The sequence below is a fragment of the Melanerpes formicivorus genome, unplaced genomic scaffold (genome assembly GCF_026170545.1).
Source record: "Melanerpes formicivorus ecotype bairdi unplaced genomic scaffold, bMelFor1.0.p_v2 SCAF_156, whole genome shotgun sequence".
NCBI lineage: Eukaryota > Metazoa > Chordata > Aves > Piciformes > Picidae > Melanerpes > Melanerpes formicivorus.
Genome location: NW_027142508.1, coordinates 422,223 through 494,311, shown reverse-complemented (window position 1 = coordinate 494,311; position 72,089 = coordinate 422,223).

The following is a 72,089-nucleotide window of genomic DNA, read 5'->3' as shown; positions in this document are numbered from 1 at the left end:
TTTATTTTTAATTCCTTTCCTTTTAATTTTTTATTTAACAATTACTAAATTTTGTGCTGTGTCAGGTACAACCCTTGCAAACACGAAGGTCTTGACAGACACTGGACAAAGAGCTAGGAGCTGATAAACATCAATTCAGCACCTCCAGACATTAAATGGTGCCACCCAGCCCTGAAGTGGTTATTTTGTTGGGAGGACTCAGCCCCCCAACTAATAAAGAAATTGACTATAGAGCATACTAGACAGGGTATGAATGGAGTCTTGCTATGGGGAGACTGGGTTCTTTGGCACTTGGATCCCCTCAGACTGGGACTTCGTTGAAGAAGTCCCCTGCTTTGCTGAGTGCATATATTTTGGATAACCATGGGGTGGGAGTGATTTTCCTTTTCTGAATGAGTGCATATTTTGGTTCATCTCTCTCTAGGTAGTCTAACTGATTTTGCAGCACTATATTCCCAACTGACATCCGATCCTGTAATTTTATTGTGTTGGAAGGAGTTCATGCAGAGCAATTGCAATAAATCCACAGTTTTCAGTTGGTTCTTGCTGTCTGTCTTGTGAGTGCCTCTGCAACACAAGCTTAGCCTAATCTGAAGTGTTTCATTTCATCTAAAATAGTGTTATCTGTGATTCTGTGAATATGCTACAACTGCAACACTTACACAAATGTGACTTCTTTGAAAATAAACACATACAAAAGGCTAACAAAGCCCCTAAAATGATCCCCACCCCCCAAAATAAAATAAAAAAAATCCCAAGCCACCCAAACACAACCCCCCAGAAAAAAAAAATGCACCTAAGCAAGTAGATTATTTTTAATTAGGAATTTTACTTTTTATTTCCAAAAGTTAGAATTTTGAAGTAGACTAAAATATGTATCTCTTGTTATCCTCCCAAGAAAAAACAAGCACCCCAAGAAGAGATTAATAAAACTTGCTAAGTGGATAGAAATCACTGAGATGCAAATTCTGAGTCCATTAAAGCATAACAGATAGAAGTAGTAAATCTTGTGGTTTCTTCTGCGTCTTTGCAGAACATTTACTGATTCCCAGTGTTTAATGACATCTGCTTGGATTGTTTGTTTTCTTATCATGGTCAGCAAACAATAATTTAAAGTCTGCATGCAATAAACATCACTGCAATATAAATCATACAATGTATGTTATTAAACCAAAATTACATTTAGGTGTGCTCTTCCTTCATGGGGCTAGGATGTCACAGTTAAATGAAAATACTGAAAAAAAAATCAAACAGGATTCTGAATAACCCCTTCATTGTGTAACTTTCTTATAATTTAATTTTAAAATTCTGGGTCATCCTGTAATTTAACCTTCCTGAATTCTTTTAATGTTGTATTTAGTTTAAAATTATTAGATTTGGCAGGAGAACGTCCCGGTTAAACACAGTCCACTCTCACAAGCAAGCGCTCCTCCACATAGATTGGGAGGGAAAGTAAGACAAAAAGCCCTGGGCTGAGATAAGGAGTTTAATGAAATGATACAATGTACAATTACCTTTGCCTGTTTCACAGAAAAGCACAGCATAGGCAGAAGGAGCAGCAGAAGCCAGACAAAGGCCTGCAGTGATAGGACAAGGTGCAACAGCTTCAAACTAGAGAAGGACAGATTTGGATTTGATATCAGGAAGAAGTTCTTTACTATGAAGGTGGTGGAACACTGGAATAGGTTGCCCAGGGAGGTGGTTGAGGCCCCTTCTCTGGAGATATTCAAGATGAGGCTTAATGAGACCCTTCTGTAAACAGTACGTAAAGATTTGTTAAAACCTTAATGGTGTTCTGGAAGTCACAAGATGTGAGTCTGAACTTCTTTCATGATGTTGAGGATAGAGATACCAGGGCTTTGGTCCACTGGGAATGCTTCAGATGTTAAAAAAAAACATAGAAACTTGTTAATTATCACCACATTCATTATTCATCTTGTTTTCATAAGAGAAAAGATGAGCCCTACTCTGTTCTTTTGAAAACCAATTGCAGACAGCTATCCAGAAGAGGATTTTCTGTTTCTGCTCCTAAGAATTTGGATAACATTTGTCTCTAGTTATAAATTTGAGGACTAAGAGCCGTGGAGGGGTAGGGCTTGTGACAATTCCCTTTTCCGTGTTTTCTCTTATATAAAAAGAGGCAAACGATGCAGGAAGTTGTTTCAGGTCTTTGGATGCTGGATATTTTTCTAATGTACTCATCTCTGCCCAAAAGGTATATGGGAAGAATGCTTACTGGTTTGAGATCCTGCTCTGGGAACAAGAGGTTGAAGATTGTCTAAAATTCAATAAAATAATTTATCATAAATTGTTCTCCTTAGCTTCCTTCTGTGGGCAGAACATTTTATTTATTAATTTATTGGCTCAGAAATCAAGTGTTAATAGTGTAACACTGTAACATTTCTAAATTTTGACATATAATTGAATTTGACATGGCAGCAAAATCTACTCTCAGTTACAGTTTAAACACATAAGTCTGAACATTACCAAAATTTATGTTATTAATATTATTTTCCTGTTCTTATTCTTTGTGAAATTATAGACAGATGAGAAACTTAAAATACCACTTTCCCCTCCCCACCACTGGTTTATGGGTAAAAACAATTAATTAAGATGTATATTTTCCTTAGTTTTCCTCCCTGTGCAACTTCTGTAATAACTATATTTTACTCATGTGATAGCTAAATGGAAATAGTGCATCTTTCATTGATTGTTTGGCTTGCAGTATTCAGAAATTAATAGTTTTAGTCTTCTAAGGGAGAAACATGATTCTGCAGGCTATTTCTACTTATATGAACAGGTTTTGTTTAGGGACAGTAAAGCAACCTTGAAGCAGCTTTCTTTCTTATCAGAAATCAATTATCTGAAGGTGATTCTTTTCTTTCTAAGATTCCTTGGGCATAATAATTATACAGCCAATTTAATGATTTTAAAATGAAGAAAAATCAAATTAATAACATATGTTATTATTACTTCATACAGTATTTAATATATATTATTATTACTTCATACAGTAATATAAAACCTGCTTAATTGCCAAAATTGAGCTGGTATGAATTATAAAACCACACTTTGGTATTAGTAAAACTAAATTTGAGACAAATGGTAGTAATTAAAAGGTCAATCTACATGATTCACTGGATGACTCTAAGGTTAGTAATCACATAATTATGTAAATGGCTTGGATAATGTGAAAAAAAAAAAAGAAGTAAGAAAAATACTGACAATTATGTATTTTATTAATTAAAATAGCTTCAGTTTTATCATACTCTTATCAGCTTTTTTTTTTTTTTCTTTTTGAAGCTATTTTTGTTTATTCTGTTCATAAAATCTATTTGGAGAGATACATGCATTTCTCTGCATGTATGTTTGCCAAGGGATAGAGTTGGGCAGACCACTCGATGAATGACAGATATTTTCTGTTAACCCCTCTTCCTTCCCAAAGGGGAAGAGAAAAGAAATACGAAAGAGAGTCATGGATCTGAAAAGAAAATTAATAAAGCTTTAATGAAACAGTAACAATAAAATAAAATCTATGTACAAATATTAAAAAGAAACAACCAACCAAACAAACAAACTAATATTGAACCCATCCCCATAATGGCACTACATCACTGTCACCACTGATGTTGTGAGCAGGTGCTGGAAAATTTCCAGATGAGACCCAGTAGCAGACAGGAACTAGATTCAAAAGCTGGGTTCTGGAACTGAACTGAACTGATGAATGCACAGATTGGGACTGATGGCAGAATAGAAAGTTCTCCAGTCCTCCTCAGATGTTGGCCATTGAAGAAGAAAGTTTTACCCTTGTGATCCCTCAGCTTTATACTGAACATTACATGTACAGAATAGAATAACTCATTGGTCATGTCAGGGTCACATGTCCTGCTCACTCCTCCCTGCAGGTGCAACCTCTTGATTCCCTAGCATGATAGCATGCTATGAGGAAATAACTGGCCTTCTGGGCAAAGAGAGAGAACTGATTCTCATTTCCTTTCACCTTGGCAAGGTGGTTTGGGTTTTTTTTACAGTATGTTACCTCTGCTGTTATCACCAAAGTGGTAGAGACAGGAAAGCTAAAAAGTGGAGTATTGACCTTTTGACCTGAAAGGTCTGTAGTGAATGGTTCCAAGTATATTTGGCAGATGATTTTTAAAGTATCATTACTGAAGTCAATATTATATGACATCTTCATTAGATACCTGGATAATGGGGAGAAATTGCCTCTGTTTGGAATAAATCTCAGCAGGGATTTTATCACTGTATTTAAATACTTGATGAGAGGGAATGAAAAAGGAGTTAGACTTTACTCAGTAATGCTTACTAGTAGAACAACAGGCAGTGTTTACAAAACACATGAAATTTCATCTGAGTATGAGAAAATATTTTTTTACTATGAGACTGGTCAAACAGTGGAATAGATTGTGTAAAGATGTAATAGAATCTCTATCTGTGGAGATATTCAAAACCTAACTGGGCGCAGTCCTTGGCAATTTGTTCTAGCTGATCTTGCTTCAGCAGGAGAGTTAGACTGGATTATCTCCCTGCCAGTGATCTCAGTTGCTGAATAAATGCTTGCACAGCATCAAACCTTTCTCTTTTCCTGGGTGCTTTTTCATTCAGTGAATAGTCTAGAGATGGGCAGGAATATGGGAGGGGTGCTGCTCAGTCAAAAGAACTAAATGTATCAAAAGGATATTTCATATCCTGAATACATGGGACCTGATGGGATACACCCATGGGTACTGAGAAAATTGGTGAACAAGGCCACTAAACTGCTCTCTATCACATGCCAAAAGTCATGGCAGTCCAGTGAAGTCCCCACTGACTGGAAAAGGGGAAACATAGCTCCCATTTTCAAAAAGGAAAAGAAGGATGATCCAGGGAACAATTGGTCAGTCAGTCTCACCTCTGTTCCTGGTAAGATCAAGGAGCAGATCCTCCTGGAGGCACTGCTGAAGCAGAAGAAGAATAAAGAGGTGACTGGGTACAATCAACATGGCTTCACCAAGGGCAAATTCTACCTGACAAACCTGGTGGCCTCCTATAACAAAGTCACAACCTCAATAGATAAGGAGAGATGAACTGACATAATTTATCTGGATGTGAGCAAAGCCTTTGACACTCTCCCACATGACATCCTGATCATCAAGCTGGTAAAATATGGCTTTAATGGATGGACCGCTTGCTGGATAAAGAACTAGCTTTATGGATGCACCCAAAGAGTGGCTGTCAAGGGGTCCATGTCCAAGTGGAGGCCAGTAAAAGGTAGAATCCCTCAAGGATCAGTACTGGGACCAGTCTTGTTTAACATCTTCATCAGTGACAGTGGCATTGAGTGCATCCTCAGCAAGTTCACTGACACCACCAAGTTGCATGTTGCAGTAGACATATTGGAGGGAAAGAAGGCCATCCAGAGGGAGCTTGACAACTTCATGAGATTCAACAAGGTCAATTGCAGGGTCATGTGTCTGGGTTGGGGCAATCCCATGCACCAATAGAAGCTAGGCAGTGACTGACTTGAGAGCAGCCCTGAAGAAAATTACTTGCTGCTGGTGGGTGAAAAACTCAACATGAGCCACCAGCGTACTATTGCAGTCCAGAAAGCCAACTGTGTCCTGAACTGCATCAAGAGATGTGTGGCCAGCAGGGCAAGGGATGTGATTCTCCCCATCTACACTGCTCTCATGAGACTACACCTGGAGTTAGATGGTTGTTTGACTTGATGATCTTAAAGGTCTTTTCCAACTAAGAAGATTTTTATGATTCTATTATTCTAAATCCTGTCTAATTTGACAGACTCCACATGTATCTCAGATACTGTATGGTATCTCAAATGGTATAAGACAGCTAAATGTGGACAAATTAAGGCATAAAGTCTGAATTCAAATTGTATTTATTACACATTTCATTAAAATTGTCAAGATTATAATCTTTCTCGTGAAACTAATATTAAAGTATCACAAGTCATGGCTTTGTAGTTCTGTTAAATATTATGTCCTGGATTCACTTCATCTAACACCTGCTAGCTAAAAGTTAAATGTTCAGGATAAACTAGTCATCTAAGCTATCTTTATGAACCATGAAAAGAAATAGATGTTTCCAGAGGCAGTTCATCTCCTTCTAGGACTGCTACCATAGACCTAAGTGAATTGCCCTATGGAGAATATTTCTGTCCAAGAATGATGAAAAAATTCTAGCAAACTAGCACTGGAGATCTTTTCACATTCTGGAAGACAGGCAAGAGGAGTCGCTACATCCTGTGCCTACCCACTTAGTCTCTCTTTCCAGTTCAATCTCCAGCTCAATATCCAGGTGGAGACCAGTGACAAGTGGAGCTCCTCAGGGATCTGTACTGCGTCCAGTACTGTTAAATGTCTTTGTCAGCCACATGGACAGTGGTATCGAATGCACACTCAGCAAGTTTGCCTACAACACCAAGATGTGCGGTGTGGTAAATTCACATACAGGAAGGGATGCCATCCAGAAACATCCTGACAGGCTTGAGAAGTGGGTTAGTGCAAACTGCATGAGGTTCAGCAAGTCAAAGTGCAAAGTCCTGCACCCAGGTTGAGCCTATCCCAGGCACAAATACAGCCTTGGAACAGTGGGCTGAGAGTAGCTCTGAAGAAAGTGACTTGGGTATATTGCTTGATGAGAGGCTCAACACAGACCAGCAGTGCAATCATGCAGCCCAGAAGGCAAATCATATCCTAGGCTGTATCAAGAGGAGTGTGGCCAGCCGGTCAAGAGAGGTGATTCATCTCATTTACTTTGCTCGTGTGAGACCCCACTTCAAATACTGAGTCCAGTTCTGGTGTCCCCATTGTAAAGACACAGAGCTGTTGGAGAGAGTCCACAGGAGGGCCACAAAGATGATCCAAGGGCTAGAACACCTCAAAGGGCTAGAACCCCAGTTGTGGGAGCTAGGGTTGTTCAGCCTAGAGAAGAGAAGAGAAGACTATGGGGGGACCTTAGAACTGCCTTTCAATACCTAATGGGATTCTACTGGAGGGCTGGAGAGGGACATTTCCTAAGAGTATCTAGTGACAGGACAAGAGGGAATGGTTTTCAGCTGAGGGAGAGTAGGTTTAGACTGGACTTTGGGAAGAAGTTCTTCAGTATGAGAGTGGTGGGACTCTGGAATAGGCTGCCCTGGGAGACTGTGGATGCCTCCTCCCTGGGGGTGTTCAAAGTTAGGAAAACTCTATTTGAAATACATTAATAACTAAAAAAAACAGCTGAAGAATACAAGAACAAACAAACTAAAAACAACAACAACAACAAAAAACCCCACCCAAAATCATAACCACTGACACTAGTGCTGTCCAGAGGGGACAATTTACTTTGCATCATTAAGCTCAGCAGCTGCCAGTGGACCACAGAAAGAACAGCTCTCAGCAGTAATACTGTGCAGGATAAAATATGGAGCAATTACTGCTCTACCACGGATGATTCTTAATCATATACAGTTATTTGCATCTCTACTATCTGGTTGGTAGATAAAATGTATGATAAGAATATGACTGAAAGAATTCAAAATTACTTCGAAATGTTAAAACATATAAGAAATGGAATAATAATGTTTTAATACAGTAACAATAGAAAATTATTTGCTAATTGAGATTGAATATAGCTGTAGAACAGTATAGAAACAAGTCATTACTCTCATGTTTCAGAAGAATTAAAAAAGACAAAAGTATTTAAACAGTAAATCAGATTATCCAGATAACTTTTACTTGACGTATTTTCTTGAACCCTTAGAAATTGAGATGTGGGCTGTATCTGCTACCTAATTTTCCTATTAAAGTCAAAAGAAATTTGATGGTGATTTGAAAATAATTATAATTAAAGAATGAAGACTAGAATACATTATTTATAGCTCTAGATACCCCAAAATAAGCTCATTTTCTTAATTTCATCCAAGCTATGCATAAATCCTACCAAAAGTTTTGTATTAGATCTTAAGATTCCTGTTCAAGATGGAATAAATATCACTTGAGAGATACTGATTTCTTTCCAGTGTTCAAAGATGACCATGTAACTTAAAGAAAAGTGAATTAAATAGACCCCATCTGAAGTACCCATTATCAAACACATAACAAATTAATAACAAAAAGACCAAAAAATGCATGAAAGCAAGATGAATTTGGTTTCATAACAAGGGATATACTTTTCTATTTTCTAACAATATTACCTTTTGATGTCTGCAGTTTTCAGTAATAAAAAATAGTGGGGAAAGTAAAACATGTTGAGTGATCCATTTAAGTCCTGAAATGAATGACATAGACACTAATAAGGCATAATTTAGACATGTGCTGACTGATTATTATCCATGGTTTTGTTGGTCCCATTGAAGCCTTATGGAAGCAGTAGTAATGGAAATGATCTCCTGAGAATGTCCATCATTTTCTACTGTGGAATCTTATTGTAGATGACATTGTAATGATTTAAATCTATGCCTACATGAAAATTTTAAAATAAAAAAATAAAAAAAAAAGTGATAATTTGATTGCCAATTATTTCCATAAAAAATTCTCAAACTTTAAGACTGCCACCTGCTTCAATAAAAAATTCTTCCTCATTTTTAAAATCTGTGTTACTTTAATATTTAAATGCTCTGTTTAAAATTTTCTTCAGGTACTTTCTCAAGCCTTTAGTTTTCAGGTATATTGTTTCTACAGCATGCACACCTAAGGGCCATCTTTGCTGGTTTTTAATACTATAGGACAATTTCAGATTAGACTTACATACATGCAACTTCAGACAATGCAAATGTGGTCACATCTAATACTGGGGTTCAATTGGAAGAAGAATTGGCCCTTTTGCCTTTTTTTATCCACAGTATGTCTTTGTAGGGAGAGGGATGTTACACTGACTAGAATGGTCGAGACATGACATGCTGGATTAAACTTCCTGATTTGCTCTACTGATTTTTAAACTCTGTCAGCAGTTTAACTGAAGCAAGCAACTTTGCTGCAACTTTAATTCTTGCAGTTCTTTAGGTCTGTTCTCTCTAGTGGTTTCACATGCTGTCCTGCAGAAAAGAAGTGCGAGCAGTTTAAAATGATATGAATTTGAGCAATCAGAAAAATATATTGGATGGTATGGGGACCATTACAGAGAGACAGTGAAGGATGAGGGTAATGAATCAGTCTGATAAATTGGGATTTGCCCTTAAAAAGACAAGGTAAAGAAATAAATCTAAATTGGTTAGGAAATGTTCATAGTACCAAGCAGCATTACATTGAGACTGACCCTGTACAATATTCTATAGAATTGATTTCACAGGTAGAGTATCATCAGGAAATCCATATTAAAAAACATAGATTTAAAAAAAAGACAAAAAAACAACAACAAAAACCCTAACAAAGAAAAACACAAAACAAACAAAACAACAAAATCACAAACCAAACAAAACCACAAAATAAAACACCAACAAAAAACAACAAAAACTTCAAAACACAATTCTAAAAATAATGCACTGGTGAAGTAAATCAGCACACAACTTTTGTCAAATTTTCCTGTGTATCTCTCATAAATCTGTCCACGGATATTCAAACTTGATTGAAAATGACTAGGAAAATAAGTATGTGGCTAGGGCTTTCAGATCATACAAGCATAGAATCGCTGAATTGCTTTCATTGGAAAAGACCTTTAAGATCATTGAATACAACCATTATCCAGATCTACCAAGTCTGGTGCTAAACCATGTCACTCAGTACCCCATCTATGCATGATTGAATTTTTTCCAGGGATGGTAATTCAATCACCTCCCTGTTTGTCCTAGTTTAAAATGGGACAGATGCTCTATTGCCCCAAAAGGGGCAAAAGAATGACACTCACATGAATGGGTTGGATAGCAACGGAAAGTTTAAATGGAAAAAGCAGTTAATATTCTACAAAAACTACAACACATAATGGTAAGCATATGCAAAGCATAGAGAGTTCCCTTACACCACACCCAAAAGTGCAGCTCTTCCCTTCTCCCCACCTGGGGTGCACTCAAAACCCCAGGGCTCTTTCTTTCCACCCTCACCCTCCACGACACCACCACCCCCCCCCCCGCCACTGCTAGGCTGGGGCTGCTTCCCCCCCACTCCCCTTCTTATTGTGGCATTAGGCCTAAACAGGCCAAAGACGCCTGAGAGACTCCTTCACCATTTACCTAATAGAGAAGTAACTCACACAGGAGCAGAGGGAAGAAGATAACGCCAATGACTTTGGAATCAGATTTATAGGGGGTAGAAATATGTAGAAATATGTTGTTTCCTGCATCCACCCACTGGGCTGGACACTGGATACTGGAGGTGTAACTCTGTGGCTTCAGTTTAGGAGGCAACCAGACTAAACTGCCACACTCTTCCAGTGCTTGTTTGATAACCCTTTGAATGTTGTAACAGGATAAGGGATGATGGCTTTGAGTTAAGAGGAGAGATTTAGACTAGATAAAAGGAAGACAGTTTTTACAATGAGGGTGGCAACACACTGACATAGGTTGCCCAGAGAGGTGGTAGATGCCTCATCCCTGGAAACACCCCAGGTCAGGTTGGAAAGCTCTTTTGGCAACCTGTTATAGATGAAAATGGCCCTGCCTGTGGTAGGGAGGCTGGACTAGATGACTTTTGATGATCCCTTCCATCTCAAAATGCTCTATGAATCTATATGACCACTGTAAATGGTACTTTAGAGTTGGGTTTGGTTTGAGGCATTCTCATACTGCACAATGGCAGGAAGGATACAACACATGAGGGAGCCAGAATGCTGATGGAAGCAGATGTTGCTTACTACATGGAAAATGGAATGTCCTCCAGTACACCAAGTAAAATAACTTTTCAAAGTTAGCACACTTTGTTTCCTGGCTTAGAGAAGATGATCTATTTTTATCCTCTTTTCTGGACTAGGATGTGAATTCTCTGACATCCCCTATTGTCTTCAAACTGTCCTTGTGTCCACTTCAATTTGAAGAAAGTTAAATGAAGAATAATTCTTCTTCTTTTCTTTTTCCCCCCAGCCTTTCTTTTCAAAATAATAGTAAAAAATAATATACATTTTGAATAATTAATAATCACTAATAATTGTGAAGTATAAAGAAATTCTTTCTCTACACTATCTACTGTGACTTTTGCACTTTGTAACAGCAGGAGTTTGGATAAAATTAAAGAGCTTTTCCTTAAAAATGCATAAGAAATTATTATTCCACTAAGTCCAGGGAACTCTGAAATTAACTAGATTAAGCTATCTAAACACACAATTAATATAAGAATAAAAAAAATACAAACAAAGAAAAACAAGATGGGTTTGATTCTAGCTACCTTAAACTCAGACAAGCTGATAGAGCATGGGAGATTTCCAGGGAAAGCATCCCAGTATCACAGTATCACCAAGGTTGGAAGAGACCTCAAAGATCATTGAGTCCAACATGTCACCACAGACCTCATTACTAGACCATGGCACCAAGTGTCACATCCAATCCCCTCTTGAACACCTCCAGGGATGGTGACTCCTCCACCTCCCTGGGCAGCCCATTCCAATGACTAATGACTCTCTCAGTGAAGGACTTTCTCCTCACCTTGAGCCTAAACTTCCCCTGGCACAGCTTGAGACTGTGTCCCCTTGTTCTGGTGCTGGTTGCTAGAGAGAAAAGACCAACCCCTTCCTGGCTACAACCACCTTTCAGGTAGTTGTAGAGGGCAATGAGGTCTCCCCTGAGTCTCCTCTTCTCCAGGCTAAGAAACCCCAGCTCCTTCAACCTCACCTCATAGGGCTTGTGTTCCAAAACCCTCACCAACTTTGTTGCCCTACTCTGGACACGTTCCAGCAAGTCAATATCAATGGTTTGTGTTGGAAGAGACATCATATAGACCCTTCAGTGCTGGTGTCTTAATCTGAAGCTGAACTCTATTCAGAAATATCATTAACAGATCTCAGAAAGCAGACATTCATCTCATAGTGTACACTGGTGTTAAGCAAAGTCTACATCCTTAACCTCCACTTAAGGAACTCTTTTAATCTGGTAGTACAATTTTTTTCTTTCTTACAGTAGTCATGACTGTCCAGATTTCTCCAACCTCTCTCTTTTGAAGGCAACTTAGTAAAATTTTACATGAATTACTGCTGATCTTGATGATAATGCTTCATTTTTTTCTTTTCTTTCTTATTTTATTTTTAATACTATGTTTCTTTCCCAGTAGCTGTTTCTTCTAAATGTGCACATTGCTTATCATGCTACCTGAGGTCCCATTAATCACCAGTAGCTGGTGTGCCACTAGGTGCTTTTGATAATTGTATTCTCATTTAGCAGTTTCCACTAATCTACTTAATGCTACCTGCTACCGTGGCAGTTTGCATAATTCACATGAATATATGTTATTAACTCTTATTTTTCCTAATTTGTAAACTCACAGAAAAAGCACTGGACTTTTCACGTGATCTACTGGTTTATCTTTTATCATAACTCCCTGTGTTATTTTAGAATGAAATGAGAGCAGAACTCAGTTCATAGTATCATAGTATCATAGTATCATAGTATCATAGTATCAGTCAGGGTTGGAAGAGACCACGAGGATCATCTAGTTCCAACCCCCCTACTAGGGGCAGGGACACCCCACAATAGATCAGGCTGGACAGAGCCTCATCCAGCCTGCTCTTAAACACCTCCAGGGATGGGGCCTCGACCACCTCCCTGGACAACCCATTCCAGGGTTTCACCACTCTCATGGTGAAGAACCTCCTCCTCACATCCAGCCTGAATCTCCCCACCTCCAGCTTCATTCCATTCCCCCTAGTCCTATCACTACCTGAGATCCTGAGAAGTCCTTCCCCAGCCTTCCTGTAGGCCCCCTTCTGATACTGGAAGGCCACAATGAGGTCACCTCGGAGCCTTCTCTTCTCCAGACTGAACAGTCCCAACTCCTTCAGTCTGTCCTCATAGGAGAGGTGCTCCAGCCCTCTGCTCATCCTCGTGGCCCTTCTCTGGACACGTTCCAGCACCTCCACATCCCTCTTATAATAGGGGCTCCAGAAGTGGACACAGTACTCCAAGTGGGGTCTCACCAGGGCTGAGTTCAGATTCCTTCTCATAAAAGCAAGACTTCCTAAGCCTCCCCACTAAACCAAAACCAAAACCCCCCCAAAAAAAAAATAACCCAAACAAACCCCAAAATTCTCCTAGAAAGTCCAAAATGTCAGGATGTTCAGTGCAGCAAGTTATAGTGATTCCCTTATCCTTAGAAAGCTGGGCGCAACTGTCACCCATTCTGTGAGCAAAACATCTTCAACAAGTGTAATTTTCTCATGTTAACAAAACATGCATATTTTTTTAGCAGAAATTCTTCTACACTATTACCATGTAATAGGCAATTATTCTTACCAATTTCATTATATCCAGTGACCCTGACTTTCGCTGGAGGCAAAAATGTTTTTAACCTGGTGGGATGATATCTCATTCTCCATCTGTAGGTTAGGAAACACTAAGTTTATACTAGTTCATATGTTTTCATTTTCAGATGGAGTAAGATTTAAAGTAAACACCTTTGGGAAACTAATTTTGAAACATGCAACAGAGGTAAAATTATGTTGTGGGGTGTATTGGGTGAAGATAAAAAATATTGACAGTGAGGTGTTATAGGGGTGGCTATGGGTATGAGATTCTACACAGAAGAGATGAATTTTTCCCAAAGGACAGCAGCCTATGGGAAGGATTCACAGTTGAGCAGGGAAAAAGTGGAATGAGGAAGGAGTAGCAGATTGTCACATACTGACATACACCTCCCATTTCCACCTGACACCTACACTGTTCAAAGATGAGGAGGAGGTAGAGGACTCTGGAATGACAGAGTTACATTGAGCCTGGAAAAAGGAGATAGAGAAGGGACGAGATGGTTGATGTTGTGTCTTTCTCTATATCTATCCAAATTTGGTTTATTTGGCAGTAAATTAAACAAATGTTCTTGAATTTGAGTCTGTTTTTCCTCTGATGGTAATTGGTAACTGATTTCCCTGTCTGCATCTCAACCCACAGGATTTTAATCTTTTTTTTCTCCTCCTGTCTTTTTGAGGTAGAGGAGTGAGAGAGCAGCTGGGTAAGTGGGCTGAAGCTGGTCAGGGCCAACTCACCATACAAGAGTCAAGTATTTTAGTCTAATGGCAATTGGACAAAATAAATATAAACTTGCTGAGACCTTGAAAGATGTATGCGTAATCATTTTAGATTAAAGATTAATCTGTTAGATTATTAGTGACAACTCACCAAACTTTTTTGACATTTCTGTACTGATACTAAGCAATTCATTGCAAAGTTGGCATAATCTGACTCTGTTTTTCTGTTCCATCCTGTAAAGGCAAATCATCCCTTTTCTCTGCAAACATGTGATGCTTTCACATATTAATATAGAATTTAATTCAGAAATGGTCTCTTGATACCAGAATTCTGCTTGAAGCTTAACCAGTCAACAACCACTATTTACTAATTAATTTATTTGTACATTTTATGTACTGAAATACGTTTTCTGAAGTGCTCAGAGTCATACTGTGATTCTCAAGGTATGGATAAAACTAAATGAAACTTCAGTTTTTGGAATGAAATGACCAAGTATAGCATTTAATAACCATATAAAACCCCAATATTTTGTTGGATCATTACTTCAAAATGTGTTCATAGATGAAAAGACACAGAGAGGAGCTCAAAATGATTAAAAACTATATTGTTTTCCCTAGGTAATTTATATTCATCAGAGCCAGGTATTTAAGCAGTAGAGAGACTAATGAAGCACTGGTGACTGAACACCTATTGGTATGTTTCTTATTATTTTTCTCCTTAAATCTTAATGAGGTGTAATTATAGTTTCTTGTATTTTGTCTGGAACATGCATTATTCTAACAGAGAGTAGTGACAAGTAGATGTATTTGACTTCACAAGCAGCAAACTGACTGCAGACATGTAAATGAGGAACAACAAAGAAGAGCCTGGAGATATTAACATCTGTGAATGAAGCAACCATTTCACAACTCAGTGGACCTTAAACAAAGCAGACATTGAAATCTGTTCAGTACATAGGGTAGATTTTTAAATATGTTCAATTACTGCTTGTTGCACAGATGTCACAAGAGCACAGCTTCAGTCACACCAGGGATTCTGCTTTGCCACTACCAGCATATTAAAGTGGTGTTCATGATAAACAGTCTTCCTGCATAGTAAAATATGCATTTTTCACCTATGTCTGTAAGTTAGAGATCCACTAGTGCCGCCAGATCTCTGACAATGCGGATGAATTGAGATGGAGGGGCACCTGTAAGGAGTAAAATATCTATTTTCACCTAGTAATTACCTGTGTGATATTTAAAAAAAAAAAAAACTAAAACATTACTTTCATTCAGAACATAAATTCTGAGTGAAAGATAATTCATCCCTTTATGAGGAAGGGATAAGTAGGGAAAAGTAAGTTTATCTAGTCAACTTTTTCCACAGTGTGAAGCAGAGAATAGTGTATTTTGTGTCTTAGAAAACTTTTCTTTTTACAATAAGGAGAAACACATGCTGCATGTTACTTAGAGGAGAAGTTTTAAGATTTAATTAAATAATCTTTTCAAATAATTTCAACCTACATGTGTGTATTATGAATTTAACTAATAGTATCTATAATATGTTGTTTTCTGTAATGCACTATTATTGATCATTATACTGATGTTCATCACAGGGAATTGCACATAAATATTATATATATAAATGCAATAAATAGAATTTGTGAACAAAATTTGCTAGAATATTTCCAGTCAAGTCTTATGAATAAGGATTGAGGGAACTGCAGTTGATTAGTGTGGAGAAGAGGAGGCTGAGGGGAGACCTTATTGCTCTCTTTCACTGCTTAAAATGAGGTTGTAGTGAAGTGGCTGGTCTCTTCGTCCTAGTAGCAAGTGATATGGCAAGAAGAAATTACCCCAGATTGTGCCAGGGGAGGTTTAGATTGGATATTAGGGAAAAAAAAATATTTACAGAAAGAGTGGTCAGGCATTGGAACAAGCTGCCAGGGAGGTGGTGGAGTCATCATCCCTGGAGGTGTTTAAGAAATGTAAAGACATGACACTCCAGGACATGGTTTAATAGCCATGGTGGTAGGTTGATGGTTGAGCTTCTGATCTTTCCAACTGAAACAATGCTATGACACTATAACTGAGTGTGGAAGTGATCACAAATTGGCCAGAAAGCACTGACTGCACAAAACCTCCAGAGGAGAGAGTAACTCATGCTAAGGAAGCTCCTCCTTACAGTGATCTTTCTAATGATGAAAAGAAATATGCTTTGTTCACAGATGGTCCCTGTTTTGAAGGTATCTGACTTGATCCACTTTTGCAAAGGGGATGGTTCTTTTATGGATCCCCTGAATGAAGACAAGAAGGAACCGAGTAAGAATAGAATGGAATGGAATGGAATGGAATGGAATGGAATGGAATGGAATGGAATGGAATGGAATGGAATGGAATGGAATGGAATGGAATGGAATGGAATGGAATGGAACAGAATAGAATAGAATAGACCAGGTTGGAAACGACCTTTGAGGTCATTGAGTCCAACCTATCACCCAACACTATCTAATCAAATAAACCATGGCACCAAGCGCCCCATCCAGTCTCTTCCTAAACACCTGCAGTGATGGTGACTCCACCACCTCCCTGGGCAGCCGCAAAAAATACTTGAATTTTATTTTGCTTATATGTACAGGAGGAAAAGTCAGAAATATAGAAAAGGAGGAAAAAAGCAAGGGGTAGGAAGGGGTGATGTCTCACTCATCCTGAAGACCTTTATCAGTGGGGAAGCTTCAAACTTTCCCTGTTACCTTTGCAGGTTTATACCTTTTACCATCTCATATGTAGTCACAATTCTCCATCCAGTTGCCATGGTTATAACACATTTGATTGATGTCAGCGCTGTTCTCATGGTTAGTTACACGTGCCAGTCCTGTTCTCACAGTAAGTTGTGTGCTGTATTGGCTCTAAACTGCTGTGTCAGTCATCTTTGAGGGTCCTCTCCATCAAAAGCCCCACATAAACATGTCACAGTGAGCCCCAGCTTGCATCCAAGAGCAGAACCTGTGGCCTTGTGTAGTTATCAACTGCTATAGTCACGGAGTTTGTGGTCTTGTAGATAACAGAGATTCCCCTGGAATGATAATGTGAAAACACCCCTGGACAAACAACATTGAGGTAATTAAAGGAAGACAAGCTTAACTCTTTGCAGTGCCAAAGCTCAGTTTGGGACAGCACACATGTCTGCCAGACTATATTTTAATTCTCCTCAACAGAATTTAAGTTAACACCTTGAGAGGACAATAGGAACACAGAACTGCATAGCACCATGATAAGCATTTCTCATTGAGACTACCTCCACACTGTTGCTTCTTGCAAAATAAGGAGACTGTACTTCTGAGAAGCAGTTTAGAAAAGAACCAGTTAAAGAAGTGTTTTGAACTCTCTACAGAAATCTAAAGCTCAGGAATATAAAGTTCCTGCTGGAAATTTATGGATATCTGAATAGGGCTTCAGAAGGAAAAAGAAAATAAGTATGTCTTTGAAATTTGGATGTGCAAAGTACAGTCATTATGCTCCTGACACATCCTCATTTCTCCTTCATCATCTGGAATGACTGAAAATTAATTGCCTTCAGAGTATATTTTACTTGTATTTGGGTGTCATACAGTACTATGCTCTACATGTAACATTCAGAATAATAAACATAAAAAATGTCATGTCAAACAAATTGCTTTTAACATTTGTCTTTAAAGAAATCTACCACTGCTAGCACATTCCCATAAGAATTTCTTGCTTTGAATAATTCATTTTGAGAAGGAAATTTGCTGTATTGAAAAAAAGTGCAATTTTTGTACTACATTTGTAGTCTTTGATCAGGATACCTTTGAGCTTTACTTAATGATTTTTAAAAAGGGATTTTAAAAAAAGTGCTTTATGTTTAACTTTTAGACTTCTTTTGAAATATTATTTCCTTCCCAGTTTTGAAACAAAAGTTATTTTATAGGAATAGTGACAGCTGCATATGTATCACCTAGGAATCCACATCTGTTGCATGAATAATTATTGACGTCAGTGTTCATCAGTGCTGAGAAATTATTTTCTTATGCATCTTCAGTTAAAGGAGTTTATTCCTACACGGGTTTTGTTTGTGCTTCATCCTTATATCAAAGTGTACAGTGCAAGTTCTTCCTGTCTTCAGAGCATAGCTTGATGCTGTGTTAAAGAAAACAGCAGCTCTGATGATTGCAGAAATTTTTATGTCTTTATTCACCCTTTCCTGGTGCAGCATGGACAACAGAAACAGAGGAACAGCAGACAGAGTGGAATAGGGGGAAAAAATGATAACGAGATATAGTAGGTGACACATTTGGTCTCTTGGTCTGAAACTTCAGAAAGATAGTGAACTTCAAGAAGGGTGAATAACTCTTTCTCCCATGGTGTGATAATGAGCCTCCACCTCAATCGTTAATCTCTGCTGCACCTAACAAAGCCCATTTAGTAGTTCATTCTGCAGTTTCTGCTGTGATTAAATCACTAGTTATAGGCTTCTGTGTAGATGTGGAGTCTTACTGCTGCAACTTTTATTTGCTGTCAAACTGTAGGGATGACTGTTATAATTTAATTTTTATGCTATAACAGTTGACACATGTTTGGGTTTGGGTTTGTTTGTTTTATTTTTTTTCATCTATTACTCAACACTATTCTTGGCAGTTATACTCTTTAGCCTGTGGTTCACAATAGATTTAACTAGTATCAATTTTTTTTCCTTTGTTTTTCTTTTTCCTTTCCCTAAAATTGGTGATGCAGGTTGCTTGCAGTGTAATATTTCTACTACCAGAACCCCAGAACCTTTGGTAAAGTAGCAGAGAGCTTACATAAAGTACTGTGTCCAGTTCTGGGCCCCTCAGTTTAGGTAAGACGTTGAGTTGCTGGAATCTGTCTAGAGTAGGGCAATAAAGCTGGTGAGGGGTTTGGAGCACAAGCCTTATGAGGAGAGGCTGAGGAAGCTGGGGTTGCTTAGCCTGGAGAAGAGGAGGCTCAGAGGAGACCTTATTGCTCTCTACAACTACCTGAAGGGAGGTTGTAGCCAGGTGGGGGTTGGTCTCTTCTCCCAGGCAACCAGCACCAGAACAAGAGGACACAATCTCAAGCAGCACCAGGGGAGGTTTAGGCTCGAAATGAGCAGAAAGCTCCTCAGAGAGAGTGATTTGCCATTGGAATGGACTGCCCAGGGAGGTGGTGGAGTCACCATCCCTGGAGGTGTTCAAGAGGGGATTGGATGTGGCACTTGGTGCCATGGGTTAGTCATGAGGTCTGTGGTGAGAGGTTGGATTTGATGATCTTTGAAGTCTCTTCCAACCTTGGTGATTCTGGGAGATTTCCTGATTTTCACTTTACAGTATGGATGGTTCAATTTTCTTTATTTTTTTTTTAATTCAGAGCATCTTACTCTGTAATTTCCTGCTGTCTGTGGCTCTGCTGTCATTTAAATAGCAATATTTCCAAACTTGAGAGAAGCCATAGCATTTTATTTTTTTGCTCACATACATCATTTCATACCTTACAAGATCCTAGTAAATGTGTTTGCTGAAAGTCACTGGTTTTTACAAATGCAATTTTACCAAAATAGAAGATTCACTCTAGAGACTGAGATTTGTATGAAAAAGATACTGGGTAGAGGATCAGTGTTCTGCTACACTGTTGAAATTGTGTATTTGCTACTTCTGCATGAAATCCACTAGGAGCTTGAAAATGGTTGATCAGCTGATAAATCAAAAGAAAACAGAAGAGCCTTATTAAACTACTAGTGGATTATCTAGTTGAGCCTGTACTGTACTGACATGCTGCTAAGGATTTATGTATATTATTTTAACATTTGTCATAACTGGCAAGCCTATTAAGAAATGTTACTCAAGCTGTCTGCTTTTACAGCATCTCAATTCTTTGTACAATGACCACATTAGATAGGAAATCGTTGCAAAGTATATGCTATTTAGTCACAAGGCAATAGGAGTGTTACTGGATTAGCTAAACAGGAGAGATTTTAAATGCTGTACCTTGTAACCACAGTGACTGGGGCTGTATTAAGATTAACATTTGCTGACTGATAAGAACTGCATCATCAGTCTTTAGCAATGTATAGTAGTTATTACATTAAACAGCATTCTGAGTTATCCAATGTATAAGGACCTTCATTATGTCATGCCCTCAGGAAGACCCATGGGCTGTTAAAAGATTGTGGTTTGAGATTTTTCTGCTCAAATGAATATGTGCTGGGATTTTTACACAGATGCAGCATTTTCCATGTGAAGATTACAAAATTTATTGTGAATATCCATTAAACATCTTAATATTTCTACTAGATAGAAAACAATTGTCTTTGAAAGATCAATATTCATTAATATTACATTAAATATTACACTTTTTTTTTACTTTTGAGTCTTTTTTAAGCACTTCTCTTTGGATTCTATTTGAGTGTTTAAAAATAATGTATTTCAAAACAAGAGGTAACCCAGAAAAAAAAAGATAAATTGAGCAATATAGTTGTTTTTTTTTATTGACATAAAAGAAAATACAGATTGCAGTATCTTTACTGTATTTCCAAGAGCTTTTAAAAATACAATAAATTGTCAAAAGCTAGTCATAATTTTTTTCCTTAATTACACATTGTCAGGAATAGAAATATTGTTAAACATGAACAGTGCTGTAGCTATTCTGTATAAAAAGGAAAGTCTATCTAAAATTAGATACCTCTAATAGTATCTTATCAAATTTTTGATGAGTACTCTCTGTGATATGACAATTATATTTCTATAGTTCATTGAATGTTTTACAGTTGAAAATAACTGCATCAGAAAAGATGTTTTACTGTTTATAGGCATTTAGGCACTGAAATACAAATACTTTGTTTAGCAATGTTTTCTTTTTCAAAGCAGTTCCAGCCCATCAGTTTATTGAGTGCTTTCACAGCCCATTTTGTCCAGACAGAGCACTTTATTTCTGATCTTCACTCTGAAAATCTTGGCATGGAACTGACCCTTTGGTAGTTGTACCACTCTGCTGTGCTGAGCTGTCTGAAAAGGGATGAAAGGGACTGAAGACTTCATAGCTTACAAAAGGATAATAATGTTAAAGCTGTCAAGAAGTTGAAAATTAAGTCAAGCTCTCTCTATATGTATGCATCAGTAGATAAAGATGCAGACAATCTCTTCATATATATACACACATACACTAGTGTGATCAGTGGTACTGAGTCTATTTGGAAGTCTGTAATAAGTGGTGATTCCAAGGGGTCAGCAATGGGTCCAATCCTGGGCAGTACATTCATTAATGACCTGGATAAAGGGCTGGAGTGTACTCTCAACAAGTTTGCTGGTGATATAAAACTGTGAGGGGTGGCTGACATGCCAGAAGACTGTGCTGCCATTCAGTGTGACCTTGACAAGCTGGAGAGTTGGGCAGAGAGTAACCTTAAATTCAACAAGAGCAAGTATAGGGTCCTGCACCTACAGAAGGTTAACCACATATATTAGAACAGGTTAGGGGTTACCTGACAGAAAATACCACTGTGGAAAAAGACCTGGAATTTCTGATGGACAACAGGATGATCATGAGTTAGCAACGTGCCCTTGTGGCCAAGAAGGCAAATGACATTGTGTAGTACATCAGGTTGAGGAAAGTTCTTCTCCCACTCCATTTTGCCCCACTAAGGCCACATCTAGAATATTGTGTCCATTTCTGAGCTTTCAGGTTCAGTAAGGACAAGGAACTGCTTGAGAGCATCAAAGGGCTTGGACTTGATGACCTTTGAGGTCTTTTCCAACCTTGCTGATTCTATGATTTCTGTGTATTTCCTCTCAATAATTGCCCATTTCAGTAAATACAAATAACTAACCACTCTGAGAATACTCGTACTGTTATATTATGCTCTTTACCTTGATTATGTCAGTTTCCTACAGGACATTCCATTTAGAAAGAATGCAACATTTAATCTGAATAATTTCCAGTAAACATGAACAATCCCTGTTAAGAATTTTATCTTGAAATGAAGAAGCACAGATAATCAAAATCACTGATGAATTTAAAATAATTGGTTGTTTAGAATATCTTTTTAAACTTAGTAAAGTCACCAGAAATACAATAAAAAAATGTTCTGGATATATATGTAAAACTACAGTAAATGTGTGTATACACAGCAGCTTAATATATGTTATTTACACATATGTGTATGCCTGTATATAAATGTGTACCATAAGAATACCACATGGTAAAACATATTATGTGCCTATATCATTACATATAACCACAGGACAGTTCTCATGTGCAAACGTATGCGTTCTCCAACAGTTAGTGCTGTTAAATGGGAATAGTCTGTCTTTATGTAGGAATATGTTTTTGTGTCATCCACAGGGATAACGTGTTTTCCCTTTGCCTTTTCTTTTATTAGCAGACGCAAAACATAACGTTGGCATTTATACCCCAAATGGTTTCAATTATACATAAAAATATCAAATCTTTCAGATTTAAAAAGGGAGCTATAAAATAAAGACGTGCACTTTCTCCCTGTGGATTTAGCCTGTAAACTTAATAGTTGCAAACCATTTTTTAGAAAAAACAAATGTAGAAATTACCTGGGTGAAGTCTGCAATAGTTTGTTAAGGCTTGTCTAATAGAATAGAATAGACCAGGTTGGAAGAGACCTTCAAGATCATAGTTTCCAACGCATCATCCAACACCACCTAATCAACTAAACCATGCAACTAAGCACCCTGTCAAGTCTCCTCCTAAACACCTCCAGTGATGGTGACTCCACCACCTCCCCAGGCAGCCCATTCCAATGGGCAATCACTCTCTCTATGAAGAATTTCTTCCTAACCCCCATCCTAAACCTCCCCTGGTGTTTGAGAGTATATCTATTGTTCTGGTGCTGGTTGTCAGGGAGAAAAGACCAGCCCTGGCCTGTCTACAGCCTCCCTTTAGGTAGTTGTAGAGAGTAATAAGGTCTCCTCCGAGCCTCCTCTTCTGCAGGCTAATCAAACCCAGCTCACACAGCCTCTCCTCATAGGGCTTGTCTTCCTAACCCCTCACCAACTTCGTTGCCCTTCTCTGGACACGCTCCAGCAACTCAACATCTTTCCTAAACTGAGAGACTCAGAACTGGACACAGGACTCTAGGTGTAGCCTAACCAGTGCAGTGTACAGGGGCAGAATGACCTCCCTGCTCCTGCTGGCCACGCTGTTCCTGATACAGGCGAGGATGCCATTGGCTTTCTTGGCAACCTGGGCACACTGCAGGCTCATGTTCAGCCTACCACCAACCAGTACCCCCAGGTCCCTTTCTGCCTGGCCGCTCTCCAGAATGAGCATGATGAAATTTGCAGAGTATATTGTAAGGCTTGAATCAGGTGGAAAGCATTTTGTTTCAGAATAATTGAATCAAGAGAATTTTTGCTAATTTTTCTTTTTTGAAAGTTTAATTATTCCCATTTAAAATTGAACATGAGAAAAACACAAATATTCATACATTTAGAAAAGAAATATTTTTTTCCTCATTTTCAGGACCCTGAGACTGGACAGAAGGCCTGAACTTTGTTTCAAATTAGGCCCAACTGCTGTTTGTAAGGGTAAGTCCAGTCTTTTGCTTACATTCAGATGTGCTCCTTCACTGTTGCTATGTGTGCCATGATGCCCTAAGCAGTGATTCTTTTAGTGCCAACAACATCAAATCTTTCACATTCACTTTTTTTTGAGGGGATCATAATTTTATTCCTTCTGATAGGAGTAGAATTGAGTATACTTGAATAGAATTAATTGTAAATACAGGAAATAAAAAAAAAAAGAAAGATATTTTTGCTTTTCCTTTTTTATCTGAGCACAGATCAGGGATAGCCCATTGTATTCACAGGAGAGTTCTGCTACATGATATGATATTTAAATTGGGTTTTTGTATACTGTGACCATTTGAGTTTGTGCCTTTAAGAAAAGGGACATTGTGGCTGAATGTTTTGTAAACAAAGGACAGGTCTAAACTAATTTCATTGGTGGAGTGGCAGAGCACTGCCTTAAGTTTTGATTCCCAGAGAGACTCAGGTCAGTCTTGCACCTTCTTCCCCCTCCTTTCGCATGCTTGCAGCTTCTGGGCTTTCAGCCAGACTGACCTTGGAACTGATAAAGTGTAAGGCCTGCACTAAAACTTACTAACATATTTTGCTTTAATTAACAATTGCTCTTTTTCTCTCTTTCTAACCCTCTCTGGGGAAAAGGGGGAGAGAAAGGGGTACAGGGGGGAAAACCCCTTCCTCCTGGCAGGGGAGGGGAATCTCATTCCTGTGTTACTTTGTTGTATATTTCTGTATATACATTGTAAATACTGTAAATACCCCTGCATATCCTAAACTGCTTTGTAAATACAGCACATTTTCCTTTTGCTTATCCGGCTGTGGTTTTCTATTTTCTTCCCTTTACTTACAGGGGGGGAGAAGGCTGGGCCTTCCCCTCAACCCTCGACATATACTTACTCTGAATTTGTTGTGTTTAGTGATTCAAAGCTGTAGAGGTTTTATGAAAATTACCTTACAGCTGACAGTTGATAGAACAAGCATATATTAAAGGGCATTAAGGTGTTCAAAGCTTTAATGTTTCCTAATAAAGCACCATGGAGGATTACATCTTTCCCAGTACTTCAGCAATGCTCCTTTGCTTCTAGGAAAGCTTGAAAATATGGCTGTTATCTTCTCAGTTCAAAGAGTTTGTTTCCAGAATGATGACTTTCTTAGCGCGAAAATTTCTCTAAGGAATTTTGGGTCAATGTATTCTCTCTACAACTGAGTTTAATGTTTTTTATGTTCGTAGGAGCAGTATAACATCATAATAGAATAGGCTGTGAATCCCTATTGTGCATAATTCCTACATTATAATTTCAGTAGACACATTATATTTGGTACTTGAATGATGGTTATTGCAAGACTGAGGAAGAACTGAAAACCAAAATGAAAGAGTAACAGAGGAGCCTGTTTGGAAACTATGTTATTCACTCAAGTTTGACTTACAAGTTTCTTGACATTCTCTGGCTCCTCAGCCTCCACTAGACTTTTTTTTCCCCCTTTGCTTGTCACAGTGTCATGATTTAACCCCAGCTGGCAATTAAGCACCACACAAGCATGCTCTCACTCTACCCTTAGTGGAATGGGAGAGAGAATCAGGAGCGCAAAAGTAAGAAAACTGGTGAGAGAAAGACAGTATAATAGGTAAAGCAAAAGTCGTGCATAGAAGCACAAATCCAAAGTATAGTCCCTTATTAACTACTTCAGACAAAATTAACTCCATCTCAGCCAAAATACAGAAATGAAGGAATCTCCATATTTCTTTACTACAGCCTACTGAGCATATTTTTTCTATGAAATATTGTTTCCTTCTCTCAGTCATAAAACTATTTTTTCTTGAAGTTCTGTTTCTAGGGTTTTTTTTTGTTACAATATTTCCTTCTTTTACCAAATGAAAACCTTTTAATTGTTGTGGATTTATTTTCACATTATTAATATGTAAGAGAAACATTATAGTCTTGAAAACTTGAAAATCACAAATTCCTCAGGAATATTTACATTCCATGTTCAAGCCAAGCAAGGTCCATCTTCAGTTTGTGCCAAATATAGCAATAGAAACTACTCCAATGACTTATGGAAGGAAAGAAAAAAAAAAATACATGTGATTAGCACATGGCTTAGAGGTTGCTGCCACCAACAAAATTATGGTGTTTTTTTCCACCCTGGGGAAGTTTTCTTGGCACCAGGTCTACTGGTTCATCTATCCCATAAGGGGAAAAGAATCCTTGCACATGAGTTGACTGAGCTCATTGACAAGGCTTCAAACTAGTTTTAAAGAGGGACGGGAATGTAGCTGGCCTTGCCACTGAGAGCCCTGGGTGCAGCAGCCAATGCTTGTGGAGTAGTGTGTTGGCATCTTAGATAACGCCTCAAGACTGAAAGCTATGTACTCAACTCTGTCCCTGAAATTTTTATACACCAAACCCAAAGGGTGGCTGTCAGTGGGTCCATGTCCAAGTGGAGGCCAGTGACAAGTGGAGTCCCTCAGGGATCAGTCCTGGAACCAGTCTTGTTTAACATCTTTGTTGGCAATATGGACAGTGGCATTGAGTGCACCCTCAGCAGGTTTGCTGATGACATCAAGCTGTGTGGTGCAGCAGACACACTGGAGGGAAGGGAGACCATCTAGAGGGACCTTGACAGGCTGGAAAGGTGAGTGATGACAACCTCATGAGGTTCAACAAGACCAAGTGCAAGGTCCTGCATCTGGGTTGAGGCAATCCCAGGCACAAATACAGGCTGGGCAGGGACTGGCTTGAGAGCAGCCCTGAAGAAAAGTCCTTGGGGGTGTTGGTGGATGGTGTTTTCTATTTAAACTTTCCATCACTTTTGCAATCCATTTTATCTGAGTTAGCATTTCTGCCCCAATCCATTACATAAGCTCAATATGAGCCACCAGTGTGCACTTGCAGCCCAGAAAGCCAATGACATCCTGGGCTGCATCAAGAGAAGCATAGCCAGCAGGACAAGGGAGGTGATTCTCCCCCTCTACTCCACTCTGGTGAGACCCCACCCAGAGTACTATGTCCAGTTCTGGAGCCCCTACTACAGGAAGGTTCTGGAGGTGCTGAAGCATGCCCAGAGGAGGGCCACAAGGATGATTAGAGGGCTGGAGCACCTCTCCTATGAGGACAGACTGAAGGAGTTGGGGCTATTTGGTCTGGAGTAAAGAAGGCTCAGAGGAGACCTAATTGTAATCTTCCAGTATCTGAAGGGGGGCTACAAGCAAGCTGGTGAGGGACTCTTTTAGGGTATCAGGTAGTGATATGCCTAGGGGGAATGGAATAACCAAAAACCTAGAAACACATAGATTAAGACTGGATGTTAGGAAGAAGTTCATCATGAAGGTGGTGAGACACTGGAACAGGTTGCCCAGGGAGGTGGTGGAAGCCCAATCCCTGGAGGTTTTTAAGGCTGGGCTGGATGTAGCTCTGGGCAACCTGATCTAGTGTGAGGTGTCCCTGCCCATGGCAGGGGGCTTGGAGCTAGGTGATCCTAGAGGTCCCTTCCAACCCTAACAATCCTATGATACAATGCACACATAAATAAGCAGGAAGAGACAGAACCCATTGTGCTATAAGGAAACTATGATATAGTAGGCATCATGAAAACCTGGTGGGACAACTCACACAGCTGGAGTGCTACATTCGATGGGTACCAACTCTTCAGAAGGGATAGACAAAGAAGGAGAGGTGGTAGAGTGGCCCTCAATGTTAGGGAGACATATGAAACCATGCAAATTAATGAAGGTGATGATAGGGTGAGTCCTCATGGGTAAGAATCTGGAGTAAGACCAGGAAGAGTGATATCATGGTGGGAATCTATTATAGACCACCCAACCAGGATGAAGAGGTAGATGAAATTTTTATAAGCAGTTGAGAGAGGTTTCACAATTGTTTCCCCTTGTTCTTGTGGGAGACTTCAACTGGGGCTGTCTGGCAGAAAGGGACCTGGAGATTCTAATCAACAAGCACTGGAGGGATTTTAAATATTCTTGAACCCCATTAGACCTTTTGATCATCATCATAACTGCTTGCCATCTTTTTTCATATTTATTGTCCAAAAGTTTGGCGGTTAGGTGTAATACTGCTGAACAGATGGGCATCAAATGGTGTTCTGATTGGTTAGCAGCTTCAGAGGCTACTCCAGGACAGTGGCAGTCTCATGTACTGAAAAGTGTCTGTAAAGGCACATAGAATGTGAAAGCATCTAGGTCATTAAAGTTATCAGGTCAAAGATCATTTCAATGCAAAGGCAATAAAAAATGACAGAGAAAATGATAAAACACAATGACACAAATCTGAAGAGGAACATAATAATGATGACAAACTTTTCAGTCACTAATTACTGGATTATTAAGAAACTACATGTACAGCTTTGGAGGGAGTGGAATTTTGTTTTCTAACTGGTAAGACTAGGGAAATTAGATGAACATGGACCTTATGAATATTTGAGGGGAACTTGGGCTGTAAAAAACAGACTAAGGAATACTTAAGAGAAGTGTCAGCAGTGGGAGAAAGTGGGGTTGAAAAGAGAAAAAGGAGATGGGAAACAGGATGAAGGTTAGAGAGTCAGACCTCTTGAGTTTAAGGAGATTGATGGTTAGCATGCTTACCTGACTGGGCACTGAACCTGATGAACACAGTCTGTTCTTGATTTTTATTAAATGCTTTTCTAACACTCAAATTCCACTTTGTTTGTCAGTTTCACCCTGTGTGAGTGCTGCACCAGTGTCAGCAACTGGAAAAACCAAGGTAAGTGAAAAGAAGAGCCAGAAACTCCATTGAAACCTTGGTCTAGAGGGACTGTGTCTATGGTGTTTGCCATTGGATGGACTCAGGATGAAGAGAGGTCTGCATACCTGCACCTGGTGAAGGGGCCATGTCAGAGGGATCATAGGTGTATATGTCAGCAACTCTAAGGGGCCTCAGTATGCTTATATTTACTCCTTAGATATATTCATAAAGAAATATTATTGATCAGACTGAAAAGAGGGATTTTTTTTTTCCAGATAATGTTTAGAACCTAACTCTAAATGGCAACAACTTAACTTTCAAGTTAGTTTAATGCACAAAATTCAGTTCTGTGGTCTCTAAATTTTAAGGCACAGTGGCTAAGTAATTTTAATAAGGTGAGTTTTTTGTTTATTGGTTGATTTTTTTTTTCCCCACTTACAGGTAAATAAAACCTTCAGTTCACATCTAAAATAATTTTTAGTTAAAATATCATTAAGTGCATCTCTAAATTATGCTACAAATATATCAGATAATTCTAAAAGAATGATAGCTTTCATTTTAAATTAAATCTTGTACCTTATTTTCCTCATCATTGTTCCCTCCTAAGGAATATCACTTCAAACTTTATTTTGTAAAAAATATTCAAACATGATATTGCTCACAGCTGGGGCAAGCATCCTGGGACATGACTATTTTAAAATAAGTGACAATTTTCCTGGAGAAGAGGATACAGAAATTTCCTTTAGAGACAAGAGTTTCAGGAAGGTATAGCTTCTGAGAATCAATTTTTTGCGCAGTGGGGATGATATCAGTAGTCACAATTGTTTTTTTAAGAGTGCAAAGGACAGTAGAGGCAGCTAAGACACACTGTATTTGTTACAATAGTTAGCTCCACAAAGATGGAGAGTGGTCCAAAAACTCTCAAGATTGCGAGAGGTTGTGCAAAGGTAATATCAAAGTGACTCAGAGCATAGGCTCTGGGCAGAAATCTATCCTGATATGGCAAAGGACTTCACCCAGACAGGGCAACTAAAGGAAGAGCTGAGTGACCTCACATGGATGTGTATTCTGGTCAAGATCCTGAATTGCCCTGTGAAGTAGCTGGAGTACAGGGAGAACAAAACATCAATAGGGTCTCCACAGAGTCTATAGGGTCAGGACCCTGAGTCCTGTGTTGTAAGAAAGTGGAGATGAACAAAAAATATGACCAGAGATAGCAATGGATGAAGGCTCTCAAAGAGCAGGTGTCAGGGAACTTGTGACTTCCAGCAACATAATGAAGGATGCTTCTCCACTTCTAGAATTATTGCTTCAGGACTGGTATAGTGGAAATCAATGGTGGTGAACAAGAGGTGCTACAGAAGGCATCAGCATTAGAAGAGCATCAATCAAGTGTCTGCATAAAGAGAAAAAGCAAGGTGAATGACACTGGAGGCTTCCTCCTTACAGAATGAAGAAAACTACCCACCAACTTGATGTGTTTTGGGAGAGATGATGCTTGTAAAGAGACACTCAGATCTAGGACACTTGCATTTTAAGGTAGTTCTATGCACAATACTCTGAAATAGAACACCAGTATGCAAGATATGCCTATGTTCTCAAGGAAACAGCTCTCAGAAAAAGCATCTGAAAATACAAGTACCTGTCCATGTAGTGGAGAGGACTTAAGAACCTAACAATTCAGGCTGAACATTTTTTACTGATTTTCTGGGAGATAAAAGTGCTAGACGAGATACTTATTTTATCTTTCTGAAAGACCTTAATTTTCCAGAGAGCCTAACATTTACATGAGCAGATAATGAAGTAGCAACATATTAAGAAAACCAAATGAAATGCTCATTGAGAAGAAACAAAAAATAAATCTCACTTTCAAAGTAAGAGCTAAAACCTCCTCTCCCTTTTCCTTGACAAGAAAAAAAATGCTCAAATCTAAGATTTAATATATTTAAAGTAAGCAAACTCTTCCAACATCAGTACTGTGATTTTTCTTGAAGCAACTGGAATAAATTAATTTTCTCATGGGAAAGAGATGGGGTTTAATTGTATTTTAATTTTTTTTTTTTTTTTATTTAATGTGAAGACCAGCATGTGATCTAGATAGGTATCTTGAAAATATGTAATACTCTGTCAGGTGGTAAAGTTAAATTTCTTTCACTATCCAAATACCACAATAGCTCTTATCATTAAACACCTGGAAATAAAATGCAGACATTTGTAGAATGTTTGAACCTTGACTGCCTTTCCAGGTACAAAACTGTTACTGATTTGGTTTTTAATCAGTTTTTCCTGGCATTTCAGAAATGTATGTGATTAACCTTATTATCAAACTGTGTTACATATGAAGAACACTCTTTGAGACATCTGCACAGGATTTGCTTTGAGAAAATGGTACATGTCCAAGTTCGTTAAATTCTTCTACTAAAAACAGATTACTGAATTTAATTATAGGTCATCTACCCCTTAAGAAGAACATTGACTCTGAATATTAAAGTGGAAGGTATTCAAAACATGTAAGTTCGCATCACTGATATCTTGTTAGGACATTTAAGCAACAGAAGCAGGAAGAGATGCCCCTACAGTAGACAGGAATTCAACACACTCAAACTTTCCTACCATTTCCATTTCACATCCAGCTTGACCTACTTGGAAAGGGAGACAACTTGAGCGGTGGCATGGGAGCATGATGAACGGGTTTTACTTGAGAGAACAATTCCAGACCGCCCCGATTATCCCACATTTGAACACAAGGGACCCAGGCTGTGTGGGACACCTCATTAGCCAAGCGAGGGACATGGGAATCCCACCACTGCTTACATTCCTCCACAATTCAGTAGCAAGGAATTCCCCAACATTTCCCTCTCTGCAAATTCCCACTACCTGAGGATCTAACTGAACTTCATCAAACTCATAAGTGCTGAGAATAACTCCTCTGACTTCACCAGCCAACTGGGATGAAAATCTGCCTTGCAGTACCTCCTTCCTAGCAGTTGTCAATTTGGTGAACTTCATCTCAGATTAACTGAACTCTAGGACATGCATCTTAAGGGGGCCAACAAGAAAGCTGGGGAGAGACTTTTTAGGGTGTCAGGTAATGAAAGGACGAGGGGAAACAGAGCAACACTAGAAAAGGGTAGATTCACAGTATATTAGGGGTTGGAAAGGACCTCAAGAGATCATTTGGTCCAACCCCCTACCAAAGCAGGATCACTTAGGGTAGTCCACACAAGAACACATCCAAGGGAGGTTTGAAAGTCTCCAGAGAAAGAGACTACACAACCTCCCTGGGCAGCCTGCTCTAGTGCTGTCACCCTCATTGTAAAGGAGTTTCTTCTCACATTGTGGTGAAATCTTCAAGTTTGAACCCATTGGTTATTGCCTAATTACTGTGCAACACTGACCTGGGGGCAGAACCCTCACCAGCCAAGATACCACACAGAGGAGCTCAGCCCCAGTGAACAAGCCCAGCCAGCACCCATGGACAATACTGGAGAAGTCATCAATCATTGCCCTACCTAACCGGGGGGCCAGCAGGCCCCCCGGCCTTTGTTGTCACCACCACCATCACCCAGTGTGCACCATGGGCACTCACCAGTGATGAGAGGAGGATCCCTCAGCCCAGGTGGGCTCAGCTTAGGGCTTCTGACACTCCTGGGGGGGATTAAAAAGGGGAGTGGGTGGAGAGGTCAAAGTGGCCACACCTGGTGTGGGAGGAGCTTCCAACAGAGCCCAGGTGCTCTGGGATTTGATGGTAAAAAGGGGGGAAATGGGGCAGGTGAGGGACTTTAGGGTATGAGGTAATGATAGGACTAAGGGGAATGGAACAAAACTAGAAATGTATAGATTCAGATTGGATGATAGGAAGAAGTTCTTCACCATGGGGGTGGTGAGACACTGAAACAGGTTGCCCAGGGAGGTTTTTGTCCAGGTTGCCCTGGAGCATTTTAAGGCCAGGCTGGATGTGGCTCTGAGCAACCTGATCTAGTGTGAGGGGTCACTGCCCGTGGCAGGTGGGTTGGAACTGCATGATCCTTGAGATCCCTTCCGACCCTGACAATCCTGTGATTCTATGTAGACATAAACCTAAAGAAGGCAGCTTGATGTTGAAGCCTAGACAGGATTGCATGGTTTAGTTGATTAGGTGGTGTTGGATGCAATGATCTTGAAGGTCTCTTCCAACCTGGTCTGTTCTATGCTATGCTATGCTATGCTATGCTATGCTACGCTATGCTATGCTATGCTACGCTATGATATGCTATTCACAAATGGGAACGATATGATAAACTACTATTACAAATTTCAGTGCCATAAAGGACCACCCTAAATACTCATTGCCAGTACTTCCTTTACAAGTTCACACTGTACATACTTTTTGTGGTAGTTTAAAGACAGATAAGTTCATTTTAAAAACTGTAAGCATAGGTTAGTCATTTGTCTCCTGTGGAAGCTTTCCTAGTGTTTAATTGTCATCACCACTAGGAAAACGTGTCTTATTACAATAATGATGATTTCTGATTCTAGCATCCAGTTACTGACTTTTCTACTTTTTCTTATATCACCAATGCTCTGTCACACTGGTATGGCATCACTTGTATATAACTCAGTGTACTTTTTGATAAAAGGAGTATGTAAAAGATGTGGGCTCCACATTGTAAAACTTATTTCCTGGCTTTGAATGATCTGGATAATTAATGCCTTGGACCACAAAATGCTCTCTGTCATCTCCATGTTGTTGTATCCTACATCAGATGATATAATTATAAAAAAAGGAACTGGCAGCATTATTCTACACAGCAATTTTATGTGGGCAAACATCTATTAACAAGAGGCATGCATCCTGTCTGTTTTGAACTAGATAGTTAGAAGTAACCTGAATAGATCTAGCAGGAGTCTTTCTATCCCTGTTGAATTACATTGTATTGCTAACATACCATTTTGATGATGTGTGATAGAAACTTTTCCTTTTTTGACTAAAAGAGACAATTAGTCTTTGTTAGTAGTAATTGATCATTTTATTTAGATACTTTTAATAACCTCTCTCATATTTAGATATCATTAAATAAAGAAAAAAAAATAGAACTATTTCATAGTTACTTTTCTTCCTTTTCTGTTTAATGGCTTTTTAGTTCTTTGTTACGTACATTCATTGATACTGAGATGTCTGGAATGCAGATTGAGGAAGTGGATACTTATTCTAAACTGCTGTCACTGACGGATGGCTTTCTTATCACAGTGACACTTTTGTTCCCTCATTGAGTGACATTTTCAGAGGGTGAGGTGAGCTTTCTATTGCTGCATAATAAAAATATGATATAAAAAAATGATGGTTGGAAAATGCTACTTCTTTCCCCTCTGAGTTCTATTACAAGTAATAAGCTTACAAGAGGTTACATTTCTGTTACAAGGCAAAAGTTAGTTTCCTTAGTTCCTATCCACAGTTACAGTACAGTGGAAAAGTTCAAGGTTTTCTCCTATTAACAATAAAACTAAAGCTAAAAATGTATTTAAATCTATAAACGGTTGATCTAATTTCATGTGAATACAACGTTCCATAGAAAGTTCTAGGGAATAATTTTTTCTCTCTTTCTAAAATCTGATTTTTTATTTTTTTTTCCCCCAAAACAATACCATTTTTTCTTTTAGAATCATAGAATCAATAAAGTTGGAAAAGACCTCAAAGATCATCAAGTCCAACCTGTCACCCAACACCTCATGACTAGTAAACCATGGCACCAAGTGTCACGTCCCATCCCCTCTTGAACACCTCCGGGGATGGTGATTCCACCACATCCCTGGGCAGCACAATCTAATGGCTAACAACTCCATGAAGAACTTTCTCCTCACCTCAGACTAAACTTTCCCTGGTGCAGCTTGAGATTGTGTCCTCTTGTTCTGGTGCTGATTGCCTGGGAGAAGAGACCAACCCCCTACAACTTTTAAATGTAAATTATGAATTTCATAACTACTGTAAACATTAACAGTTAAGAATATCTTTGTAAAACAGTGCTCATATATTCCTTTTGACTCTTGAGGAAGAATAAGAGGCATTCTAGAGTGGGGCTAGCGGTTTAGAGTAGGACTGGTTTTGGTGTAACAAATTCAAGGATTTGTGTTATCATATAGCTTATTAAAAACAAAGGACCAAACAAAAATACTATGTGTCTGCACCTATACTTATCTCTAAACATGTATCTATGCCAGTACATCATGCCATGTAATGTATCTTAATTACATAATAACTGGAGAATAAAAATTGTCTTGTGAGAAGAAACTAAACATCTCATTGACTTTTGTAGTAGCTAGTCCATGAAACATAAGCCTACTCACAGTATCACAGTAGTATCACAGTATCACTTAGGTTGGAAAGGACCTCGAGGATCATCGGGTCCAACCTATCCACACAGACCCCATAACTAGACCATGGCACCAAGTGCCACGTCCAATCTCCCCTTGAACGCCTCCAGGGACAGCGACTCAACCACCTCCCTGGGCAGCCCGTTCCAATGATGAATGACTCGCTCGGTGAAGAACTTCCTTCTCACCTCAAGTCTAAACCTCCCCTGGCACAGCTTGAGACTGTGTCCCCTTGTTCTGGTGCTGGTTGCCTGGGAGAAGAGGCCAACCCCTTCCTGGCTACAACCACCTTTCAGGTAGTTGTAGAGGGCAATGAGGTCACATTCATTGATTTCCAGAAATAATAGAATATTTTATTGTTCTTCCTGTACTTTTCATGGTTTTGGTGCGTTTGGGTTGTTTTTTTGTTTTTTGATAATATGTGGGTTTACTTATTAATATCTACCTTTAGGTCACTTAGCAAATCAGGACATGACATTGAAATCTTTTCAGAAAAGATTACTGACACTGTATTTACTTTTCTGTTATTATTTATTTAATGACTAGAGGAGAAACTGATTAGTAATGGAGTGGAAAATTTGTTCTTCCTTTATGATCAAATGAATGTGCTAAGGAAAAAGAAGTTTTCATGTAGTAGGATGCACTAGGCAGAGAAAAAGAGTGTTTTTGTCTCTGTAATTAAAACACGTATGGCAAGCAGAGACACTTTTGACAAGAGCAGAGAGCTGACAGTCAGGGCTCAGGGAAACAGAAATCAAACTCCATGAACAGCCTATGGGAGGAGCACGTACATAAGCATGGGTAAAGCAGTTTGTAATCTTTTGTTTCTGGTATGTCTTGCTGTCAATTTTGAGATTCTCTTCATAAAGAAATAATGTGATTGCTAATATCCCACTGAAAGTTGGATTCCTATGTATTTATCTTTTAACGTTTGCTATGCTTCCTTGATGGAAATATTTCATACAGATTCAAAGAGTGGGTTAATTTGGTGTTGTCATAGCAAGTGACAGTGAGTCTCTTATCAAAAGAAAAGGATTGCCTATTCCACAATGACAAAATTATTATTAATGTCTAGGCCTCTCCAAGGTCATAATTTTTTCTCTACATGTTTTTTTTTTTCTTTTTTCTTTTCTCATCCTCAATTTATATTTCAGGAACAATATTCCTGAAAATACAGTTTATTTGCCTAAGAACAATGAATTGCCCTAAGGGCTATCAAACAGGGGTATTCTGCAAGTTCCAGCACTGAGATGGTTCAAACTGTGACATAAGTATTAGTTCAACCTGGCTCACAAAGTTACTTGCTCACCTTCCCCCTTCCCCTGGAGAATGGGGAAGTGTATTGGAGGGTAGAGGTAAGGAGAATTACAGAGTGAGATAGCTTGTTGAAAAGTCATTATTTTGTTCATAGGCAGTAGAAAATAATTTTAGTTAAAATAATTTTTTTAAATGTAGAACTTAAAGAACAGGGTTTTTTAAAAAATGTATTTCTAAGATCACCATAGGGATGTTTTTAAGGACATTACTTACTCATACTATAAATCCTAACCTTTGCAATATTTTGCTGGAAATATAAAAATGTATTGATAAAAAGCATGAATCATAGGTTAAGCTGGAGCTGCTTAGAATTATTTCCACGTGTTGTTAGTGTCCATGCACAATTATAACGTTAACTTTTGAAACTATAAAAATATAATCAATAAAACATTGAGATCTTGAAAGACTCACAATGAAAGAAATGATGAATTATATAGTAAGCATTGACCTGAAGTCCTGGAATGGGTTGTCCAGGGAGGTGGTTGGGGCGCCGTCCCTGGAGGTGTTTAAGACTAGGCTGGATGAGGCTCTGGCCAGCCTGATCTCGTGTGGGGTGTCCCTGCCCATGGCAGGGGGGTTGGAACTAGATGATCCTTGTGGTCCCTTCCAACCCTGACTGATACTATGATACTATACTATGATATTATGATTATTCCTCTGCATTGTCTGAGATGAATAAATGAACATGAATAGTATATAAGCAGCAGTTAATTGGCACAAGGAGGTAAAGTAAGTATGGTTTCATATGTAACTTTAGTTTCACTACTTTTTGTGTTAAAGCATGTCCATTAATGCATTTTTTGTGATTTAATTTCTTCCACAATCATACTTAACTGCATACAATGTCATATAATGTTCAATAAAGCTAAGTAATGAAGCACAAAAAAATATGGCAGGATATCTTACCAAGGTTAAAATTAAACTCTTATTAAGACAAGAGTGAATAATGTCTCAGTGCTAATTACTATTGTATAGTCAGAGACTATAAACAGTGAGAAACCTCATTAAGCTCTATTAAAATGTGCACTTAGAATTTATCTGGTTAGATAAATGGATAAAAATGTGTAGTTACATTACCCTTTACTATCAACCTTTGCTTCTCAGCCAAGAATAAGACACATTCTATATGCAGAATGCAAGAAAAATAATCTGTTTTGAGGTTCGTATATCTTTACAGAGAAAAAAATGCTAGTAGTATTAATGTTTGCAGTTTTCAAAAATAATTACAGTAAAAATAAATATTTAGAGAGATTTTGAGAGTGTTCCAGCAGAAATATGAAGCTTTGGGTTTTCTTTTTTTGGTCAAGCCATCCTATATTCTTACCTCTAAAAGTATATTTCTAAACCAAAGTTGCTCTGTCAGTCACAGTAAACTATATCCATAGATAAAAATCAGTGCAGAAAGAGTATATTATAATTAATTTCATTATAATTCATTTATTATAATTTATTTATTTAGTAAATGGGTGGCTTAGTTTCTTTGAGTGAATTGGACACATGCTAGAACTACTATGACTGCTTTAATTAATAATGCATGAGTATTCTATTCTATTCTATTCTATTCTATTCTATTCTATTCTATTCTATTCTTATGTTGAGCTTGTTACAATCTCAATTGTGCCAGGGGAAGTTTAGAATCAAGGTGAGGAGAAAGTTCTTCACAGAGAGAGTTGTTAGCCATTGCAAAGGGCTGTCCAGGGAGGTGGTAGAGTCACCGTCCCTGGAGGTGTTCAAAAAGGGATTGGACGTGGCACTTGAAGCCATAGTTTAGTAGTCATGAGGTGTTGGGTGACAGGTTGGACTAGATGATCTTTGAGGTCTTTTCCAACCTTATTGATTCTATGATTCTATTCTATCATACTGTGTATTAAAGAGCTATTTCATAACAACTATTTCATTAGTAAATATGGCATAATAATGTGAAAACAGGACAATGGTTGAAGAAGATGGAGATATCCTGTGATAAATGTAAATGAGTACACTGATTATAATAAAATAAGAGTAGTAAGTCAAGTGTGTGTATTCTCATCTTTCCAACTATATGTTTAGTTTTAAATAAGGAATGGTTCCATAGAATCTTAACAAATTTAGATCAGGATAATTTTTGTACACCTTCCCCACTCTTCTAAGAGAAGGCAAAGCAGCTGACTCCACTTTGTGAAACTGACTCTAGATTTTGTTGATGACAGCAGTGACTTCCTTGTCTTTGAGACAACTTGTTCAAATTCTCTATGTTGTAAATGTGTAAAAGAGATTAGTGCTGCTCTGAGCTCCAGTAGTGATTTTCCTGGTACTGATTTGCCACCAACTCCTTAAAAATTAAGATTTTCATTTGTTCAAAAGTTCATTTTGGTATCTGGATTAATCTAAAGATACCTGCTGGAATGTAACTTGGCTGTCAGCCTCTCTTCGTGCTTTACATTAATTTGTGTTTAAACTACACTATCTGAACTTAAGAGGGCTGCAGTGAACCTGGATACTGCCCTTGTTAGGGTGCAGATATGACATAAGCATGAATATGGGAACTAGCCAAGTAACAGTGATTTTTTTATATTTATTTTTATTTTTGTTGCAATACTCTTGGATAATACAGAATCCTGTAATGCACACTGGTGTATTTTAGCTTTACATTAATTTCAACCTCACATAAACAGTGTTTTAAACATAATTAGAACAAAGGGGGGTGGGGGGGTAGTTCTGGTTTAGTTTAGGGGTTTTTTGAATGTTTGGCCTCCGGCTCGGCTTGCTTTTCTGAGTAAAAAAAGGAATGACTAGCACAAGAAACTTCAAGTTCAGAGTCTTTTTAAAGGAGAACAGCGTGAGGACAATGTATAGCTTTGCTATATAAATACTGAAATCTTCAGTCAAGAATGATATTCCGAGTATTTTACACCTTGCTCCTTATGCAGCTTTGTTTTGCACACTGTGAAATAATGTGTAAGGGATAAGACAATTTATTAATCTTTCTTCTAAATGGCTTTATAATACAGATCTAATTTATTTCTAATGTCCTGAAATATTCAGGGACAGTCATTTGAAGAAGGACAAAATGATATACAGGGTACTAGAGCTCAACATTTGCACAGTGCTAACAATGAGTTGAGCTCATATACAATGTTTGAAATCTAACTACGAACCTTCTCGTCTCTCTCACACAGGGCAATTCAGTATGAGGAGAGACTGAGGGAGCTGGGCTTGCTTAGCCTGGAGAAGAGGGTCAGGGGTGACCTTATTGCTCTCTACAACTACCTGAAGGTGGGAGCTGGTCTCTTCTCCCAGGCAACCAGCACCAGAGCAAGGGGACACATTCTCAAGCTGTGCCAGGGGAGGTTTAGGCTGGAGGTTAGGAGGAAGTTCTATACAGAGAGAGTGATTGCCCATTGGAATGGGCTGCCCGGGGAGGTGGTGGAGTCACCATCATTGGAGGTGTTCAGGAGGAGACTTGATAGGGTGCTTGGTTGCATGGGTTAGTTGATTAGGTGGGTTGGATAATAGGTTGGATGTGATGATCTTGAAGGTCTCTTCCAACCTGGTCTATTCCATTCCATTCCATTCCATTCCATTCCATTCCATTCCATTCCATTCCATTCCATTCCATTCCATTCCATTCCATTCCATTCCATTCCATTCCGTATGTTCTTTCTGTTCTATAGTTGTGCATCTCATGACTAAAAATCCTATAACTCTTTTCAGATGTTGTTTCCTATCATGGCTTAGTTTCTAGTATCTTACCTATCAATATTCAAGTTCATAATTTTTTTATATGCTGCTTCGTTTTTAACAAATGCCTCTCCTCTGCCAGAAAAGAACTGGGGAGGGTGGCTGGAAAGAATCTAAGGGAGAGTGGCTGGAAAGCTGCCTGGCAGAAAAGGACTTGGGGGTGCTAGTTGACAGCTGGCTGAACATGATCCTGGCCTGTATCAGGAATAGTATAGCCAGGAGGCTAGGGGAAGTGATTGTGCCCCTGTACTTGGCACTGGTGAAGTTACATGTTGAATACTGTGTTCAGTGCTGCACCCCTCACTAAAAGAAAACTGAAAGGAAGCTGTAGTGAGGTTGGGTCTCTTCTCCCAAGGATCAAGTGGTATGACCGAAGGAAATGGCCGCAAATTGTGCTGGGGGAAGTTTAGGTTGGATAGTAGGAAAATCTTTTTACTGAAATAGTAGTCAGGCATGAAAACAGGCTGTCCAGGGAGGTGGTGGGGTCATCATTGCTTGAGATGTTAAAGAAATGCTACAAAGGATCATGAATGTGTGTGTATGTGCCACCAAGAACTTGGACTGTTCTTACGACAACTTTTGATGAATCCAGTGAATGGTGGTGTCTCTTCCTTTTCCTCCTTGACTCTTTCTCTGTGTGTCTTTCTCTCTACTTTTTACTGTTGTTTTTTTTCCCATTTTCCCTCTGCTCCTTTCCATTACTGAGAGTTTTCCATTGACTCTAAGAAGTCCAAGTCATCATCCATTTGGACTCAATTTGCTTTTATTTACTCCAAGGGAATTATCTGAATCTTAGCACGACCTCCCCTGCTGCCCAGGGCTGGTGCAGGATATGATGTCATGACACTTGGTAGATCTTACACCTATTTCTGTGAAAGTAGAATAAGAAAACCTATTTAAACTCTTTTTTTCTTTTTTTTTGCCATAAAGCTTTCACAACAATGGTGTCACATTAGGGAAACAGGGAATTTCTTTTTTTAATTCTGAATCTATTTAGCCTTACCGTCATTTGGGAGAAAAAGAATCTTTGTGATTCCATATCATTCATTACTTTTCCCCCATCTTAATGCACATTCATTGCTTTTTGCTACCTCAATAAAACCTTAATGAGTATAACTAAAACACTTTTTGTGTCTATGTGAATATAGTATTTGGCAGGTATAATGCCAACATGTTTTCCTATAGTTATATTTTTCATATGTGCAAAGATATGTATTAATAGCTACACATTTAAATACATTTATGGTAATCTATTCTTTCATAATAGAAATTAGTAAAAATTGATGTGTTATTTTTCTTCATGCCAAATCTTTAATTGTTTAGAAGTGAGAAACAGTACTCCTATAGTTTTATAGAAGGAGTTTGCTTTTTTGTTTTGTTTTAATTTGTTGTTGTGTTCGGGTTTTTTTCCCACAGAAACTGCCTTTAGACTACAGTTTGCAATCAGTGAATATTTATATTAGCAGCAATTATACCCAACTAATTATCTTATCACAGAGGAAAAGGTTAGAATTAAGTTTCTTCATTGGACACCTGCTGCGTAGATAATTAAGTATCTCTATGGTTTCCTTCATTACTGCATTCAATAATAGCTAAATACCAGGGAATCTAGCCATAATCAGACATGATTTGATGAGATACAGGGGGGAAGAAAAGATAGAGATAAATAAAATTTTCACAAGAGGGCACTAGGGCCTAGATTTTCCATCTTGAACTCAAATTGTCTAGGGGAGGACTGTGGAGAGAGCCAAATAGTAACACCAGCAGGTAGCATTGACTTAAAACAACACATACCTGAGCATTCTGTGAAGGCAAGTCAGGTTACACTGGAGTTCTCTTCTGTTATGACCTGCTCTGCCCTTGTGTTCCTTCCTGGTTACCAGCCCAGTGGCAGAATATGTGTCATTGCCCAGAGTCTCATGCTGTCCCTCCAAAATAATTTTTACTTTATGCCTCCATTTAGATTCACCATTTCTAATCAAGCTTCCCACTTTCCTGACAGAACTGTACTGAGAAGACATTTGCTGTAAAAGTGATTCACTGTAATTGTATATTACCTTCTATATTATATGGTAATTATATATAATACATCATTTTCCCCATTCCATGGTCATGTATTATGAATTTATTTTAAGCTCTTTGGAAAGGCATCCATCTGCTATTTGGTATTTACATGGAAATATAGAGTCAACTTAATACTGACACTGGCTAGGATCTAGATATCAATGCTGTTGTCCAAACATAGGCACATAGATGCCCTGTAATATCCCATGTGGTCCCCAACTCCTGATATCACAAGTCATGGAACTTGAATTGCAAGTGCAGGCTAGATAATCCCACATACTTATGTACAAGTCAAAGGATTGAATTTCTAAAGTAATGGAAGTATAAGGTTCTGCTTGAATCAAATACACATAGACATGTGGTGCTATTTGTCTTGCATTAGTACATTGAAGGAGCAGTGAAGGTCAGGTGAAGGGTCTGATGTAGTCTTAAATGGCCCTTCTTGCCTACTTTGCAAGAGAGTGGTTTATGAACATGAAAATCTGTCCTGCTTACCTCAAATGAAACATCTCTATTAGCTACTCAGAATCAGACAGGACTCACTAAGTATCATAAGCTTCCTGCACAGTAAATAGAGATAGGTACAAGTGCTGACTCCCTAACGCAGGCAGAGACACGTCCCATCAGAACAGGTGCTCAAAGCCTCATCCAACCTGTTGTTAAGCACTTTCAGGGATGAAACATCCACAACTCCTCTGGACAACCTGTTCCAGTGTCTCACTACCCTCATAGTAAAGAACTTCTTCCTAATGTCTAACCTAAATATATCCCGCTCTAGTTTAAAACCATTGCTCTTTATCCTACCTTATCAGGCCCTTATAAATAGTACCTGTCCGGTTTTCCTGTCATCTCCCTTCAGGTACCGGAAGGCTGCTATAAGGTCTCCCAAGAGCCTTCTTTGCTTCAGGCTGAACAGACACAACTCTTTCAGCTTCATTCAGATTCATGTCCTTCTTGTATCAGGGCTACAGAGCTGAACACAGTACTCTAGGTGGGGTCTCACAGGAGCAGGGGGGGGGAATCACCTCTCTTGACCTGCTGGCCATGCATCTATTGATGCAGCCCAGGATATGGTTTTCTTCTTTTGACTGCTAGCATGCATTCCCATCCCATGTCAAGTGCCTCATCGACCAGTGCCCCCAAGTCCTCTGAGGGTTGCTCATAATTAATAAATACAAACTTTTCAGATGGGATAGGCAAAGAAGGAGAGGTGGTGGTGTGGGCTTGTGATGGGGAAGGCCAGAAAGGCAGATATCCAGGCGGGACTGTCATAGACCACATGAGCAGAATTAAGAGTCAGAATTTTCTTTAGGCTCCTGGGATCACTAGCCTTTCTTCTCACAAAGGATTTCAACTTCCCTGGAAATTTAATACAGGAGAGAAGGAGCAGACACAAGTTCCTACAGTGTGTGGAGAATAACTTCCTAGCACAGCTGGTGAGGGGCCAACTACAGAAGTTGCCCTACTGGACCTGCTGTTTGTGAACAGAGAAGGACTTGTGGGTGGTGTAATGGTTGAGGATCATCTTAAGCACAGCAATCATGAAATGACAGTGCTCTCAGTTGTTGGAAAAGTAATGAGTGGAGTCAGTAAAACTGACACCTTGGAATTCCAATGGGCAGACTTTGTCCTGTTTCAGAGACTAGCCAACAGAGTACCTTGGGAGGCAGTCCTGGTGGTCCAAGGAGTCCAGAAAGGCTGGACACGGCTCAGGAGGGAAGCCTTAAAGGTGCAGGAATAGGTCATCTTTATGTGCCAAAAGGTGAGTTGTCAGGGAAGAAGGCTGGCCTGGCTGAATAAAGACATTTGGTTGCAGCTCATGTAGAAAAGGGGAGTTTATGGTTGTTGGAAGAATGGAAAGGCCACTTGGAAAGACTACAAAATTGTCATGAAGCTATTCAGGGAGAAAATCAGAAGAGTCAAAGCCCAGCTGGAAATTAATTTGGCTTCAGCTGTTAAATACTTCTACAAATATATTAGCAACTAAAGGAAGATTAAGGAGAATTTTAGTCCTTTGTTGTATGCAGAAGGGAGCAAAGTGGTCAAGGATGAGGAAAAGGTTGAGGTACCTTTTTTTCGTCAGTCTTTAGTTGTAAGACCAGGTTTTTGCTGGATACAAAGCTGGAAGGTAAGAATGTAAAGTAGAATGAACCCTCAACAATCCACCAAGAGGAGATGGTCAGCTACTTGCTGCACCACTTAGCCATACACAAGTCTCTGGGGCTATACACCCAAGGGTACTGAGAAAGAACAGATGTACAACAAAAATTTGAATCCTTGTCATTATTTAATCTTCAAAAAATGTTCACAATCTTGATCACATACCAACATTTTATTTTCCTATAAGTCTGTAATTTGTTCAGTATGTTGGGCTTTTTCCTTAGAAGTCAGATGATATAGACAGCCTGGTAACATCTTCATTCTTTGAACAATATATTCTGTGAAACATTACATTAATTTCCAAACATTGACATATCAACCACTGAAGTGAATTGTAAAGGACGAAGATGCAGTTTTTCCCTGACAAATTTCACTGTATTGATGTTATCCAGAGATATGACAGAGTTCCCATCAGAAGTTCACCAGAAGTCTTTTATATTGAAAAATTATTATCCTACTACATGTTGGGAGCAATTATCAGTTCTTACAAGAACAAAGACTCTTAGGTTGTTTCCACTTCAAAATAAAACTAACAGAATAAAGGTCCAAAGATTATGTTACAATTAATGAAGACACACATGTTTTCTGGGTAAAAATATAATCAGTCTCCTGCTGAGCAAAGAAAACCAAGAAAAAATAATACAAATTTCCTGCACAATAACTATTACAGGACAACTGTGTCTGTAATCCTTCTTGGTTAGATACCTACTTCATGTTCTGAAAGTGTTTTATTACTAAAACTAGGTAACAAAATGGGTGGAATAACTTTTCTCTGGAGTTCTCAAAGCATCTTTGTGAATATGCTAGTGAAATAGATAAGGGAGTTCTACTTTTATCTTGGTTTAGTATTTTATCTTGTTACTAAATGCACTGTAAAGAATTTTAGACAGTACAAATTGAAAAAATAATGATAAACGTTTTCAAATAGCCTTTGTCATACTAGCATGTAGATATGAGGCCTGTCTACCAATATTTCAAGTAATCTTTTCCAGTCAGTATTTGCAATTCTTTGTATTCCCACATATAAGAATGAATCTCAACTCAGATATCCTTTTTATTTTTCCTATTGAGGACTGAGTAGGTGCAAGTAGGTGTGTTCTAAGAAGAAACAATTTAACAATATCAAAGATGAACGATATATTTTGAGACAAACTCTATGGTGAAGTAGCAAATATATGGTCTTCCATCAATTTACAATGAAAGAAGTTCTTTATGGCTTTCTGACTTGCACTTCAAGTCCACTGTTTTGAAATACATTGTTTGAAAGACATACAGGAATAAATTGGTTGAAATCCTCATTGATTCACTATTATCCTGCATGTATAAAAGGGATCATTTTATAGGGACCGCATAATACATTTTCGTGAACAACTTCTATATCTGTGAGAATGCAGTGAACAATTTGCAACAGAAATATCTCTATAAGGCCAGGATTTTTTAATTTTATTTTTTTTTATTTTTTAACTAAAAATTTAGTTCAGTTTTTACTATTAATCCCTATTATGGCCTTAGGTAAGAATATTTTGAACCTACAAAGTCACTTTCAAAAAGCATTAGTATATTAAAAGTAGATCTGACATTTTACTATTGGCAGGAAATCTTTGTCTGTGCAAGCAGAAGCATAGCAGATATGATTTTTGTCATTTGGAATCTACAGTCACATTAGGGACACATCGTATGTTGCACGAAATAAAAATGTAACGGATTTAGCACAATGCACAAATAAGCTTTCAAAATACCAAAATCCTAGCTGGGAGGAGAGAGATTTTTCTTTCAACTGAAAATATTTCCAAATTTGTGTTCCATACCAGACTGGTATATACAAGTGTTGTAATAATGCCTGGAATTCCTGTGCCCTCAGTCTGAATAAGGCTCTAAATCTGAATCAGTTATAAATCAGCAGACACTTAATAGAACTGTGTGTGATATCATATGGCTTGAATTTTATTTCCTACCACCATTTCATATATAATATAATTTTGAAGAGAACTTTTACCATCTTCACATGTTCAAATTTTCTTTCCTAATTTTCCCAGTATAACATCTATGTGCCTAATTCATTCTGTTCAACATTTCAGAATTCATTTAGCATCAATATATTCCTTTGAAAAGTGATTCTTAGTAACTTACTGGAAACATTTTTTCTAAATTGTCCTTATAAATGTTGGACAGAAGCAATGCACTTAAAATCTGAAGAGTTCCTAATCTCTCTGTCTCAATGATATCATGACTCATGGGTGATTATGTTCCTATCTTACCCAGGGTGGATCAATAAGTGCCTGGTAAAAAGTGGACTCAATTTGGGTTTAACAGCAGTACTTGAAAATAAGACTTTTATTTAATTATGAAACACATGATCCATATTTTCCATGTAGAAAGATGGACCTCATGCTCATGAATCACCTGAGGAATCCTAGAATCACAGTATGTGAGGGGCTGGAAGGAACCTCAAAAGATCATCTGCTTTTTATAGCAGATTTAATCATATCTGTGTGAAATTTTGATAAAATTTTGGATTTAGTCTGTTATTGTGAAACATTAAAACATTTCATATTCATCTGGAATAGCTTCTAGAAATACAGTCTATATACCCCATGTGTGTAAAAAACTGAGACATCTTTCAAAGTAATACTGATAGAAATAGATACCCTTTAGAAAAAGTTTGCTTTCTGAGAGCATAAATCATACCAAAAAAAATTTCATTGAACATTTACAATAGCAGCAATTCTGATCTGACTAAAGTATTTGGGCAAGAGATAGAATAGAATAGAATAGAATAGAATAGAATAGAATAGAATAGAATAGAATAGAATAGAATTAACCAGGTTGGAAAAGACCTTAAAGATCATCAAGTCCAACCTATCATCCAACACTATTTAATCAACTAAACCAAGGCACCAAGCACCCCATCCAATCTCTTCCTAAACACCTCAAGTGATGGTGACTCCACCACCTCCCTGGGCATACCATCCTAATGGGCAATCACTCTCTCTGTATAGAACTTCTTCCTAACATCCAATCTGAATCTATACATTTCTAGTTTTGTTCCATTCCCCTTAGTCCTATCATTACCTCATACCCTAAAGTCCCTCACCTGCCCCATTTCCCTCCTTTTTACCATCAAATTCCAGAGCACCTGGGCTCTGTTGGAAGCTCCTCCCACACCAGGTGTGGCCACTTTGACCTCCCCACCCACTCCCCTTTTTAATCCCCCCCAGGAAAGGCAGAAGCCCTAAGCTGAGCCCACCTGGGCTGAGGGATCCTCCTCTCATCACTGGTGAGTGCCTCTGGTGCACACTGGGTGATGGTGGTGGTGACAACAAAGGCCGGGGGGCCTGCTGGCCCCCCGGTTAGGTAGGGCAATGATTGATGACTTCTCCAGTATCATCCATGGGTGCTGGCTGGGCTTGTTCACTGAGGCTGAGCTCCTCTGTGTGGTATCTTGGCTGGTGAGGGTTCTGCCCCAGGTCAGTGTTGCACAGTAATTAGGCAATAACCAATGGGTTCAAACTTGAAGATTTCTCCACACTGTGAGAAGAAACTCCTTTACAATGAGGGTGACAGCACTAGAGCAGGCTGCCCAGGGAGGTTGTGTAGTCTCTTTCTCTGGAGACTTTCAAATCTCCTTTGGATGCATTCTTGTGTGGACTACCCTAAGTGATCCTGCTTTGGTAGGGGGTTGGGCCAAATGATCTCTTGAGGTCCTTTCCATCCCCTAATATACTGTGAGTCTACCCTTTTCTAGTGCTGCTCCATTCCCCCTTGTCCTTTCATTACCTGACACCCTAAAAAGTCTCTCCCCAGCTTTCTTGTTGGCCCCCTTAAGATGCATGTTCTAGAGTTCAGTTAATCTGAGATGAAGTTCAGCAAATTGACAACTGCTAGGAAGGAGGTACTGCAAGGCAGATTTTCATCCCAGTTGGCTGGTGAAGTCAGAGGAGTTATTCTCAGCACTTATGAGTTTGATGAAGTTCAGTTAAATCCTCAGGTAGTGGGAATTTGCAGAGAGGGAAATGCTGGGGAATTCCTTGCTGCTGAATTGTGGAGGAATGTAAGTGGTAGCCCTCTGTTGGACTCCCTCAAGTAGATCCCTGTCCCTCATGAACTGAGGAGCCCAAAACTGAGTGCAGTATTTCAGGTGGGACCAAACTAGTGCAGAGTAGAGGGGGAGGAGAACCTCCCTCAATCCCCTAGACACACTCTTCTTAATATACCCCAGGATACTCTTGGCTTTCTTGGCCACAAGGGCACATTGCTTTCCCATGGGTAACTTCTTGTCCACCAGGGTTCTCAGGTATCACGGTATTGCCAAGGTTGGAAGAGACCTTGAGGTTCATTGAGTCCAACCTGTCACCACAGACCCATGACTAGACCATGGCACCAAGTGCCATGTCCAATCTCCTCTTGAACACTTCGAGGGATGGTGACTCCACCACCTCCCTGGGCAGCCCATTCCAATGACTAATGACTCTCTCGGCGAAGAACTTTCTCCTCACCTTGAGCCTAAACTTTCCCTGGTCCTTCTCCACAGGGCTGCTCTCTAGCAGATTGCCTCCTACCCTGTACTGGCCCACTTTATTATTCCTTCCCTGGTGCAGGACCCTGCATTTATCCTTGTTAAATATCATTAGGTTCTTCTTTGCCCAACTCTCCAGTCTGTTCAAATCTCACTGAATAGCCTTGTCTCACTCTGGAGGAGGAGAAAGAGTGTGTTCTTTTTTCAGTGTTCCTGTGTTGTGAAATTAAAAGCACAAACAAGGCCAAATACCAAAAGTGAGGCTATTTATTAACAGAAGGAGGGAGAGAAAAAGGAAAATTGAAGAAAGAGGGAGAGAGAAGGAAGGGAATTATACTACCACCCCCTTCCCTCACCCCCCCAAGCCAATTTCTTTGGCTGGAGGAGGTCTGAGGAAGTATGCTGCCCCTTTGGTTTGAAGGAGAGTGGGAGAGAGAAAGATGTCTTGTGCTGTCCTCGTCTGGAGAAGAGGAAAGATCCCGAAGTCAAAGTCTTTCTCTGAGCAGCCTCCAGCATGTGGTGTCTTCAGTAAAGATGTCTTTTCTCTTCTCCAAGAGTTGTTCTTTTCCATGTTACAGCAGGCAAAACTTAGGGCATGGCACAGCCTTTATGAGGAAGGGTGCTGGTGGAGCACATAGCTGAATGTGAGAGATGGCCAAAGCTTTATCTCTATACCAACTCGTGGATGGTAGCCAATGCTTTATGGGGTTAGCTAAAGAACTGGAAGAAGAGTGGTTGGCAAAGGAAAGGAAAACCCATTTGGGCAGCCAACCTGTGGCAGGACATTGCTGATCGAGTCAAGAGAATTCCAGTGAAAGTGAGACACATTGATGCTCACATTCCTAAGAGCGAAGCTACTGAGGTGCAGCAACACAACCATCAGGCAGATCTAGCTGCAAGAGTTTCTCAAGTAGACATGGACTCTAATCTTGATCTCGACTGGAAACACCGAGGTGAGATATTCTTAGCTTGGTGGGCTCATGATTCGTCAGGACATCAAGGCAGAGATGCAACATACCAATGGGCTCGTGACAGATCCATAGACATTTCCATGGATGCTATCACACAAGTCATCCGTGACTGTGACATTTGTGCTGCTATTAAGCAGGCAAAGCAAATTAAGCCCTTGTGGCATGGTGACAGATGGTCCAAGTACAAATATGGTGAAGCTTGGCAGATTGACTACACTACTAAAAAGAGGGTTCCTGGCTTCCATGCTCACTCACAAGGATGTTATGGGAGACAGTGTCAAAAGCCTTGCTAAGGTCAATCTAGAATGGTTTCCCTTCGTCTACCCATTCAGCTACAAATTATAGAATCTCATGAAAAAAAATTGCTATTTCCCCCCCCCCCCCCCTCCAAATTTCTGCAAGTATCCTGGACACATGCCACATTTTGGCTCTTAAATAATGTATGTCTTGTCTGACTGCTTGTTTGTTGCACTTTGTCATGTTTTGTTGTTTCAAACACTTTGCTGTAATCCTTTTGTTCTGCAAATATGTTTATCTGACTAGTCACCTTGAGGAGTAGAAAATGCTTTAAAACACACATTCTGAAGATATGTTTCATAGGAACTACTTAGAGCAGCTATGTTGGAATGAGATGTTTTCCGATGACAGCCCAGACCTCCACTCTGGGAAGGTTTGCTTTTCTTTATTAACCATCCTATCTGCAGGCCTTTAAAGCTGTTGAGGTGAATCTCCTCTCCCTCAAATGACAAGCTAACTCAAATCTCCACAAGTGAAAGTACAAGGAGGAGGTTGACACTGCAGTGGCTGATAAAGGTAAATGAGAATGAAAGAAAAATAGAAACTCTGAAAAACAGATCAAGGCATGGCAAAGGCTAACTAATATTTAAAAAGGGGCTGATAGTGAGCCAAATCTTTTCCTGTGGCTATTATGATTCCATAGAACTAATCTAAAAAATTTGTTCAAATGTGAATTTAAATGCTCAGTATTTTCTCTGGTATGAACATAGAGACCTACTAAAGCAATCTTTCCCATTTGACTTATTTGGTGAACCCCAAATACACAGACATACAAACAACAACAAAAAAAAATCCCAGAAATATAGTTAGCATTGTAATAGAATAGTCTCTGCAATTCATTCTCTTTTAGAAGTTTGTGTATACTTTAGTTTTTCATTGGAACTTATTTCCCTGACTGGACAAAGGCCAGGCATTCAGGTTGGCCCACAGCTCAACTTGGAAGTCTGAGAGGTGGAGTTCCTTAAGGAATTGTTGCATGTGTATCTCTTCAGATGGATATGGCTACACTGCAATCAATTATGTGTATATTATCAGTAGATTTAATTGGTGCTAATCAATTAGGAGCTACTTAAGGGCTAGCTGGCTACAAACAGCTAATTAAAAGTGTTAATGTTTTAAAAAAGATCTATACACTTCTGTTAGGTCATAACATGTCAGTCAATTTCTTCTGCAAACTTTGCTTGAATGTTTCAGCCTCAAAACATGTCTTCTAAAAGATGTATCACTTTATATTTTCAACAGCCTTTATGGAATAGAAGGGAGAACCCACTTCTGTGTAACAATAGGTGGAAAATTAAGAAAAATTAGCACTACAATATTTGACTAGCTTTTATAGCATTGTCATGGTTCAGGCCTCAATCTACCCTGCTGTCACCACATCACAGCCACTTGCCTAAAGCACCCACACTTACCCAGAGCCAGCCCTTTCCTTATATAGTGTCTATGATGCCATATGGCATCAAATACCCATTGGTTGTTTCAACTTCCTGTCTTGGCTGTGGCCCCTCCTATCTTTTTGTGAAGTGGGGAAAAAATGAACAAATAAAAATGCTAACCCTGGACAAGTGTGGTGTATTCTGGAGTCATTTGCAAAGAAAGTAAAATTGTGACTTTTATTAACTACAATATTTATGTACTGCTTTTAGCTTAACTGACATAGTAAATGCTTTTAGGTTCTGTTTTTAACTGCCATATAGTTTTAACAGTTTATTGCATGTTACATGTAACATAAAACAATTAGTTTTATGAATAAAATTAAAATTAAGAAAAATCTAATTTCTGTTCATGGAAACTGAAGAGCAGACAGAGGGGGAAGGAGGAAAAAAAGGTAGTGAAAAAAATCTGTAACAAATATGTGACAAATTCTCAGACCTCTACATAATTCCTCTGCACATTTCTTCAGTCATATAGAAGAGATTGTTAAATGTTATTGCTGTAGGAGTTTCAGCAGAAGGCTTAACAGTACAAAAATTATTAGACAAAATCTTTGTGGCTGGTAGACCTGGAAGAATTTTGTTCTCCCATCATTATGCCACAGAGATATCTCTTATGTGAGCTCTCTGCCAGAGTAAAATGTGGTTTACCACTATCTGACTTGTCCTTGAAACAAATAACTTTTGTTATTGTACCAAAACAAAACATGTGCATCTGTGCTACTACTTGTACCACTCCATCTCTACAGTGAATAAGCTTTAGCATAGAATTAGGTTGTGAATGATAGAGCAAGTAATTTAACAGCCCTTATAAGCATTTCATACTTACAAATGATTTTTAAATAGGCATGATATGCACACAATTACCTTAGAAGCTTAAAAGTCTTAGGGTTGATTTTAGCTTATGAGGAATCAATTAAAGCACAGCTGACAAACAAACCTTTGCTGATAATAATTCACACTAATAATTCACTTTTAAAAAGATACTTATGGAGACCTGAACAGAGAGAAATCACATGAAATTCAACTAGAAGAAATGCAAAATTATTCATCCAGGGAGGAATAACCCCAGGCACTAGCCTACACTAGAAAGTAATTTTGTAGAAAAGACCATGTCTCAGAGGATAACATGTTGAACATGAACTAGCAATGCACGCTCACAGAAAAGGGCAATACAGTCCTTGGCTACATCAGGAAGTGTAGCTATCAGGTTAAGGGAATTGGTCCTTCCCCTCTGCTCAGCATTGGTGAGGCCACATCTGGATTGCTGTGTTCAGTCCTGAGCAGCCCAGTATGATATTATTGGAGCAAGGCCAGAGCAGGGCTTTAGGGATGGAAATACCTTTTGTTCAAGGAAAAGATGAGAGAGTAGGGACAGTTTAGCCTGTGAAAGAGAAGGCTTATGGAGCTTTGATTGACATGCTTAAATACCTCATGGGAGGATGCCAGACTTTTCTCAATAATGTTCAGTGGTTGAATGAGAGGCAGTGCAAACTGAAACACTTGGAATGCAAGGAAATATTATATATTTTCACTGTGAGGTTGGTCAAACACCATCACAGGCTGCTTATGGAGGTTATAGAGTCTCTCCCTGTGGAGATAATAAGGGAAAAAAAGTCAGCATATGGCAATGGGGAGCTTGTCCTAAGTGAACCTGCTTGATTGGGAGTTTAAAGATGATGATCACAAAAGCCCTCTTCTAACCTTTAAGATTCTATGATCCTTTGAGCCAACGAATCCTGTCCATTTTTTACCACACTATCACATAGTTATCCAGCCCATTTCTTAGCAATATGACAACAATGTGAGCAAAAAACTAAGAAGTATTTGAGTAGTAATTGTATAAAATAATTGTACAAAATTATCATGTAAGCTATGTATGTTTTGTGGAAGTGCAAATGTGATTTTGTCAAAGATGTTTCATAAGCATATATGTGTTTAAATTTTTGTTATCATATGGAGATGTGTCTTGCAGAGAATAAGCCTAGACAAATCTTAGCCATCAAACTCAAACTGTAGTTATGCTATGTGAGGGGGGAAAAAAAATTACTCTCAAGAATTTGAACGCATTGTTACTAAGTGTTGTGGTTTAAATTCTCCAACAGCTACGCACAACATAGCAAAAACCCAAAAGTAGAAACAACCAACCAATCAAAAACACACAAAAGGTTTGTGGATTAAGATAAGAACAGCTTCATAATGAAACTAAACTAAAAAAAAGGAATAATGATAGTAGTAAGGAAAATTAATATAGAATAGAATAAACCAGTTTGGAAGAGACCTTCAAGATCATCGTGTCCAGCCTATCAATCATATCATATGAGAGAAACCACCAAAATCTCAAGTGCTGCACAATGCAATATCTCAATACCCACTGATGCCCAGCCAGTCTCTGAGCAGAGATCTGCCGCTTCTGGCCCGTTTCCCCCCATTTTATATACTGAGCATGACATCCCATAACATGGAATTTCCTATAGCTAGTTTGGATCAACTGTGCTTCTTTCCAGCTTCTCATGCACCTGTGTGGTGGGTTGAAATGGGCTGCCCAGGGAGGTGGTGGAGTCACTGTCCCTGGAGGAATTCAAGAGGGGATTGGACGTGGCACTTAGTGCCATGGTCTAGTCATGAGGTCTGTGGTGACAGGTTGGACTTGATCATCTTTGAGGTCTCTTCCAACCTTGGTGATTAGGTGATACTATGAAATTACCCCCCAAAATAAAACTGCCAGACTAGCTCAGTTGTAAACAAATTAAGCTATATTTACAAGCAAAACTACAATCTAAAAGTAGGAAATTCAATGAATATGTACAAAATATACAATATTTTAATGTCTTTACAATGTATAAACAACAACAGAACCCCCCTGGACAAAACCAGGGGCTTACCAATAGCTTTTTCCTTTCCCCCCCAGACAACAGAAAAAGAAGAGAAAAGCAGTGAGTAGCTTGTTAGTACTTAGCCACAACAAAGAAATGCAGCCAAGGTCAGCAACGACCAAGTACCAGCTAGTATCTGCTAGAGCATAGAATTTGAAAAAAGACAGAATTAGTTCATACAACTAACTCTGCTAGCTGTCAGACCAATGGAATTATTTAGACCTTATCACTATTTTTCATTTTCATCCAATGGTAACTTATTTGCATTCTATCACTTTCTACTCAAGACTTGTTGAAAATTTCCTAGGCATCAGCCTAAAACTGCCACAACCTGCTTTCTGGCAGACAATGGGAAACTAAAACATCCTTAATTTGGGATAAATGCTACTTAGCAACAACTTAGAACCATTAATGTGTCATCGATGTTATTCTCACGCTATATCCGAGACAGAGTACTAGCTACCAGGAATAAAGCTATATCTCATCTGAAACCAGCACACTCAAGTTTCTGAGATCAGTGTTAACACCATGATAGGAATGTATGTGTTGTATACGTACAAAGTCAGCAGACAGCAAAAGTGTGAGAGAATAAACTGATACTAATATTCACTAATCCTATATTTCACTATCTTATATTCACTAACATATTCACTGATACTTATATTCCCTAACTTTAGGTATGCAACATTTCTCCATATGTTAAACAAGGTGTCCCTTGAGAACAAGTTCCCAGTTCTTCTTGCTACAGAAATTAACATAAACCTAAGAGAAAATTTTGTGCATTCACATAAACAGAAGATTAAAACATAGTTAAGAAAAAATTACTGGCATTTATTATCATCTGGCTCTTCATAATCTAGCTAATGACTGACATTATGAATGTGACTTTGAAAAAAAAATAATTATAGAATAGGTATAATAGTGCAGCAACAATAAATTCTGCTGGAAATGTATCAATTACATTGAAATGAATGGTCATAAACTTTGATTCATTTGTCTAATTCAAGCCTCATTAAGAATAAAAGCTTTTAAGTTTGAATATTACGTATCTCATCACTAAGTGTAGTCCTGGAATTTACATATATGCAATCTTACAAACATAAAGCAGAGAAAATGGGATTAATGAGATATAATCTTCTACTTCACATGAATATTATGTATATACTTATAGTAATCATATATAAAAAAGGTATTAAAATGACTCTTTATAATAAAAAATAATAAATTATATAGTATAATACATGATCATATTCTTTAAGTCACTTGAAAGAAAGATCTCTTTTTTTTCTCCCCAATAATAGCAATGAAAAATTGTGACATTAGTTCTTTGTGGAATTAACTCTTATAGTACATTATTGACACATATAAGGAGGCCAGTAAAATGTTATTTTATTTTCACTAGCCAAATTAGAAAATACACAGTGAGAAGGAAGAATTTAATCCTATTGAAAGAAAAACTACGTGAGGAAATAAAGTGGCTGTGGTACAAGGTTTTTTGGTGCAGTGTAACCTATCATAGACCATATATATACATATCATAAAACATAAATATTATAAGCATATACTTTTAATATATACACACACCCGCTTTCTTTTTCCTAGCTGTCAGTCAGTACAGAACTCAGCTTATGCAATTTTTGCTGTAGACCAAGCAATCCATGTGAATTCAGGTTTTTTTTTGATAATTCTTGATGCCTCTCTGTGAAGTGCTTCTTTGAGTTGTTTTTCCCTTTACATACAGAAACACAGAAGTGTATTTCAGTGTGCATTTCAGGTATTTTTGCTCCTGGTAGAAAGAGAACTATCAATTTGTTTCGGAACATAGGAACAATTCTTTTATCAAAGCAATTAACTAATTAACTAGCAGCTTGCTGCATGCGATGCATGGCTGTATTGCACTTAGAGCCCTGACATGTTAAATTAAATCCTTACATTAATAAAATAACTTCTAAATATCAATGCAGATTTCATATTGGTAATGATTAGCTGAAAGCCTAGCTTTTTTATTATTCCTCTAAGCTGTAAACACGTCACATGAAGATGTGGTTGAAAAACAGGGGAAGATGGGCATTTGTCTTGATGGAGACTGATCATAGTATATCAGTGAATTAAATTACTCAAGGAAAACCATTGATATGATCTTAGAGGAGATAGGTCTGCTATTCATAGTTACCTCATTTAAATCACAGATATGGGATATCAAGACAAATATCAAGTTTCTATTTTAGAAGAAAAGGTGAAATTGCAATAGAAAGTTTTCTCCATTAAAAAAACCTTTTTCATTGCTCACTTCTTTCTCTTTAGAAACATAAGTAGAAACTTAAGCAACTACTTTTTATGATCTGTCTTAAGTTCATGCTTTATGACAATATAGCATATATATGTATAATAATAAAAAAACAGGTTGGAAGAGACCAAGATCATCGCGTCCAACCCATCAACCAATCCAACACATCTAAACAACTAAACCATGGCACAAAGCATCCCATCAAGTCTCCTCCTGAACACCTCCAATGATAGTGACTCTACCACCTCCCCAGGCAGCCCATTCCAATGGGCAATTATATGTGGCAGTTTAGGCTGGGAGCCCTCTGTTACCTCTCCCCTGATTTTTGGATGTGTTCTGAAAATGGCACCTAACGCCTGGTCCTGACTCTCTTGTTGACGGGTTGCAGTGCAGCCACTCCCTCTCCCGGGGCAGGGCTGTGTAGCCAGATGCTCCATGCCTTGGTATGGTATTGCTCAGCGGGGAGTAGCATGCCCCTGTGTGGTGCACATTTGTGTAGCATGGGGCCACACCTGGAACTGGTCAGCACTAGGCTTGGGACAGGTCCATGCAGCTTTTGGAAATCTCAGCATGCTGTTTCTTGGAGGGGTGGAAGAAATTCAAAGAGCCTGATTGTTCTGATTCTGTTGCCCCAAGGGGTGGAAACATGCCACTTGAGTAGATGTGGATGGAGATAAAGATTTGGTTGAGAAGTTATGATTTTTTCCCAGGTGCCAGGATGTCCATCAAGTCCATGGAAAACTTGTACTGCAGAAGAAGGCAATCTGCATTGCTGGGAGGTTCCATCAGAAGAGGGACAAGAACTGGAATGAACTGTTACCTGAGCCTGAATAAGAGATTGTTTGGAAGCATGCCCAGATGAAGACTTGGACTTTGCAATACATGTTATCAAACATGGAAAGCTATGGACCCAAAGGGACAGTGGAAAAGTAAACATAAAATCAGAGAGAAACTGTAGATATAGCAAACTCTTTTCTGAATAAGAACGTTAATAAAGCAGGACAGAAAGGAGGACTACAAACAGTTACTTTGTAAGACCTTGGTTTTGTGGTATAACTGGATACAACCTAAAGCAGTGTTGAATGCGTATAAATGGAGGTGACCATGTCCTTGCTCCCCTGTTGCAACTATGGAGATATATCTAAAAAAGGTTGTCCTAGAACTTAGATTTCTCCCAACCTGGTTTCTAAAATGGTAAGGAAATGGATGTAACTGAATATATGTTGCAGATGTGTGCCTGTAATAAATATGCATATATCTTACAGACAGAGTTGCAAAATACTTACATATGATGTACACATGTATGCTGTTTGGAAATTAGAAATCACTGTGATGGAAAAGATTAACAGGTGGGGCCAGTTTTAAATTTTAGGATAATTTATTGGGTCGATATTCATTAGCAATAAACATTGCCAGTCTTAGTCCTTACTCATTATCAATTATTATTAATACATATATAAAAGTCCCTAGAATTTGAATCAGCAACAACAGGAGCTGGTACTGCATACCATTAACAGCTAAAGCCCCAGATTGTCTTAGTCCCTGAGGTCAGGATAGCCACATCTGAGAACTCTGACAAGGGAACCTGGAAGCAAAGAGGGAATCTTCATTCTTTCCCATCTTGGCTCCCTCTTCATTGAAGTTGCATGTTCCTGAGTTTGCTCTTCAACAGAAAAGAAATCTCATCTGCTAAGGACAAAGATTAGCTTCTTCTAGGACCTAGATTGCTAGCATTTTCCAAATAATATTCCTGCTTATTCTAAATTCTTTGATTTTCTCTCAACGTATTTTACTACTTGCCAATATTTCCCTCAATCCTGCTGTACTGGGTTACACCCATCCTGGGGTTGGGTTGTGAGAGCCCTGCTTCCCTCAGGGGACAAAACAAACCTGATCCAGGTGGACGTGGTGTCTCTTTCTTGGGAGGAGGGGTCCCCTGGAACTAAATTGATCTGTTCTTCTCCCTCTTTCTGTCCAGCAAGACTGTAAAGGGGAGGGCATGGCAGCCATTTTCTCTCTTTGATCCTGCCTCACCTGTTTGAAAGGACCCATCACTGCTCCCAGCCTCCGGGTTGTGCCATGTGTTTGGGCCTGATCTTCTCCCTCCCGCTTCCACACTTCTCTAAAGGACTGAAATCCACATACATCAAGGGAGATACAAGGCCATCCAAATTTGGTTTTGTATATTTTCCTATTCATCCTTATTCTTTATCCTTGTAAATCCCCCCTGCTGTTGATATATATATATATATATATATATATATATATATATAGTTTTAAAAATTTACTTCTCCTACTTCCTAGCTGACTCCAGATTATATTTTGGTAGATTAAACTCTAGTTAAGGCTTAAACCACCACACCTGCTTGCGCTGCAACTCCTGTCTATAATAATTTTACATATTACTAATATCACATATCTTACAAAATGCTACAGGTTTTATTACCATGTTAGAAAAATTATTAATATACTGTTTTAATTTACTTATGTCTAGGTTTAAAACAAACAAACAAACAAAAATATTAATTTAATCTTATTTAGTCTAATTCTACCTTAGCAATAAAACAGGCTGCAGTTTTGGCTACGACATTGTATGTAATCAGCTCTTAAGCAATCTTCTTTGCCTCCAGTGCCGCCTCTCTGGCACTCCTAGCTGCCCAATCCCTGGTTTCAGTGAGAGATATGAAGGACATACTTTATTTTTTTTATTTTTTTTTTTTTTAAACAGAGTATTCAGTGGTTTGGGGATTGTGCTAATCTCCTGAGATGGAAATAATGCAACTGCAGAAATTTAGATCCAGGTCTCCTGATCTCTTAGCAAATGTTTCCTTGAGAATTTATTCCAAAGCCTTTGATTTTAAGTAACTGAAATAGCACAGCACTGACATAAAAAAAAAAAAAAATAAAAATGCAAAATACAGCTTGTTCAAAGCACACTGGAGACAGTAAGTCTCGCTTGCATTTAGTTTGTATTTTATCTAGACATGCACAGATGCAAATGCATACATGCTCATGATCTTCATTTTTAGGGTCTAAAGTATTTTCAAGTGACCAAGTATCTGAAGGGGGCCTACAGGAAGGCTGGGGAGGGACTTCTTAGGATATCAGGTAGTGATAGGACTAGGGGGAATGGAATGAATCTGGAAGTGGGGAGATTCAGGCTGGATGTGAGGAGGAAGTTCTTTACCATGAGAGTGGTGAAGCCCTGGAATGGGTTGTCCAGGGAAGTGGTTGAGGCCCTGTCCTTGGAGGTGTTTAAGAGCAGGCTGGATGAGGCTCTGGCCAGCCTGATGTAGTGTGGGGTGTCCCTGCCCACAGCAGGGGGGTTGGAACTAGATGATCCTTGTGGTCCCTTCCAACCCTGACTGATACTATGATACTATGAAGTAAGTGTGACCGCATCTTTTATATCACTCCCCAGGAACTAAGTAAGCATAAAACTTATTTAAGTATCCTTTTCATCTGTGATTTATTTTGTTGTGTTTAAAAACACGTTCTGATTTTGAAAGAACCCTCACTGTTTTGAGCCTAGCTTTTGGTGAGAGCAATATTTTGTGTGTTGTTTCAAGTATAACTGAAGCAAGAAATATTGGATGTTGAAAAAGAGCATGTATGCACACAAACTTCTGCAACTATCATAGTAGAGAATGTTGAAATTAATGTAGAATGACTGAGAATACTATCATATCTAGCAATAGCACAGGAATAATTTCTCTTGGGATATAAAATCATGTATTCATAACATTATTAAGGTAAATTATTTGATAGCTTCATTACATATGGCAGAACTGTCTTGTAGAAAATATGTTCTAGAAACTTTACAAGTCAACTCTTTCCATTGTTGTCAAAACAATACTCCTGCGTGTGTAAATGTAGAGTGTAAATATTTGAGTTTAACAGGAGACTACGGGGATGAATTTAAGGAAAATTAAGAGAAAAAGTTAATAATAGCACTCTCATTCCACTGCCCCCATGTTTTAACAAATCTCTGAATGATACAAAATGATGATCTACAATTATTAAAGAGAAGAAGTAAAAGATTGCTCTCTTAATCAAAGCTTAATCCACATTGGAAAAAAGTGTAATATTTTTTTTCCCCCTGTGTTATATCTAAGTAGTGTTCTTTCCATTTCTGTTCATCAAGTGATAGCATTGCTATCTTATTCAGGAATTTTCTTATTTTTCTTTTTTCTTCCCTTGGAGTTTATTTATTTATGAGGAAATAACTACACTATTATACACAAGAAATTTATCAATACACAATCCTGTGACTAATTTTGTTCTTTACATTAATGGAGCTAAAGAGAAGGTTTAGGCTAGTGGTATTCTGGGGACTGACAGTCAGCTTCCTTCATACATGTTAAAACAGATTATCAGAAGCTGGGTTATTACTGAGAACAGCTATGAACTGCAAACAAGTCAAGAAAAAGCGGTCAGTAAGCTTGAAGAACATTTTTCTAAGGTCTTGATACTTGAATTATTTTTTTTCATAAGCATGAAGATAAAAAATATTACATGAAAACTATGAGATAAATTCCTAAAAGAACATAAGAATGTTCACAGTTCATACCCCTTCCACAGCTATTTAAAAAAAAATAATAATAAAATTCCTCATAAATTACTGATGATATGTATGAAAACCTGAGACATGGAAAAGCTTAAGAAGACAGTCTTATTGGACTATAAAGCTGTTAATCCCATGTCTAATACTTGCAAAATACATTCACTCTTTGGTTACTGAAAGGCAAATAAAGCTCACTTGACAGTTGTTTTCTAACATGTTTCATATGATTACATGTTATAAATGGCTGTCACTTACTGTATGAGATATAGTAGGAGACTATAAAAGACATTCCACATAAGCATGAAACTTTTACTTAAATACCATTTTTTTCCATCATTTCAATAATGGAACATTGAGGATATTAGTGAATCTTTATTAATGAAGCACTGTAAATCTACAACAAGAACAGTTTTCTTTCCATAGAAAATTGAAATTCTTCCTGACACAAAAAATTATTAAACTATTTTCATTGAAGTTTTGGTTGTTGTTTTTTGCTGTTTTATGTGTGGTTTTTGTTTGGTTGGTTGCTTTTTCATCTGTTGAGGTTAAAGTGTTTGTTGAAAGAGTGCCATGTTTTCATTTCTTTCGTTTATGAGATCTCTGTCATTATCAATAATAGTTCTAAGAGAGTAAGTGTAATCACAGTATCATAGTATCAGCAAGGTTGGAAGAGACCTCAAAGATCATCAAGTCCAACCCGTCACCATAGAGCTGATGACGAAACCATGCCACCAAGTGCCATGTCCAATCCCCTCTTGAACACCTCCAGGGATGGTGACTCCACCACCTCCCTGGACAGCCCATTCCAATGGCTAACAGCTCTCTCTGTGAAGAACTTTGTCCTTACCTCCAGCCTAAACTTCCCCTGGTGCAGCTTGAGACTGTGTCCTCTTGTTCTGGTGCTGCTTGCCTGGGAGAAGAGACCAGCCTCCTCCTGGCTACAACCTCCTTTCAGGTAGTTGTAAACAGCAATAAGATTTTATTTGATTCTAGTATAGGCTGTCCTTTATAGTGTCCTTAATAAAAAATAAAAATAAAAATTGAAAGACACATAATGAATTAGTTTCAGATTCCATCGTGCAATGTCTGCTGATATTTGAAGAAATTCCTAAATTTGTAAGGCGGAAATCCAACAAAATGTTTCAAATAGACAACATCATATATACCTAAGACTTTTAATCTTTTCCTTGTTCACTATGAGTCATATTGTGATAGAAAATGCAATTTTAACATGAATTAAGCAACACTAGTTTTAGAACAAGAGACATTGTAAGTAATTCTCATTTAAATTATTAATTATTTCTTTTATATATATAAATACAATGTCATTTTTCATTTATTCCTCTACCATTATATGTAAGACTTGAATTGTTGAACTATTTTTTGATTCCTAGTATTATTAAAATGACTGAAATTGGATTGGAAAAATAAAATCATCAGTATGTTGAAAGTAGAAAATAAGACTGAATCCTGAAATCACAGTGGGCTACCATAGCAGTTTTCAGCTTGATCTGACCTTCAGTTTCTATTTAGCTTTGAATAATAAAGATAATTTAAAATGTCACGAAGAGTGACATATGTGGCTGTGGACAGCCGTAGTTAGTCAGTAATAAAGCAGAACATTACAGCTCAGCAGAGTGAAATTAAGATTTTAATTGAAGGCTCTGACTCAGATGAGATAGGATTTTATTCCAGCAATAAAGAAAATTATGTATTCAAAGACTCTTGGAGAGACATTTGAGGGAGTAGGTCTTGATGAGAAAAGTGAGGAGTAGCTCTTAGAGGTACTGTTGGAGACACATGAAATGAGAGAGTTTGAAGACATGAGACTCCAGGGGTAGTAGGACAGGATCCAAGGCAGAACTGAGAGGGCTGCAGAAGAGGGCGCAGAAGTGACATTAAGAGGATGGTCATGGCCCAGCACCGGAACAGTGCACTGCACTACTGTGACTGCTGCACTGAACTACCCAACCTTCCTTGTGGATATGTCAGGTTACAACCAGCCCCAGAGAGAGTGGGCTAAAAAGAACTTGGCCCCCGAGTGGACAAAGAAACCTGACACAGGTAAGCAGAGGGACTTAGTTCTCCCTCCCAGCAGGAGGGGGTCCCTCGATCAAAGTCTCTCCCTTCCTGTCCACTAAGCCTATTTAAGGGGAGCCATTTCCAGTGCTTTCTCTCTCTCTCCTGCTCCTCAACTGCTGAACACGCTGCTCCTGCTGTTACTGCAAGTACATGGTGGGATCTGCTCCATGCTGCATCCAAATTCCTAAGGACTGCTTCTGAGCAGAATCCACATTTGCATCAAGATGTTTTTATTTATCCTTTATCCTTATACCTTTGTAACCTTCCTTTTACGCAAATGCATTTTATATTTTGTCAAACTTACCTTTTTACTTCCAAATCTATTCAAGACTGTTTCATGATTTTACCTTTCTTTTCTCCTGCCTAATTTACTTTCCCCTACCAAGAAAAAAAAAAATAAAAAGGAGAGGGGAGACAATCTTAATCCATTTCATTTGGGCATTTGGATTCTAAGAAAGCTTATACTGCAACAGCGAAGAAAGCCATCACCCCTCAAAGAATAGGAAAGTCATGTAATTAGGAAAATTGTGTGAATTTCTGTGATGGAAGCATTTTGGCATTAAAGTATATTTAGTGTTTGCACTACCAGTTTCATCTTAACTCTGACACAGCAGTACTCAGGTTTTCTTCCTGACAATAAAGCTGATTTCATGAGTAATCTCTCATTCTCTTCATGTGAGCAGACAAACAATTTAGATTAGGCCACTGGTGTTTTCATAAGAAAGAAGCAGCAGCCTACTATCAACTTAAGCAGCTGAGAGATATCAAACAAATCCTAAGTGGAATCAGCTGCTACATCTCAGGTTAAAACAGCCCTTCCTTGTCTGAGGAGTGTGCTTTTCCTTCCCAGTGATTTAAATCCCATTTCACTTTGCCTGGACAATCATTCAGAGTCTCCACATAAACTGCTGTGGCTGAATCATGACACTTCTCAGCTTTCGGTTTAGCCCAGCTAAATGACTGCTCTAAATATCATAAACCCGTTCAGCATATATTCAAATGGATGTGGGTGTTGTGCCAAAAGGAGTTCAGATTTCTTCTGCTTAGCTTCCTGCACCTGCTTATACCTTTCATGTTTTAACTGTCACTTCTAAACAAAGTTCTAGAAAGTGGCTACGATGATATTTTCAGTGATGAAACCTTTATACAATATGCATCTGCTTTTTGTTTGTTTTGTGTATTATACATGTTTAATCACAGAATAAGTGTTCTAATATGTTTTTGTGCTGTTTGACTTGAGTGTCACTTCAAACTAAATAAACTCCTTGGGAGGAGGTGCATGTACTCGTGCTTCAGACCAAATGTAGAATCTCAAGACCTTACTCCTAGAGTCATCTGCAACTCAAAGCCTGTAAATTAATTTATCAGCCTGAAGCACAATTAGAAAAGTAAAGGAAAACAGGAACCTAACTAAATAATGTGGGGTTTGCGTGAATACAGACCTTGGAATGACCTTTGGCTTGAGCTTTTGTGAAAGTCAGTTTATTTCCATTTCAAAAGATCTATAGATACTCAGCCATTGTCATATAAATCATAAAATGCATTTAATGTGTACTAAATTCTGTTGTCCTAAAACTAAACTTTCTATAAAATGACACTCGATTTCAATACCGTGTTTATGCTTACCCAAAATGATGACATAACTTTCACATTTTATAGGTTTGTAGACAGAAAGGTGGAATTAAAGACATTATAAGGAGAAGTACATTATTCAGAATGTAGAGAATCATTTGAAATGGCAGACCAGCCAACACAGACAAATGCTTACTAAGGAGTTGTATGTTACAATACAAATAACGTATTGCCTTCCCTTTCTCTAGCACTTTTTGAAAAGTCCTTCTAGCAACAGATACAATTTTTCAATCTGCAGTGTTCACTGTGAACTACTGTAAGAAGGGAGCAGAGAATCTTTGTCATGTAAACTGAAATTGCAGAATGTCACAATGCTTTCTCAAAAATGTGAAATTGTTCTGAAAAAGGCTGCCAAAAATCTAAAGCAACAAACAAGCTGTTCATGTTCAGAGTGCATAGTTCTCATTAGGGCATGTTATATGTGGTGATAAAGAATCAGCAAATACTGACTCCAAAAGAAAAATGTACTAATTGTCTAGTCAAAACTCTGAATGTCCAAGAGGGCCTAAATGGCTTGTGTTTGCAAAGCACGTATTCCAAGTTAAAGTAGACAAAAGGGACTTCAGTCATGATACAGTGTTCTCCATGGCAGCTGTGTCGTAGGGTTGGAAGGGAAAGGCCGGGCCTTCTCCTCCCCCCGGAAAGTGAAGAAAAAAAAACTCACAGCTGAATTAGCAAAGCAGTGGGTGCTGTATATTTACAAAGCCGTTTAGGGAAACGCAGGGAAATCTATACAGAATTTACAATATATACAGAAATATACAACAAAGTAGCACAGAAATGAGAGTTCCCCCCTCTGCTAAGGGGATTCCCCACCTCTACTCCCCCTTCTCTCCCCCTTTCCCCAGAGAGGGTTAGAAAGAGAGAAAAGAGAAAAAAATTCAAAGCAGTTATGTGTTAATTGGAAAGCAGTTAATACAGGCCTTGCAGCTTATCTGTTTCAAGGTCAAGCCTGGCCAAAAGACCAGAAGCTGTGGGCTGCAAGCCACTGAAGGAGGGGGAAGACAGACTGACCAGAAAAGTGCAGGAATGCCCAGGATACTCTGCTGCACTCCCAGTTCAGAAGGTGCTTCCTCCCAGTCTACCAATGAAATTAGTTTAGATCTGTCTTTCGTTTACAAACATCCGACCACAATATTCCCTTTCTTAAGGGGACAGCCTCAAACAGTCACACAGTTGGTACTCTGGATTAAGTGGTACAATTGCAGAATAAGAAACCAAAGATGGAAATGAGAACAAAATCATAGAATCCGTCAGGTTTGGAAGGGACCATAAGGATCATCTAGTTCCCACCCCCCAGCCACGGACAGGGACATCTCACACTAGATCAGGCTGGTCAGAGCCTCATCCAGCCTGGTCTTAAACACCTCCAGGGATAGGGCCTCAACCACCTCCCTGGACAACCCATTCCAGGGCTTTACCACTCTCATGGTGAAGAACTTCCTCTTCATGTTCAGCCTGAATCTCCCTGCCTCCAGATTCATTCCATTCCCCCTAGTCCTATTACATCCTGATATCCTGAGAAGTCCCTCCCCAGCCTTCTTGTAGGCCACAACTAAGTCACCTCGGAGCCTTCTCTTCTCCCGTCTAAACAGTGCCACGGACCTCATGACTAAACCATGCCACCAAGTGCCTCATCCAGTCTCCTCTTAAACAATTCCAGTGATAGTGACTCCACCGCCTCCTCGGGCAGCCTATTCCAATAGCTAACACCTCTCTGTGAGGAACTTTCTCCTCATCTCGAGCCTAAACCTCCCCTGGTGCAGCTTGACACTGTTGTCTCTTGTTCTGGTGCTGGTTGCCTGGGAAAAGAGACCAACCCCCACGTGGCTACAACCTCCCTTCAGGTACTTGTATACAGCTATAAGATCTCCTCTGAGCCTCCTCTTATGCAGGCTAAGCAACCCCAGCTCCCTCAGCCTGTTTCCCAAGGTACCGTCTGAGTTAGTTCCTTGAGTAACCTGACTTCCACCCTCCAGAAGTCCAGTGCAGAGGTTTTGTTGATCCCCCTCTTAGCCTGACTGCATATTGAAAAGTCAATTATTTCATGGTCGCTGGACCCCAGACAGCCTCCAACCACCATATGTCCCAGGGTTTCAGACTTACTCTCACCAGAGCAGAGTAAAGCTGTAGAATCACCTCCCTGGATCTGCTGGCAACACTTCTTTTGATGTAGTATGTGTTTGGCCACCTGGGCTGCAAGTGCACACTGCCTGCTCATGTTCAGTTATAATCCATCAGCACCTCTGAGTCCTTTCCCGCAGGGCTGCTTTCTAACACCTCATCCCCCATTCTTGAAGTGCCATATTCACTTGAGTATGATTTTAATGCTACAAACTATAACTACATTATGAATTACATGATTTGTAGCAAATCTATTTTATCTTTTATTTTCATTATTCATACTTACAGTTCAGTGGGAATGTGGAATGTCCAGCAGAGGGCTATGAAGATGATTAGGGAACTGGAGCATCTCTCTTACAAAGAAAGGCTGAGAGACCTAGGGCTCTTTAGCGTAGAGAAGACTGAGATCTTATCAATGCTTAGAAATATCTAAAAGGTGAGTGTCAAGAGGATGGTATGAGGCTCTTTCCAGTAGTGCCCATTAACAGAACAAGGGACAATGGACACAAATTGGAACACAGGAAGTTCCACCTAAACACTTCTTTACTTTGAGGGTGCTGGTGCACTGGAGTGGGCTTCCAAGAGAGCTTGTAGAGTTTATTCTCCAGAAATACTCAAAACTTGCCTGGATGTGATCCTATGGAATTTGCTCTAGGGGAATCTGCTTCAGCAAAGGGGTTGGCCTGGAAGATCTCCAGAGGTCCCTTCCAATCCCTATCATTCTGTAATTCACAATTTTTCTTTCACTGATAATCTTGAAAGATGTTAATGGTAATTCAACTTCTGCTGACTAATGAAACAATATTAAACATCCACATTAGTAAAAAATAATAGTTATATTTTGTTGTGATCCACTCTTTCTAAATGTTAACGGAGATACAAGCAAATACTGAATATATCAGTCACTTTAAGAATACATACAAAAACATTCACACATACACATGCACAGAGAAAAGAATTATATTCTTGAGACAGCTTAATTACATCAGGTAGAATAAATGATTCTTCTATAAATAAGTGCCTGTATTCCCTATGTAGCCAATGACAATGAGTTCTTCTGAGGACTTTCAGAGTGAAAACACTTAAAACAAGTGTCTTATTTTAAGCATCTATAAGAGGGGGAAATAGCAGAGGTGAAAGTAGTATCAACAAATCTTGAACATCTAAAAGACAACTAACTTTGAAGCACTGATATATAAATCTATGATCTCAAATACCACCAAGGAATTGCTTTATAGTCCTCTCCAGAGGCTGCTTCATCTGATCTATTTAGGGCATTCATTTGGACTGAGATGAATTGCCATCCTGAGACACATTCTTTATGTTGGCTAGGGAAGATAGTAATGTGACATTCCAGAGATTAAATGAATATCACCCAATATGCCAGCTCTTTAAGAGGAAGTCAGATGCTGAAGTTAGTCAGAATAGATCTCCTTTTTATGGAGAGGTATTATAGCTATCATAAAGCTACATCCCATCAAAAGTGCCATTTGATATACATAAACTGCAGCTAAAGTGATGAAGGTACACCGACATTTGCATTGATGACTAAAGAATAAGAGAACCCCAAGCAAGAAAACAAGGTTTTATAGAAAACAATCAGAACTGTTTATTCAAAGCTCAGTCCAGTGTTTAGAGAGCAGGGAGGGGAAGGTAATATAATTTTTAAGATGCTCCTTAAGTACTGTTAATCACATGTAAAATAAATCAAACACTTAACAAAAAAAAATATATGTCTGTAGTACAAAGACAGAAGAACATTCCTGCAGAATTTAGGTCCATTTATTCAACAAAATATTGAAAGCATTGAAGATATTATTTTAATATATTAGATCATAAATATTTTTACTCTATTCATTCTCACTAAATAGTATCACTGGTTTACTTCAGTCTCTTGCTACCCTTTCCTCAGTCTTTAAAACTGTGTGAAGGTGCTATATTTCTTTCTAGAAAGCTCTAAGTTACAAAAATCAAGGATCATCGAATGTATAGATTTTTAAGTTAGAGCTTATTTTCAATACTTTGAATTGACAAAGTCTTGACAAATGTATTGAAAATAAACCCTAATGTAGGAGAAGTTGTGATGGCAGCTATATCATAGCTGTCCTACTGCACAATGGCTTCTAGTTCCTTCTGTGTATTGTCCATGGTATGTGCATTGGCATAGATGCACGTCAGCTGGGCTATCAATTTCACCACTGATATGGGCATGCTACCTTTAGGCTCATCTCCAGTGAACTTGATGTTATCCCCTTCCCCCTTCAAACCTAGTTTAAAGCCCTATCAGTGAGCCTCACCAACTACCAGGCAAGAACCCCTTTCTCCCTTTTTGATGAAATTTTCTTCTTTAGTCAATCAGTTTAGTCAATTACAGGCTTCTAGGATGTGTAACCAGTATTTCTACAGATCATTGATTTAATTTATTTTATTCCAAGAAGTCATGTTCAAATCCTGTTAAGGCAAAAAGGTCAGGTCAAGTGTCTTTGACTATGCAAAAATGGTGTGAAAGGCAGCAGTCAAGTCAGGAGTTTTTTGATCCCTGGGATATTTTTTTTAAGAGATGTGTGCCAGTGAAGACTAAACCAAGGACAATACTCATGGGAAGAAAATATACAGTGTGCAGCCAAACTGGACAGATACTCACTAGACTGAAGACGTGTTGCTGCTCTCTTTCTTAGTAGTTTGAGGGCCTTGATAGAATCCTTCTGTGAAATATACACATGACCACAAAATACTTCAGAGCCTGAATCCTGTTTGCTGTATTTGGCCAACAAACAAAATAGAGTGTTACCACTCCTTCACAATTTCTGGAGTCTTCCAATAAGGCATGGACACTGTTCATCATCAGAAATATTTTCTCCTGCAGGTAGAAATTTATGTACATGTACTTTATTCAGTAATATAAAACTTACAATAAAAGGGACCAACAAATGATGAAAGCCACATTTTTCATTTAAGTGTTGTTTGGGAGAGGTAGAAAAGATAGGCTCCTAGGAAACCTCCAACATTTATTTATTTATTTATTCCAATGGATATCCAAGTAGTAGGTAAGATCCTGTGAATAATTAAAGAGGAATCAACAATAACTAATTTAATTATCCTGAACAACTGTGAGAATATAAATTAATTCCAGTCTTTAAGATATACATGACTAGATATAATCAATGTTATGTGCTCAGTGTCAGTGTGGTTTGGCTGTGGTCAATTGCTCAATTAGTTGGAGGGCCAGTTTTTCCAAGCAAACAATAGAACCCTAGACTGAGGGGCATCAGCAACAAAAAACTGATAAAGACCAGCTGCTCACCTGATCTAGAGGATGTGGTAGTACCTGCCACACTAGGCTAGAGACGAATTAGATAAAGGTCCATCTAGGGGGTTACCTGAGGTAATTTAGAGAGTCACATCCATTTGGGACACTTGTATTAAGGAAAAAAGGAAAATAATTGTTTTAGGTGGTTCCCTTCTGAAGGAAACAGAGTATGCTGACTGACTAGCATAGCATAGCATAGCATAAACTAGACTAGACTAGACTAGAACAGAATAGAATTAACCAGGTTGGAAAGGATCTTTGAGATCATCAAATACAACCCATCACCCAACACCATCTAATCAATTAAACTTTGGCACCAAGTGCCTCATCCAGTCTCCTCTTAAACACCTCCAGTGATGGTGACTCCACCACCTCCCTGAGCAGCCTATTCCCATGGCCAATCACTCTTCCTATGAAGAACTTCTTCCTAACATCCAGCCTAAACCTCCCCTGATGCAGCTTGAGACTGTGTGCTCTTGCTCTGGTGCTGGTTGCCTGGGAGAAGAGACCAACCCCCACCTGGCTACATCCTCCCTTCAGGTAGTTGTAGACAGCAATATGGTCTCCCCTGAGCCTCCTCTTCTCCAGGCTAAGCAACTCCAGCTCCCTCAGCCTCTCCTCATAGGGCTTGTGCTCCAAACCCCTCCCCAGTTTTATTGCCCTTCTCTGGACACATTCAAGTGTATCGACATCTTTCCCAAACTGACGGGCCCAGAACTGGACACAGTGTACAGGGGCAGAATGACCTCCCTGCTCCTGCTGGCCACATTATTCCTAATCCTGGCCCAGATGCCATTGGCCTTCTTGGCCACCTGGGCACACTGCTGTCTCATGTTCAGTCTACTATCAACCAGCAAACCAGACTAGATTCATCCCACAGGGAAGTCTGCTGCTTCCCTGGGGCCTGGATCAGAGATGCTGCTAGGAAACCCCCTAGTCTGGTACAGCCTTCTGATTATTACCTACTATTTGTTATACAGGTTGTAAACAATGAGTTTGAATATAGAAGTGCAAAAACAATTAAAAAGAACTTCAAGGCACAGGAATGATTAGTTCAAGGATTGGGAGCAAAGTCAGGGGTTTCTTCAATACCATGAGAGTGGTGTAGCCCTGGAATGGGTTATCCAGGGAGGTGGTTGAGACCCCTTCCCTGGAGGTGTTTAAGAGCAGGCTGGATGAGGCTCTGGCCAGCCTGATCTAGTGTAGGGTGTCCCTATCCGTGGCAGGGGGGTTGGAACTAGATGATCCTTGTGGTCCCTTCCAACCCTGACTGATACTATGATAAATTTTCATTTAGTTCAAATTGTTTCACCAGTTCTTCTGTAATGAATATCTATAATAGGATACTTAGGATTTGGGTTTAGACAAATAGGCATGTTTGGAAGTAGAAGTTGTGAAAGCACACAGCAAGGTGTTGCTGTGAAACAGTAAATACAGTACAGAACATGACCATAGCCGAATGTAACAGTAAGCAACTCATGGTGACGTCTGCACAAAGAAATACTCATATATATAGGCGAAACCTGGAGGGGATTCCATTCAGTATTTCTCCAATTTCTATGTTGTGAGAAAATTTTCCATTTCCTCCCACCTTTTCTCTAAGTTTTTTGGTCAAGTTTCCTTTGTTGTATACACCTGCAGATCCCAAAATTGATTGAAAACAGTTCCTTACTCAGATTATTTCCATACTAGACTGCACTTGCTTTTACTGGGAATCTCCATCTGAATTCAAAGACTACACAGGGTTGGGTTTGTTTTTTTTTGTCTCCTGATGGAATTCAAATGCTATGACATGTCATAAAGAGGAGCAATACTTCTTATGGCTTGATCCCATACAAAAGCTGTGAACACAGAATATCTGACAGCCATAATGTGATTAAAAAGAGGAAACACTCAATATTTGGCAGATCTATATCTGAAAACCTTCACTATCTATGTATTTAAAGATAACACAAGTATGCAAAGGAAAAAGTGTAATAGATTCTGACTCTGCCTGTCTGCAGTTATTGACAGTGGCAC